The sequence below is a fragment of the Vigna angularis genome, chromosome 5 (assembly GCF_016808095.1).
Source record: "Vigna angularis cultivar LongXiaoDou No.4 chromosome 5, ASM1680809v1, whole genome shotgun sequence".
NCBI classification, from domain to species: domain Eukaryota; kingdom Viridiplantae; phylum Streptophyta; class Magnoliopsida; order Fabales; family Fabaceae; genus Vigna; species Vigna angularis.
The window spans coordinates 8,562,782-8,628,130 of NC_068974.1; the positions used below are offsets into that span (position 1 = coordinate 8,562,782).

The 65,349-nt window shown below is 38.2% G+C and overlaps 2 protein-coding genes across 3 annotated transcripts; both read right to left on the reverse strand.

The window, feature by feature from the left end:
• Positions 1-5,524: 5,524 nt before the first annotated feature.
• On the reverse strand, positions 5,525-34,484 carry LOC108340550 (choline transporter protein 1). Of its 2 annotated transcripts, XM_017578011.2 has the most exons (10): positions 34,154-34,483; positions 33,441-33,799; positions 33,029-33,174; positions 24,097-24,280; positions 23,343-23,416; positions 23,143-23,256; positions 8,707-9,063; positions 8,007-8,267; positions 6,738-6,965; positions 5,525-5,908 (listed from the first exon to the last, which is right to left on the reverse strand). In XM_017578011.2, exons 1-10 carry the CDS (start codon positions 34,336-34,338, stop codon positions 5,717-5,719), a joined length of 2,100 nt encoding a protein of 699 aa, XP_017433500.2. In that variant the 5' UTR covers positions 34,339-34,483; the 3' UTR covers positions 5,525-5,716. The 2 variants fall into 2 exon arrangements, with proteins under 2 accessions (XP_017433500.2, XP_017433501.1); XM_017578012.2 differs by lacking the exon at positions 6,738-6,965 and having other exon boundaries at positions 34,154-34,484.
• A 12,955-nt stretch (positions 34,485-47,439) lies between these two features.
• On the reverse strand, positions 47,440-49,982 carry LOC108338948 (protochlorophyllide reductase, chloroplastic). The gene is made up of 5 exons (XM_017576033.2): positions 49,612-49,982; positions 49,407-49,505; positions 48,620-49,148; positions 47,918-48,276; positions 47,440-47,805 (listed from the first exon to the last, which is right to left on the reverse strand). The coding sequence occupies exons 1-5, from the start codon at positions 49,663-49,665 to the stop codon at positions 47,650-47,652; spliced, it is 1,197 nt and encodes a 398-aa protein (XP_017431522.1). The 5' UTR covers positions 49,666-49,982; the 3' UTR covers positions 47,440-47,649.
• Positions 49,983-65,349: the final 15,367 nt, after the last annotated feature.

Below are 65,349 nucleotides of genomic sequence, written 5' to 3' on the forward strand. Positions count from 1 at the left end.
TCAATCTATTTAACTCAAGCTCGTGCTCACGAAGCTTTCCAAACAATATTGTCATTCACATTTGAGAGAGATTTTGAGACTCCGAGATGGCAGTCACCTTTGGTTGCCAAGACCTGTCCTATGATTTCAGAATTTTTACATTTAATTTGTCAGTGTCAAAAGTCTTACCTAACCCAGTTAAGTGGTTCACAATATGAGTGAAGCGCTTTTGGACATCAGAGATAGTTTCTCCAGGTTGCATTCTGAACATCTCGTACTCCTGGATGAGCGTGTTCTTCCTTGCGCGTTTCACATCATCTGTACCCTCATGTGTGACTCTGAGGACCTCCCACATCTCTTGTGCTGTCTTACAAACTGAAATTCTATAAAACTCATCAAGTACAACAGTAGATGAAATAATATTGCGAGCCTTAATATCAAATTGGGCTCTTCTATTTTCCTCAGGAGTCTAGTTAAAGTATGGTTTTTCTACTTCTACACCATCAACAGTTCTTTTAGGAATATAAGGACCATTTAGTACAGCTTCCCAGATGCCTCTATCGACAGACCCCATAAAAATTTCCATTCTTACTTTCCAGAAGGCATAGTTATCACCAGTAAAAAGTGGTGGTCTGTTGATGAAAGCACCATCGACATATACTTGATTTTGATGACTGACTATTTTCAAAAAATTTGAAAGAATATCAAAGCAAGCTCTGATACTAATTGTTGGAACAACCGGTACTGATTTTGCGCAGCGGAAATATTAAAACAGAGTTCAATACAGATTTTTAAAAGCAAAGAGCTTGTTTGGTCACTTTAAAAAATGTTCCTTTAATTTTCTCTTAAACGTTTTATCGAACAGTTGATGAGCAAAAAATATAAAGAGTTTAGGGAGTAGAAAAATCACACAAATGATTTTTATCCTGGTTCGAATCAAAAGATTCTACGTCCAGTCGTTAATCACTATGAATAGTGATTAACTTTTTCACTAAATCAATTTCACGGTTACAATGAAGGTGAATAGAAAATAAAAATAACAAAAACACCTTCCTTCGACAAACGAACCGGAAGAGTGTAGCAAGAACCTTCCTTCGACAAACGAACCGGAAGCAACAACTCTACCAACTTGAAGAGAACCACTCCGACCATTGACACACAAAGCGTGAGCTTCTCCTATTCACAAGACTTGACGAGAGCAGGAACTGACACTTGAGAACTTCCTCAGATTTTACTGTATTCTCAAATTCGCAAAGTTATCTTCTAAAGTGTTTGGCAAGGTTTATATAGGCTACTGGTCCGAAACTGAAACGACAGATTACAACTGTTAGTGATAATCGATTATATGTGAGACATGGAACAGTTTGGGTTTTTAACTCTTCAACCGATCGGCTCAAGTTCTTCATCTTCTGCCGCTCGGTTTGGTTTGTCACAGCCTCCTATCGTTCGGTCCTCAACTATGTTTGGTCTGAGCCCTTATCACCTTTTGTCGTTCGGCTTGGTTACTTATATCTTTCAAACATTCGGTGCTAGCTGCTCGGTCTCAGTCATTCCTCGTTAGTGCTCGGTCCGAACTACTTGGTCATAGTCAAGTATTAAATCGTTCGGTCTTATATGCTCGGTCCTTCAATTGTTACGACCGTTCGGTCATAGTTATGCCTTTGCTCTCAACTTCAGCGTCCACCCGCTCGGTCTCGTTCATGCCCTACTTGATCTTGGTCATGCCTTCTACCATTCGATGTTTACCGCTCGGTTCAATTATTACGACCGTTCGGTCTTAGATGCTCAGTTTCGGTGTCTTTTCTTATACAAAAGTGCTTTTAAACTTCATACAGCAAGTGTCTTCATATACTTCACTTTGTAGCATCATCAAAATCATTAACTTCAAGACATCAATGCTCTACATTGGTAACAAGAGTAACTGGAAAACATGTTTTTTGTTTGTCATCATAAAAAAAGGGGGAGATTGTTGATATGGGGAGCTTTAACACCTCCTTATATCTTGGTTTTTGATGATGAACAAAAGAATGGTTTAATGGTTTCTTGCACAACAAATAACATAACAATTGTTTTATCTTTATCTTATTTGTGCTTGATATATGAATTCATTATTGTTAAATGAATCATGCTTGAAACAAATTGATAAACATGGTATATAATCTGTTAGATTTAACCAGATCTCTTAGTAAGCTTAACATGGGCAAATTGTTCTCTAGTAATCGATTATACAATGTATATGACCGATTAAAATAGAAAGCAAGCCATAACATGTTTCCTAAGTGAGATAATCTGTTTTAAATGGAAACTGGATTGACAATTTGCTTAAGTGTTGAAAAAATCGATTACATAAGGTTTCTAATCGATTAAATTAATTTACATTGTCTAATCTGTTGCATTTATAGCCTGATTTGTTATAACAGTCAAATAAATCATGAATTGGCTTATGTGCTTAAATAATCAATTACATGCTCAGGATAATCTATTAAAACAGAAGCAAAACCTTAACAGATTACACAAAAATTCTAATCAATTATAATGCGTCAGGATTTGAAAAATTCTATATATATTCGTTATCATATTCAAATACTAATATTTTCATTGAGTTTTGCTTACAGGTGCTTTCAAGAAGTCTTCTTAGAGAATCAAAGCTTCATTGGTTGATTACCCATCAAGAACAATAACGATTAACATGTTATGTTTTCTTTTGTGTTTTAGGTTTAGGTCTTTAGAGTGTTTCTGTCGAAGACACCTGATGGAATATGTTTTGAGAACTAAATGGAGATCCATGAAGGAAACATCAACTTAAGCTAAGGCTAGGAGATTGGAAGAAGACATTGGACCTCTCATAAAGAGCCATGGTCAAAGAAGATGGAGCTTGAAGGATTCTAGTCTTATTCTTCTTCTTTATCTTAAAACACTTTTTGTAAATATGGAATATAACTCATTTTTAGGCCTTGTATTTGGCGAAGACACTTTGTTTAACTTTGTTTAGAAGGCTTGGGGTCTTTAAGAGAGAACTTGATTGAATGTAAAGTCCTTTTGCCAAAATTGCAAGACTTTTGTTCTTGAGTTCTTACCTTATGAAATTGTCTTCTTCTAGACTTCTTCTTACCTTCTCCTTAATGGTTGGCCTCACCTCCTAGAAGGACTTCTATATAGACCATCCAACACCATCAATCACATCTCTTCATCTTGAAAAGCTTCCGCAACTTTCATCATCTCACATGGAGTCCATCCATTTGAAGAGCTTCATCAACACACCTTAGAGAGCATCTCTTGTTGAAGAAGCATCCTCAAAGCAACCTCCATCAACACCGTCTTGATACTTCTTCGTTTTCTCGAGAGTTCAACTAAACACCCCTTGGGTACAATAAGCTTACTCGCTTAGCATAACTCTCTTTAGACAATTTGACTTATTAGTCATTTAACATTGCATTTGGGTCTTTTGATTTAGGTGTTTTTATGTTTTCTATCACATCTCTTCATCTTGAAAAGCTTCCGCAACTTTCATCATCTCACATGGAGTCCATCCATTTGAAGAGCTTCATCAACACACCTTAGAGAGCATCTCTTGTTGAAGAAGCATCCTCAAAGCAACCTCCATCAACACCGTCTTGATACTTCTTCGTTTTCTCGAGAGTTCAACTAAACACCCCTTGGGTACAATAAGCTTACTCGCTTAGCATAACTCTCTTTAGACAATTTGACTTATTAGTCATTTAACATTGCATTTGGGTCTTTTGATTTAGGTGTTTTTATGTTTTCTATACTCCTAAGAGTTTTCTAAGGCTTTTCTATGTTGGGGATTTTGAGCCTAAGTCTTATGTTTCATTCTATGATATTTTCATATTCTTATTTCGTTTAATGTTATTTGGTTAAACTTCAAAACATGGGAGCGTTTGGACGTATAGACAGTTTTGTCTTAACAATAAGGTGTTTGAATCTACATGCATATTGATTATATGAGTTGAAGAGTTTCTATGTTTGATTGAAAATGTACTTTGATTGAATTTAGGAACTTTTGTATGATTAAATGGGTTTTTACTACCAATTGAGAATGTACTTTTATTAGTGGAAAGAACTTTAACAATAATTAATTGAGAATTTACTTTGATTAATTAACTTTCAATTTGGTTAGGAAATTTAAAAATAGTCATGATTAAACACAATGCGATTTAAATTAGAGTATACTTTGGTTGAATTTATTGTGAATAATCTAAAAAGGTCTTGTATTTTTATTGAGAATCTACTTTGATTAATTGTAAGATTGTCCTCAAATTAATTAAGAATGTACTTTAATTAATTTGAAACTCAAAATAATGATCAATTGAACAATAATTTGTGGATAACCAATGATAAACTTATTTTGGAAAAGTAGTGGAATTAACTTATTTTATTATTATTGTTTCTTAGCTTCTTATTTGTTCTTCAATTAAACTCAACATTTTCGATATTAATTTCATTAGCATATGTTTTCACTTTTAGTTTTAAGCATTGCATTGCATTTAACTAACCTTTCAAAGTCTTCATAAGAGTCAAGTATTTGAAAATTAATTTTGTATTCGTTGAAAAATGACTCAAGGTTACTTTAATCATATTTAGTTTGTTAACTACTAACTTGGTAATACCTAAGTTGTCTCATAAAATAATATTTATTTGATAGTTTCAACGACAACGTATAAGCATGCCTAGATAGAAAAGAAACTAAGAACTAAATAAGAATAATCATAAATGAATTAAAGGACTAAAAACGGAAGAAAGAAAAGGAGAAGAAAACTTATGAATTGGAAGACTCACCACTTGGAAGGATCCAACATAAGTGCAAGAGGATCGCCATTTGGTTTTGCCACAAGATAAGATCTTAAAACTGAACTAAGAGATAAATTCTATCTCAAAGAAAAAATGCAATTCAATGCAAATCACTATTGTTTCATTAATGCAAGTCACATTCCAACGGGGATAAAAACAACAAAAAGCCTTTGATTTCCTTAAAGAGAAACTCACCAAGGCACCAATTCTAGCTTTGTCAAAAATTTCCAAACCTTTTGAGCTAGAATGTGATGTCTCAAGGGTGAGCATTGGTCTGGTTTTGTTGCAAGAAGGACATCCAATTGCTTACTTGAGTGAAAATCTTTATGATGCCTCTGTAACTATCTCACTTACGATAAAGAGCTAACATGCCAAATGATTGGAGTATTTAGAGCAATTCTCGTATGACACCATAACTTCTCTTCATGTTTGGAACTACCTAGCTTAAGAAGGAGATCAAATACTAATCACCGGAACTACCTAGCTTAAGAAGGAGATCAAGTACTAATCACCGAGCTTCAAACTCTTACAAACACGTACTACATAATATATAGTAACAACTTCACCAATCTTGAAACTATCTCCTCTAACTCCAAACTCAACATATGAATCTTTTACCTTCTAAGCATTGATTCAACAACACTCCACATTTTCATAAAAACATTTTCACAATAATTACCTTAAAAGTTATATTAATAATAAATCCTAATTAATCTGATTGTATTATAAGCCAGACTAATAAAATTCCGTAATTTATTAAATGATGCACTCTAGAGAAAATATTATAACTATGGGAAAGAAGGATAATAACCCATTTGTCAAAAGCAACCTTGTCAATTCCATCTAAGTCCACCATTGTAATTAAGAATATATACAAGTGATGGAACAGAACTACGCTTGCAAAATTACACATGGACATGGTGTTTCTTTAGGGTCCTTGGGTGAGTCTCTGCATTTCATTCTGGTCAGTGAGAGTCTCAATGAGAAGGGGAGGCGCATACTGGGCTGTCCCTTGGTGCTCTTCAGAATCCTGGCAGAATGAGAGGACTATGGTATCAATTGACATCTCCACAACTGCAAAGAAAAGGGTTGCAACAATGTATCCAAGAGCCCAGCAAACCTGCATTACACAATTCTTCAAAATTCACATTTGATGGTGAACTGGTAGACTTTATTTTGGCAAATATTTCCCATCTCTTGGTCTCTTTATAGAATTTAGTCACTTTGGATAAACTTGTCTACAGATACTTACACGAGAAGAAAATAAGAAATAAAAAATTAAATAAATTTTTCTATAAGCTAAATTAGCTTATGCATGAATCATAAATAAGTTTGTTGAGTAAATATGAAAAAAAAAAACTATAAACTAATTTATACATAAACAAATTTTAGATTATTGAAAAACTTAATTCAATCTTCTTTTCTTAAAAGATTTATGGAGAAATTTATCTGCAACGTCGAATGCAGGAGTTAGTCACTCATACAGTGTTTTTGTTTTTTCGGTTCTCAATCCAGCAAGTAGACAATCAAGTAAAAGCAACAATTGATTGCTTCTCATAAATTTGCTTTGGAACATGAGCATCTGAGTGTAATGCGTATCGTATGGTACAATTAGTGGTGCAGCTGCATAGGCATTGATTCATGTATAATCCCGAGATATATACAAATTCCGTAAATAGCAGTAGGCTGCAACACAGTTATTTAACATAATGATTTTGAAATATAAATATATATATATACATATATATATATATATACACACAAATATATATATATATATATATGAAAATTGTATGTAATAACAGACAATTTTATTGGCACAAAGAGCTATCAAGTTTAATAATAGAAAATAGAGAATTTGAAAAACTTTCCCTTGTTAAGAATAAAGAAGAATTTTATGAGTAACTATTGAATTGCGTATTAATGACCCTAGAACATAGAAAACATACCACGACAGGAAAGAGTGGAGACGAGGTCTTGTTATGAGAAGATCTGTATTTGTGAGTGTCTAACATGAGGAACGCAAACAAAGCACATGAGAGGCTGACACACAGTTTTCCAAGGAACAAAATGACATCTCCGATCACATTAAGACGACCAATCTTCAGAATATTATTCATTATCAGGTCTGCCGCAATAGAAGAAGCAGTAAAGAAACTTTTGCCTGTTATAGCAATCTGCCGGTGCCAAAAAGACACTTTTAAAAGCCAAGTAAATAAAGGTAATAAAGTCTGTAGAAACTTTTGCCAATTATAGAGATATGCAAGACACTTTTATCATCACGTTTTACCTCTTTGACAGAACTACAATAGCATTTTCTCGATGCAACCTACAAGAATACCTCTACAACATGTTTTGCTTTCTATGATGCACACCTTACAAAAAAACAACCAAGGGAAACGAAATTCAGTCTCTAAGGAACACTTAAATCACAATACAACAAGTACAAGTGAATCAGCTTCCACTTGCATTTTTCATGGAAGATCCCAAGCCAAGGGATCAACAACTTGAACTATGGCTTGAAAGATACAAGAAGGCGAGGCCTCCACTGATCTCAGTAGGCCCAAGTTACTCTCATCATGGGCCAACCATAGTGTGTAATAAATTGTATGGAGTAGGAATACACAGGCTTGTCTTGCTAGGGTTTCAATTGAACTTGTTTGAGTTTAATAGAAACCCTAGGCTGGTCACACATGGAGAAACACACCTAGCTTACACAATTTGCACATGTATGCAAGTGTTGAAAACATGAGTAGACAAGTGTCACTTGAATCACTCATGGTGCTAGATTTTTAGGATCACATGGGGGAATTCAAATTTGAATTTTCCCCCTCTTTTCCGCTCAGAAAGCCGGACCTAGCAATCTATAGACGACCTCAACTTGGAATGAGTATTGAATTGATGCCAAAATTGCATCTCAAACTTGTTCTTGAGTTCTTTAGGATAGTCTCCTAAATCCGGCTCTCCTAGCCTCTTCCTTGAGAGTTGGTTGAACCTCTCTCAAGAACACTCATCCTCCTCAACTTTGCTTTTTTCAATCCTCTCTTACATCAATCTTCCACCGATTGAAGCAACACTCCTTGAATCATCTTCATCAAGTTTCCATTACTATACTATATCCCCATTCTCAATTAATGTATTGCACCACAATAACAAAACAAATGCCATCATAATGAATGAATAAAAGATCTTCTTTACCGTAGATTAACAAAATTTACCAGGATGTAAGCATTTCGATTTACTGATTTGATGGTCCATTCAATACACTTGAGAAAACATTGTGAAGTTCGGTATGCAGCCTTGCCTATGCAACTGTTGCACCCATCACTTGAGCCTTTTAGCTTGCGACGAATAGCTTCAAGCAGAAAGCGTATAGATTCTACAAATGATACAATCAGAGAGCCAAGAGCCACAGACCCAAGATTATATCGCATAAGCCGCGTCATAGAGGATAAGACAGAAAGAAAAGGAATTTCTGGCTGCATTGTGAAATGTGAATCATATTTAGCAGCGTAGATAAAAGAACTTTGTATGTGAAAACTAAAATACTTATTAGATGATCTCATTCATATACATAAACCAAGAAACCACAAACGTTTGCAAGTTAGGTCTGAATTAGGCTTTTACAAAGCTGTGAATCCACCTTGAGTTCTTGACATTTGATACAACTAGTTAAACACAATCCTGCACCATAATATTGTTTTATTTGATAAAATGAGTCACGTTTGAATAATTCATCACGCTACAACTTATACTGATCACGAACCAATTCTGAACTAAAACAATTAATTGTGACCATACCTAGGCCGAGACCATAATTCATTCAATATAATTAAATAGTTCTTTATTGACTGCATGAAAAAAATCACTGAATTCTATAAATTGCATTATGCATTATGGATGAGGAATACAACTTACAGATGTTTCACCATGGGCCCAGTAATAAGAGGCAACAGACCCAGCAATCACTGTCGAGGAGAAAGCTATGAAAAATTGTGTAGCCCAATAACATCCAAATAGGTGGAAAAGGATGGCAACTCCAATATGTGGTGTGTAATGAATGCTATAACCACAACAATGATCACAGTTTACCCGTTTTGCAATAAGATCATATGTGCAGCAGTTAGAGTTGCAATTATTCTGAACAACCTGGCCAGAGCTGAACATATGAAGAGAAGCTGATACCCAGAACATGTAAAACACAACAAGTATACTGTATGGTATGAGTGGGAAAATAATGAGTGCTTGAACTTCTCCTATCACTTTTGCAGCAACCTGTGAACAAGCACTAAATCAAAATAATTGATTGACTCTGTAAAGGAAATAATTAAGCATTATAATTTCAGGCTTACTGGTTTCTAGCCTACGCATTGTGACAACAGGATGCACCAACATTACACATCATATGGGAGTAAAAGTCACAAAAGTGTGTGAGTGAAGTGGGCAGAGATCAATCACAGAGGATGAGATGTGTAGTATATCTACACAAGAATGTGTTTTGGTTTGTGAAAAGTACAATTATCAGAGAGGAGGGTAAAAGTTGCAGGATTTATTCATTGTTAAATAAGAGGAATGATAGGTTAAATATATATGGCCATAGTTGGATAAAGCTGTAATACAAAATCGGCCAAATTAGCACCGGCTTTGAAGTCTTGTGGAAAATAAGACTGATTTATTATTTTCAATCATGAAAAATACATTCTGATACTTTCTATGTGTAGTAATCTAATTCTCCTAAAAAGGGAAATAGGAAAACTAGGAAAGTAAAATAAAATAAAGATTATATATCTATTTCCTTTACTTAGGAAGATTCTAAAGATATTATCTCAAATTACAAAACTCCCCCTCAAGCTGGATCATACAAGATTGTATGAACCAAGCTTGGAATAGTCAAACTCAATTATAGAGAACGTCAATAAATCAAATTGGACAGCAATGGACGAGGGCGAACTAGCACCATGAAACTTCAACTTGGACAGCAATGGACGAGGGAGATTTCCATCAAATGGATGATGACTTGCAGCAGCAAACAGCAACAAACTACAGGGACTGGATTGCCATCAATAGTGGCAAACAACAACAAAACTTCAAGAACATGATTTCCATGAGTAACATATGGGAAGATTCTAAAGATATTATCTCAAATTACAAAACTCCCCCTCAAGCTGGATCATACAAGATTGTATGAACCAAGCTTGGAATAGTCAAACTCAATTATAGAGAACGTCAATAAATCAAATTGGACAGCAATGGACGAGGGCGAACTAGCACCATGAAACTTCAACTTGGACAGCAATGGACGAGGGAGATTTCCATCAAATGGATGATGACTTGCAGCAGCAAACAGCAACAAACTACAGGGACTGGATTGCCATCAATAGTGGCAAACAACAACAAAACTTCAAGAACATGATTTCCATGAGTAACATATGGGAAGATTCTAAAGATATTATCTCAAATTACAACACTCCCCCTCAAGCTGGATCATACAAGATTGTATGAACCAAGCTTGGAATTGTCAAACTCAATTATAGAGAACGTCAATAAATCAAATTGGACAGCAATGGACGAGGGCGAACTAGCACCATGAAACTTCAACTTGGACAACAATGGAGGAGGGAGATTTCCATCAAATGGATGATGACTTGCAGCAGCAAACAACAACAAACTGCAGGGACTGGATTGCCATCAATAGTGGCAAACAACAACAAAACTTCAAGAACATGATTTCCATGAGTAACATATGGAAAGATTCTAAAGATATTATCTCAAATTACAACACTCCCCCTCAAGCTGGATCATACAAGATTGTATGAACCAAGCTTGGAATAGTCAAACTCAATTATAGAGAACGTCAATAAATCAAATTGGACAGCAATGGACGAGGGCGAACTAGCACCATGAAACTTCAACTTGGACAGCAATGGACAAGGGAGATTTCCATCAAATGGATGATGACTTGCAGCAGCGAACAGCAACAAACTGCAGGGACTGGATTGCCATCAATAGTGGCAAACAACAAAACTTCAAGAACATGATTTCCATGAGTAACATATGGGAGGCCTTCAAAGGCTAACAACCACAAACCTGTAGGGACTTAACTACCCTAAACAACAACAAACCTTCAGGGACTTAACTGCCCTAAACAACAACAGACCTACAGGGATTACACTACCCTGCAGCGGCACTAAAAGGCTAATAGCCACAAACCTGTAGGGACTTTAACCACCCTGAACAACAACAAACCTTAAGGGACTTAACTGCCCTAACAACAACGAACCTTTAGGGACTTAACTGCCCTGAACAGCAACAAACCTGCAGGAACTGAACTGTCTGCAGTGGCTAACAACAACAAACCTATAGGGACTTAACCACCTTACAGCGGCTGAAATAGCAACAAACCTTCAGGGACTAACTACCCTGCGGTGGCTGAAACTTTTCTTCCCCTCACGACTGAACGGCATATGAACGTCAATGACAGAACGTGAAGGTGGAAGAACACCATACAATGGCTGAAACAACAACAAACCTTCAGGGACTAACTACCCTGCGACGGCTGAAAGTTTTCTTTCCCTCATGACTGAACGGCATATGCACGTCAATCACAGAACGTGAAGGTGGAAGAACTGGTGAGACTTATGATGGCATCAAAAGGCCAAAGACAGGGTGGAGGTCCAAAGTTCTCTGTTGGACTACTCCTAAATGCTTAGCTTTGTATCACACAAGAAGGATATACTAAACTTGAACCCAAGAAGAAATGTGATGCAGTGGCGTCGAGAGAATGGTGGAGACAGGTCAATGGCTCACAAGTTAAATCAACTGAGCACCAAGGAAGGGTAAAGTACTCGCTTGGTCCCAAGAAGGAGCGTGCATGGATTCCAACTCCCCCAAGTTGGATTAGAGGTGGAACACCCAAAAATCAAAAGATTGTTCAAGGGTTGTAGAGAGATTGACAGTAGCTCGCAAAGCGGCGAGACTCCTGTCTGTGGCGGCAGCGACTGATTGTAGCGGCAGTTGGCTGTGCCGGCGCCGACTGTGGCATCAGCGGCATCAAAGCAGCGGAGACGACGGCAAGAAGCAACAATCAGTGCCACACAAGAAAGGGAAGAAAAGGCAAGAACAGCAACACAGTACGGCGCGAGGCGAAACCCATTGGTGGAGGCAGAGAGCCCTTCGCAATGGAGAAGAAAGAAGTGACGCAGTGGCGTCGAAAGCGGACTAGGCATCGAAAGAGGTCTCCCTGGTCATGAGACGTGAGGCGAAACCCATTGGTGGGGGCAGAAACTAAAACGCAGTAACGAGATGGAGGACCGACGATGCGGAAGCGTGCGGCCGAGAAGACGAAGATGCTGTGAAGAGAATGAAGATGGCAGCAATGGTTGCTCTGGAGGATTAGAACAGAGAGATGAAGGTCCGGCGAGACGACCGGCAACGGCGCGGTGTGATTCCGACACCAGGACGACGGCGCGTGACAAACACGCACCCGAGACCAGCTGAAGAAAGGCGGCGCATGGAGGCGCGTTGAGAGGAGACGATCAAGATCCGCTGGTCACCGGTTGAAACTGTGACGGTGGCCGGCGGCGGACGATGGCCGAAGGCTAATGGAGGACGGCAGTGGTGCACAGCGTAATTATCAGTGAAGGCAATGGCCTTTCATGGTTCCCTGAAGAAGAGACTTTCGGTCTTTGATTGGCAGCCAATGAGAATGCCAAAAAAGATTGGGCATCACTTAAAATACCTATTCTGAGATAAATTCTGGAAGTATAGCATATAGCTAGGTCAGATTAAACTCTGGAAGTATAGCTTATAGCTAGGTCAGATTTTAACTGGAAGTATAGCTTATAGCTAGGCCAGATTATGGAAGCACAACACGACTTTGTGTAGCTGTTATCAGAAAAAAAAAACAAATGTATTTGGTAATATTGGAGAAAGGCCAGAATTCTAAGGCAGAACTTGACTAGGGCAATTGGAGCCCATTAAAAACATATGTTAAAGAAGAAACTTTTAGGCAGACAACAAAGACAGCGGAAGCGAATCAGACAAGCTCTGATACCATGTGGAAAATAAGACTGATTTATTATTCTCAATCATGAAAAATATATTCTAATACTTTCTATTTGTAATAATCTAATGGTTTAATAGCCTATTTTGTCCCCACTTTTGCTGAATAATGTCAATTTAGTCCCTCGGTTTAAAAGTGTTTGAAAGTGGTACTCAGTTATTAAACTTTGCGTCAAAATCGTCCCTTCCGTTAAATAGAACCAAACAGAGTTAAGGCATTGATGATCTGGCACAATGCAGTGGTAACGTGTCAATTAAAAGTTGTATGCGTGGTGACGTGGAGAAGACCCAGAAACCAATTCAACCATCAACACCACCACCCCATTCCAGAAACAGATCCAAACTCTCAAATCCCTTCCATAATCCAATCAACTAGGGGCAAGTCCACCATATCCTCCTTGCTCCTTTCCACTTTCTCCAACAATACTCCCTCCTCCAATAATGACAGCCCCACCATCAATGCCACTACCCAAAGCAAGAAAAAAACCAACTTTTCTGCAGCAACCTTCAGAGGGTTAGGGTGCACCGCCGGCGCGTCACAGCAGGTGTCGGTGCTGGCAGTGATTCGCTCCTCCACCGATTGGCAAGGGAAGAAACCAAGAAAGAAGAAGCACAAGAGAACCACCAGTGACGACAAGAACAAGACTTTCCAGGGATTCTAGAGGGTTCCAATCCTATGTGTGTGGATTTTCAAGATGTTTGTTGTGGCCCTGGCATTGGGTTCTCAGTAGATGTTGCTGCCTCTGTTGATTATGTTGTGGCCCAGAAGAATGTATATGCATCTGATTTCTAGGAGGATAGGCTAAGGGTATTTCTGGGAGGCTGTGGTGACGTTCTTGGACGTCGACATTCTTAACACCATCGGAATGTTGTACTCCATGGCGCACTTCGTCGGCTTCACCGACGAAAAGGGCGGGTTCGAGGGACATTACTTCGCGTTCATGTCCGACGCCACTTCCATCGTTGTGGGGTCCTTGCTCGATACCTCCCCCTTCACGACGTTTATCGAGTCGTCGACTGGGATTCGAGAGGGCGGGAGGATGGGAATTACAGCGCTTACGGTGGCTGCGTATTTCTTCCTGGCATTCTTCTTCACGTCGCTGCTGGCGTCAATTCTAGCGTGGGCGGTGGGGCCGCCGCTGATTCTTGTGGGGGTGTTGATGATGAGATCGGTGGTGGAGATTGATTGGGAGGACATGAGGGAGGCGATACCAGCGTTCGTGACGCTCATTCTGATATCGTTGATGAATTCGATTGCGTATGAGCTGATCGGTGGGATTGGGACTTACGTGGTGTTGAACCTTTGGGATTAGGGCAGAGAGATTTTCGGTCACTTTGGGGTTACCAAAACAACAAGGGTACCCCAAGACGAGGATTCCCATCATCACCCTGAGAGGGTCAATGGGGTACTACAAAATCAACATTCTCCACAAAATCCAACTTTAAAAGCACTTCAACTAGGGGCGGTGGTGACAGTGGCGCCACAGAAGGAGGAGCCCAAGAATGCCACGACGAATTGGGGGTAGTTTTGGAGGAGAAAGAGGATCACGTCGCCGTGCCCTAAATCAATTTTTCCCAATCAAAAAAACCCTACACGTCAACGTCTAACTACGTAACACGTCATCACACATACAACTTTAAATTAACAAGTTACCACTGCAATGTGCCAGATCATCAATGTCTTAACTCTGTTTGGTTCTATTTAACGAAAGGGACGATTTTGACGCAAAATTTAATAATTTAGGATCACTTTCAAACATTTTTAAAACGAGGGACTGAATTGACATTATTCAACAAAACCGGGGACAAAATAGGCTATTAAACCTAATCTAATTCTCCTAAAAAGGGAAATAGGGAAACTAGAAAAGTAAAATAAAGGGAAATAGGGAAACTAGATATGAAATAGTAGAGAAGATTAGGAGAAATCTCCCTTATGTTTAGCATACACATAAGGTAGTTTATTTATAATGTAAGATAAGGGTTAAACATGGGCTAAGCCCAATTAACATAAACACACAACTTAACATCTAACACTCTCCCTTTAGCTGGAGCATATAAATCATATGTTCCAAGCTTGTTACAAAGATAGTCAATTCTAGGTCCTCGTAAGGACTTGGTGAATATGTCTGCCAACTAGTTGCTTGAGTTAACGAACTCAGTCTTGATATCTCCGGATATGATTTTTTCTCTAATAAAATGACAATCAACTTCAATGTGCTTGGTTCTCTCATGGAAGACAGGGTTAGAGCTAATATGAAGAGCAGCTTGATTATCACATATAAGTGTCATGTGAGTGACATCTCCAAATTTCAATTCACTAAGTAATTGTTTAAGCCACACAAGCTCGCAAGTAGCAGATGCCATAGCTCTATATTCTGCTTCTGCGCTGGACCTTGCCACAACACTTTGCTTCTTACTTTTCCAAGATATCAGGTTGTCACCAATAGAGACACAATATCCAGAAGTAGACCTCCTATCAGAAGGGGAACCAGCCCAATCAGCATCTGAATAGCAAACGATTTTTGTATCGTTGTTATGGCCATATAGCAAACCTTTTCCAGGTGATCCTTTAATATACTTCAGTATGCGAACAACTGCATCCCAATGGTCTTCACATGGGGAGTTTAGAAATTGACTCACCACACTAACTGCGAAGGAAATGTCAGGACGCGTAACAGTAAGATAGTTTAATTTACCAACTAATCTTCTGTACCGTTCAGGATCTGAGAAAGGCTCCCCCTGATTTGGTAGGAGTTTGATGTTAGGGTCCATAAGTGTCTCAACAGATTTACAGTTCATTAACCTTGTTTCCTCCAAGATGTCTAACGCATACTTCCTCTGAGATATGACAATACCATCATTGGATTGTGCTACTTCAATACCCAAAAAGTACCGGAGTTTGACAAAATCTTTGGTTTGAAAATGGTGACAAAGGTGTTGTTTCATCTGAGAGATGCCGAGATAGTCACTTCCTGTGAGAACAATATCATCGACATACACTATTAAGTAAATACATGCAGCACTTGAGTGGCGATAGAACACTGAATGATCCGCTTCACTGCGAGACATACCAAATTGTTGAACAACACAACTGAATTTACCAAACCAAGCCCGAGGAGACTATTTTAGGCCATATAAGGATTTGTGAATACGACATACAAATCTAGATGACTCCCTTGAGCAACAAAGCCAGGCGGTTGCTCCATATAAATTTCTTCATGCAAATCACCATTTAGGAAAGCATTTTTGACATCAAGTTGGTAAAGAGGTCATTGTCGAAGAGCGGCCATGGCAATGAATAGGCGAACAGAGGTCATTTTTGCCATTGGAGAAAAAGTATCACCATAATCCAAACCAAAAATCTGTGTGTAGCCTTTGTCAACCAGTCGAGCTTTCAGACGATCAATTGTGCCATCAGGGCCAACCTTGATAGCATACACCCACCTGCAACCAACAACAGACTTTCCAGATGGTAATTGGACAAGCTCCCAAGTTCCACTTTTTTGTAAAGCACTTAATTCATCCAGCATAGCTTGACGCCAGCCAGGATGAGTTAAGGCATCACCCACAGATTTAGGAATTGACACAGAAGAAATGGATGAGAGACAAGTGTAAAAAGATGGAGATAATCTGTGGTAACTAAGAACAGTATAATGGGGGGAAGGGTTACGGGTAGAGCATATACCTTACGGAGGGCAATAGGCAAGTCATACTCATTTGCTGGAGCCGGAGGAGACACAGGAGGCGGCACTGGAAGTGAGTCATGAGGGAGACAATTGCGGCGACTATAAACCTGAAGGGGTGGTGGTGAAGGACGATCCTGTGGTGAATGAGAGTCTAAAGAAGGAGGAGACAAAATGGGTGGAGCATCACCAGAAGGATCACAGATAAGAGGAATATCAACAGTAACAGGGAGAGGTACAGAACTAGAAGATAGATGTGTAAAGTAAAAAGAAGATTCATCAAAAGTGACATCAGTAGAGATAAAATGACGATTGAGGGAAGGGGAAAAACACTTATAGCCCTTTTGTGACCGTGGAAATCCTAAGAAGACACATTTGTGAAACCTAGGAGATAACTTATCAAGACCAGGACTAAAATCATGAACAAAACATGTAGACCCAAAAACTCTAAGAGGTAATGGATGTAGAGGGTCTTGAGGAAATAAGATAGAATGAGGGATTTTGTTATCTAGGACGGAAGATGGCATGCGGTTGATAAGATAACATGCCGTGAGAACAGCATCACCCCAAAAACGTGAGGGTACTTGACCATGAATGAGAAGGGTACGAGTTGTTTCAATAAGGTGTCTATTCTTGCGCTCAGCCACCCCATTTTGTTGAGGGGTATAGGCACATGAGGTTTGGTGAAGAATGCCATGAGAAGCCATGAAATGTTTAAACGGTTGAGAAAGGTATTCACGGCCATTATCACTGCGTAAAGTGCAAATAGAAACTCCAAACTGAGTTTTTATTTCATTGAAAAAAGATTGAAAAATAGAAAACAACTCAGAACGATTCTTCATGAGAAACAACCAAGTACATCCGGAATAGTCATCAATAAAGGTAACAAAATACTGAAATCCTAAAGTTGACTTAACACGACTAGGTCCCCAAATATCAGAATGAACCAATGAAAAGGGGGATGACGCTCGTTGTGAAACACTACGAGGAAAGGAACTACGAGTATGTTTACCTAACTGGCAAAACTCACACGACAAACTTGATAATTTCGACAGACTCGGAACAAGTTGCTGCAGTTTGGCAAGACTGGGATGACCTAACTGAGCATGAAGAAGGGGTGGTGACTCCATGATTACGCCAGCATGTGGAGAAGGGCTGAGATGATATAGGCCATGAGACTCACATCCTGTGCCAATCATGTGTTTCGAACTCCGGTCCTACAACCAAACAGAATCTTTGGTAAATGAAATAACACAATTAAGGGAACGAGTTAGACGACTTATGGATAATAAGTTAAAAGGAGACCCAGGGACATAAAGTACATTATCAATGGATATGGACGGAAAAATATGAAGAGTACCAATACCATGAGATGAGACTCTAGACCCATCAGCCATCGTTACCGAGGGTAAATTATCTGGACATGACAAGGAAGAAAACAAGGACTTGTTACCAGTGATATGATCGGTGGCGCCTGAGTCAAGGACCCAAGATCCGAGGGAGTGAGTCAGACCAACAAAAGGAGTACCTGTGCGTATAACAGAAGCAGATGTAGTGGAACTAGAGTGCTGACGGTCCTCATACCATCTGAGAAATTCCTGAAAGAGTACAGGGTTATTTATGGTATTTGATGAAGTAGGATGGTCTGCAAACGGTGATCGGGGAGGTGGATCAGAATTAGCCATTGCTATAGGTCGAGGAGGACGTCCATGAAGCGCATAACATCTATCAATTTTGTGGCCTAGCTTGCCACAGTGGTCACATTTTGGACGTCCTTTACCTGGCTGGCGAGACCGACTCCGATCATCAAGTTGGACAGCCATGGAGTGGGAGAAACCCTAAAAAAATCCAAAGTGCTCCGATTGACGCAACAACAACAGATCTAGAAAGAGGACAAGGAGGCGAGCACGACGGTCCTGGTCGGCGACGGATCTCGCCAGCGACACGCCGGCACGCGCGGCGGGAAGCGACGGATCTGGTGACCTTTGCGGCGGCGCGTGGAGGCGCGTGGGTGGTCCGTTCGCCGCGATCTTTGTACCACGGTGGTCGCTCGGCCGAGACGATTCCGATGGTGTGGTCGTCGATCGATTCTGGAACTCCGGCGATGGGTACTGGAGACTGTGGAACTGGCTGGAACAAAACCTAAGCTCTAGATACCATATGAAATAGTAGAGAAGATTAGGAGAAATCTCCCTTATGTTTAGCATACACATAGGATAATTTATTTATAATGTAAGATAAGGGTTAAACCCTAAATACAGAATGGGCTAAGCCCAATTAACATAAACACACAACTTAACATCTAACACTAGGAAAGTAAAATAAAATAATATATATATTTCCTCTAATTAGGAAGATTATAAAGATATTATCTCAAATTACAACAAGTCTTATTTTTCCCACACAGATATGAAAATGTACCCCAACTGCTCCTCTGTAGCCAGTAACAACATACTTAGAGTACAGTACTATACACAATCATATGATTGAAGGTTATTGATAGGTTCCTTTCATGAAAACTAGAGAAAAGAGAAGAAAATACAGAAAACACACCAACTAAATGGTAGGTGAACTACAATATGCCATAGAATAAAATGGAAAGCTCACAGAGGAGAGATATGCTCCTTTCCCGCAGCGATCTCACTAAGTTTGTTGAATCAAATGATCAATTTGCAGATGTGTTAACCAAGTCTTAAAAGAATCTCAGATTGGGTTTATCTGTTCCAAGCTTGTTACATATAATTTGTATGCTCTAGCTTGAGAGGGGTGTTAAATAAGTATTAAAACTTCATAGAAAGTAATTGTTTTGGGAACTACTACTATTGTACCTATGACTTGTACCTAGTTCTATACATAGATTTCTAGTTCAGCCTTTTGATCTTTCATTTTATCATTTTATTAAATTTCTATCATTATAAATATGAGATCACAAGAGTGGTGTTTCAAGCCCTCAAAAATATATTTTGTCCCCTATTAATCTTAAGTATATCTTTCTGCAATCATCCGACGCTACCACATTCTTGTATAATAAAAGAGTTGGTATCAAGGGGTGATAGGATATAGGGTGATAGGATATAATGCGTTTAGGATAGAAGGAAGAGGAAATGAGAGGGCAGTTAGGAGGGAAGAGTTGTTTGACAGTTAGTTAGTTAGTGGGAAGGGGAAGAAAGACTTTATAAATAGGGTGTGGATTCTGCACAGGGGCCAAGATTGATTTTAGTATTCTTTTGTAAAGACAGGAACTTTTGTCCTGTGGAGCGGGATTAGGCTCCCTGGCTTTTGCCATCTGTGTACATTGTTTGAATAGTCAATACAGAAACCCATTCTTTTTACAGTTTGAGTTCTTGATTGTGAGTGTGTGAGTGATTGTTTTGGATAGGTTTCATACCCAGAAACCTATCAATTGGTCTGACCTGTCGGATATCCTTAGGAGAGGAGTGTTGGATCATTGGGAGAGAAGCGTGATGAAAGGAAGAATGAAGGCTTTGGAGAAAAGGATGGATGGAAGAATAAATTCCCTGGAGGGAAGGATGGAGTCTGTGAAGAGGTGGGCAGCGAACAGAAAAGGGAGCTAGCAGAACAGAAAAGGGAGCTAGCAGAATGGAGAAGAAATATCCAAGAAATAAAAGAAATGCTGAAAAAATCCAAGAATCACAGAAAGAAGTATGAAATCTAATAGGAAAGGAAAGAAAGAGGGAGAAACAGGTAAGGATGTTGTGCAAGATAGTATGCTAGACATCAAGAAAGCCAAGAAACTTTTAGATGGAGGAGAAACGGATAATAGCGTAGAGGAAGGGGTTGTCCAATACTGAGGGGGATGTTTTTACCATCACATCAGGGAGTAGAGGGTCAGAAACTGCTGTTTTGAGTGTTGATTGCTTTGCAAGAATTAGAGGGCAAGAGTAGAGAGAAGAAAATATATGTGAAGAAGACAATGACGAAGACTGTGATGGAGACATTGGTGCGGCAGTGGCTAAGAAAGTGGCAGAAGTTGTTGTTGTAAGGGTGAATAATGTGACAAATGTTGGTAGGGAAAATACATCAGGTGAAGACCATGATGGGAAGGTTGTAACTCTTGCTTCTCCAAGTAAAGTTGCAAAGCTTTTTAGTGAAGATAGAGAGGTAGGTTGTGGTGGGTATGTCAAAACAGTGAAGAAAGGGGAAGAATTGTTGAGGTCTGGGGTTAAAACAATGATGTCAGGGAGTGACCTAGCTGTGGTCTAGGTGTCCATGGGTGCATCCACTAGGGCTGTTACAAATCCATTTCTTGAAATTACGGAGGTTATAACACCTGCAGATCTAGCTTCTAGTAACAGCCACAAAGGAATTTCCAGGTTTCTTGCAGAATCTTTATTAACTAGCCATCTTATATTACTCACACTGGTGAAAGGTAAAGATGGTAGGAAAGAAACTTTAGGAATGGAAGCAGTGCAAACAGTTTCAGAAGCAAACTGCAATACTTGTGCTCCACAGTGTAAGAGGACACAGGTCAAAAAACAGTATAGAACAGTCATGTGGTCTAGGGGAATCTTGGAAAAGGAGCATTTCTTATTAATGGAACAGAAGGAGTCAATACTTCTCTCATATAGACCACCACCCAAGCCTCCTGACTTGAATTGGAGGACAGTAGCCAGTGGGTTCCCTTCATATGATAACACGATGATGAAGAGGAGCCATGAGATCAAGCTTCCTGGTTCCAACCTGGAGGACAAGGTTGTTCTGTAGCAGGGTGTAATGATAGGATATAGGATGATAAGATATAATGGGTTTAGGATAGAAGGAAAAGGAAATGAGAAGGCAGTTAGGAGGGAAGAGTTGTTCGACAGTTAGTTAGTTAGTGGGAAGGGGAAGAAAGACTTTATAAATAGGGTATGGGTTCTGCACAGGGGGCAGGATTGATTTTAGTATTCTTTTGTAAAGACACGAACTTTTGTTTTGTGGAGGGGGATTAGGCTCCATGGCTTGTGCCATCTGTGTACATTGTTTGAATAGTCAATACAGAAACCCATTCTTTTTACAGTTTGAGTTCTTGATTGTGAGTGTGTGAGTGATTGTTTTGGATAGGTTTCATACCCAGAAACCTATCAAGGGGTTACTAAACAATTTAATGATTTTTTTAATTAACTTAAACAAATGAGACTAAAGGGATAAGGCAAAACAAAAAGACCAAAATTTTGGCTTAAAGCATGAAAAACTTGACCGATTCCTTGAGAAGCTACTTTAGATCCATTAGCTAGGAATATGAAATTAGGTGTTATAGAAAAGGAGAGAGAAGGAAACAAAGAGATATTACTAGAGATAGAAAGAATTAATATAAAAGAAAGTAGATTTTTATTCAATTGATTCAATACAGTTTATCCACTTCTATATGTACAGAACTCAAACTCTAAAGTAATAATTACAAGAGATCTCTAGAATCTTCTAACAACTTCTAGTAATTTAATATCCTACCAACAACTTCCAATACTGCATTTAATATCCAACTAAGAACACTCCCCCTCCAATTGGTGAATGAATGAATGTGTTAGGAATAAAAGAGGGAAGTAACATAATACCTAAATGAATGTTTATCTATCATTCTTGGCTTGCATGTGAGATCATGAAATTGCTTAGTGGGAAGAACTTTTGTAAACAAATGTGCTAACTAAAGTCCAAATGAGATGTAGGAAGTAGTGATAAGAATGGCAGTGGAGATACAAGGAGAAACCGTGCCTCAGTTACTTATTGAGTGGCAGGAAGAAGGACCTAAGGCAGCTACATGGGAAGATGAAGCAACCATGAAGGACCAACTCCTAGACTTTAACCTTGAGGACAAGGTTGTTCAGGGACAGACGAGTAATGATAGGATCCTAAGGGTCTATGTGAGGAAAAAAATGGACAAAAAAATAAGACATAAACGGTTAGATGGTAGACAAAGGTTGCTGGTCAAGCGGGAGGGTGTTAGTTTGTTTGGTTTGTTGTTAGTTGCTTTTGTACCTAGTATATAAGGGAAAATAATTGTCTTTGAGGGGGACGTTTTGATTTTGGAGAGAGTGTGACAGGAACATTACATCCTATGGAGCAAGGATTGCTTCCTTGGTTGTTATTGTTGTACGTAACTTAGCAACAAAGAAGTTTTGTCTTTTCCGTGAGTTGTGTACGTTTGTTCGTTCTTTTTTCGTCCCAACCAGAGAGGACAACCAAGGATTCTTATCACCAAGAACCCTATCAGACAAGGAGATCCAATGGCCTTGTGGGGAAGATGCGAAGTTACCTCGATGACAGGAAAGAGGCACAAGACCTTCAGGCGCCAAGCTCCAACAGATGTTATATCTAGGTAATTAATGCTATAGGTACATATAGTAGTTTTCCAATATAACTACTTACTACCAAATTTAATACCTATCCATAGTTGGATAAAGCCGTCAATATTACCATTGCAAGATGCAAAATAAGCAAAATTAGCACCAGCTTTGAATTCTTATTTTCCCTGCACAAGTCTATAAATGTACCCCAACTGCTCCTTCATAGGCAGTAACAATATTCATAGTGTATGGTACTTCATAAGGTCTAAAATTTACATACAATTCAATCATAGTTAAATAATTCCATATTATAAAGTGATGCTTGCCTTCAGGACAGATGTTGCCATAAGGATGCGTCGAACAATAGCAATTGATGTAAGAAAGGCAACAACCATGATAAAGGTCATAAGTATAGTGACAGCCCGTATATGAGTCAGCTCCTAAAAGTGACAGAATTTCATCAAATCTACAACAAAAATTCATCAATAAAGAGAGACAAAGAAGACTCAATCAGGATGTTACTTACCCTCCCATATACACTAATGTAAGGGTCATGTTCACCAATGATGGGAGAAATAGCATCATTTCCAATCCATCCAGCTGATGATTAAGAAAAACTAATTCAGTACCATTGACAGATTTAAAGAAACAATAAAATATTATTTGGCTAAAAAGTAATATCAGAATAGGTGCCAACTACAATCACCATAAATATAAACTTAAAGAGAGAACAGTATAAGATCTAATCAATAATTCTTTGGTCAACATATCTCCGAGAAAACTCAGCAATATAGCACTTTCAATACTCCATATTCATATATTTCATAAGAAATGCATCCCAATAATTTGATGTGCTTCTAAGTAGTACATTGAAAGCTAAGTATTTTACCAAAACATGTGTAGAATCAGTCTGGCCTATCTCTGACCTGGGAAGCTATTCTTTGTTTATTGTAAGTCATAAAACTAAAAATATCTGTACCAAGTGCCAAACAATGGCTTTGCCCTTACCTCACAAAATCCAACAAAGAATTTTCTTGTTGATAGGATATAAAAAGTATAGTTGATACAAGGGCACAACAAGCTCAAAAGTTAAGAGAGGCTATGCTGCTAGAGCAAGCATTAAACAAATAGAATGGATAAAGTAGGGACAAAAGGACATTAATCCAAAAAGAGTAATCGTACTATTTCAACATTTATATAATGATATTTCATAAAAACAACCATATTTAATAAATAAAAAAAGAAAAAAACCTTAAACAGACAAAGAGTTACTTACTGACCTTTTAGGTAGTAGAACATTGTGACAGATATTATCAGAACATTAAACAGAACAACTGTTATCCAAGGCATTGCAGCAACAAAATGTCGAATCATCATCAGCCAAATCACAGACAGAAAAAGAGGCAAAATTCCTCCACAAACAATCAGCACAGGCCATGCCTTTCCTATGTCTGCCATGTACCTCTGCAAATATAGATCATGTCACATTCAAATTCCACAGCACATAACAAAATATACTGAATGGCACAACATCCAAAATACTGACAATCAACATTTGGTAGGGAGGCACAGTAGGAGATATAAAATTGAGAAAATAGAAGAGATGAAAATAGGTACTGTTAGGTTTCTGATCAAGAAACCTAAAGAAACTCACTCTAACACACCCAGACTAACACACCAGGATGACTGTATAACTCCTCTTTGTATTATCAACAGCAAGAATACAATGTACAGTGAACAATTGAGAGCTTAACCTCCCCCACAAGAATAATAGTTTCCTGTTAGAATTCTACTAAACAACCAACCAACTCCACATAGCTATTCAATAGCTATTTATACAATCGAATTCCCGCCCTTCCTAACTGCTAAGGCAGTTAGGCATTCAAAGTTTTATTCCTTCTCTCGTATACCCTCTGTTGTAATTTGAGATAATATCTTTAGAATCTTCCTAATTAGAGGAAATAGATATATAATCTTTTATTTTATTTTACTTTCCTAGTTTCCCTATTTCCCTTTATTTTACTTTCCTAGTTTCCCTATTTCCCTTTATTTTACTTTTCTAGTTTCCCTATTTCCCTTTTTAGGAGAATTAGATTATTACAAATAAAGAGTATCAGAATGTATTTTTTATGATTGAGAATAATAAATCAGTCTCATTTTACACATGGTATCAGAGCTTGTTTGATCTGCTTCCACGGTCTTTGTTGTCTGCCCGCGGCCGGCCGCCATGGCTGCTGGCGGCCCCCTAAAAGTCTCTTCTTTAACATATGTTTTTAATGGGCTCCAATTGCCCTAGTCAAGTTCTGCTTAGAATTCTAGCCTTTCTCCAATATTACCAAATACATTTGTTTTTTTTTTATAACAGCTACACACAGTTGTGTTGTACTTCCAGTTAAAATCTGACCTAGCTATAATAAGCTATACTTCCAGTTAAAATCTGACCTAGCTATAAGCTATACTTCTAGATTTTAATCTAACCTAACTATAAGCTATACTTCTAGATTTTAATCTGACCTAGCTATAAGCTATACTTCCAGAGTTCAATCTGACCTAGCTATGATCTATACTTCCAGAGAGTTGAATCTAACCTAGCTATAAGCTATACTTCCAGAGTTCAATCTGACCTAGCTATAAGCTATACTTCCAGAGAGTTGAATCTGACCTAGCTATATGCTATACTTCCAGAATTTATCTTGGGTATTTTAAGTGATGCCCAATCTTTTTCGGCATTCTCATTGGCTGCCAATCAAAGACTGAAAGTCTCTTCTTCAGGGAACCATGAAAGGCCATTGCCTTCACTAATAATTAGGCTATGCACCACTGCCGTCCTCCATTCGCCTCCGGCCACCGTCCGTCACCGGCCACCGTCTGTCGCCGACCACCGTCTGCCGTCGGCCACCGTCACAGGTTCAACCAGTGACCAGCGGATCTGGATCGTCTCCTCGAGCGACAGTCAACCCCGCCGGAGTCAGAACCAGACTCCTCTCAACGCGCCTCCACGCGCCGCCTTTCTTCAGCTGGTCTCAGGTGCGTGTTTGTCACGTGCCGTCGTCCCGGTGTCGGAATCACACCACGACGATTTCGGTCGACTCACCGGACCTCCTCCTCTCTATTTTGTCCCTCCATAGCTGCCATTGTTACCATCTTTGTTGCTTCACAGAATCTTCATCCTCCTCGCAACACACTTCCGCGACGGGTTGACGAGGATCCACCTCAGCCGCGAGGAGGAGAGGGTGTAACCTCGCGTTTCCACTTCACAACTACTGCCCTTTGCTGTTCTCTCCGATGCAGTCAGCCGCCGCCGCTGCAGTCAACCGCCGTTGCTGCCGTTGTCGCCGCTGCCGTTGCTCGCTGCACGCTTCTGCATCGCCGGACCTCCCTCTCGTTTCTATGTTCTGGTTTGGTGCGTGTGTTTCGGTTTATGCCTCCACCAAATGACCAGGACCTTTCCTCCACCTATCACCAATGGGTTCTCACTTCGTTTTTGTTTCTCAAGCAACAGTTTCCGCTGTTACCACAGTCGGCGTAGGGGCAGTCAGTCGTCGGCGCGTCGTTACCGCAGTCAGTTGTTGCAACCTCTGCAGTTTGTCGATGCTGCCGCATTTTCTTTGATCAAGAGTTTCCGCTGTTTGCCGTGAGGGGAAATATTTTTTCAGTCCTTGCCGATAACTTTCTTCTTGGGCTAAAGTTTAGCCCGTACTTCTTGTGATACAGTGTTAAGTATCACCATTTAGGAGTAGTCCAGCAGAGAACTTTGGACCTCCAAAGTGTCTTCGATATTTGGTGTTTTTTTTGGTTTCTACCAAGGCTCTCTTCACCGTCCATGCCTTGTTGTAATAGCTCACTGAGAGTTGTTCTAATGCCTTGTTGTAACAGCTCACTGAGAGTTGTTCTATGAGACCGCCCGTTGATTTGGCTCGTTCGATGTTAGGGGTTTCAGATTTGTCCCCAAGTACGGATTGATTCTCACCAGTTCTTCCACCTTCACGTTCTGTCATTGACGTGCATATGACGTTAAGTCGTGAGGGGAAGAAAAGTTTAGTGCCGCTGCAGGGTAGTGTAATCCTTGTAGGTCTGTTGCTGTATAGGGCAGTTAAGTCCATGAAGGTTTGTTGCTGTTCTGGACAGTAAAGTCCTTGAAGGCTTGTTGTTGTTAGGGCAGTTAAGTCCCTAAAGGTTAGGACAGTGAAGTCCTTGAAGGTTCGTTGTTGTTAGGGCAGTTAAGTCCCTAAAGGTTAGGATAGTGAAGTCCTTGAAGGTTCGTTGTTGTTAGGGCAGTTAAGTCCCTAAAGGTTAGGATAGTGAAGTCCTTGAAGGTTCGTTGTTGTTAGGGCAGTTAAGTCCCTAAAGATTCGTTGTTGTTAGGGCAATTAAGTCCCTAAAGGTTCATTATTGTTCAGGGTGGTTAAGTCCCTACAGGTTTGTGGTTGTTAGCCTTTGAAGGCCTCCCATATGTTACTCATGGAAATCATGTTCTTGAAGTTTTGTTGTTGTTCGCCACTATTGATGGCAATCCAGTCCTTATAGTTTGTGTTGCTTGCTGCTGCAAGTCATCATCCATTTTTTATAGAAATCTCCCTCATCCATTGCCGTCCAAGTTGAAGTTTCATGGTGCTAGTTCGCCCTCATCCATTGCTGTCCAAGTTGAAGTTTCATGGTGCTAGTTCGTCCTCGTCCATTGCTGTCAAATTTGGTTTATTGACGTTCTCTACAATTGAGTTTGACTATTCCAAGCTTGGTTCATACAATCTTGTATGATCCAGCTTGAGGGGGAGTGTTGTAATTTGAAATAATATCTTTAGAATCTTCCTAATTAGAGGAAATAGATATATAATCTTTTATTTTATTTTACTTTCCTAGTTTCCCTATTTCCCTTTATTTTACTTTCCTAGTTTCCCTATTTCCCTTTATTTTACTTTTCTAGTTTCCCTATTTCCCTTTTTAGGAGAATTAGATTATTACAAATAAAGAGTATCATAATGTATTTTTTATGATTGAGAATAATAAATCAGTTTTATTTTACACACCCTCCATCTCCTAACATTACCCTCCGCTCCTTTAACAACCTTGTCCTCAAGGTTGAACTCAGGATATTTGTCTGCCATAGTACTCTTGTCCTCCCAGGTTGCGCCCTCTTTTACCTCTTCTTGCCATTCCATCAGGACTTGCTGCACCATCTCTTCCCCTTGCTTTACTTGTCTACTTTCCAAAATGCGAATTGGGTGAAAGGTAGGTCCTTCCGCTTGTAACTCTGGTGGCAGCTCTTTCTCCACCTGCTGTTCACCTACTACTTTCTTAACCTGGGACACATGGAAGACCGGGTGTATCCTAGTTGTTTCCGGCAACCGGAGCTTACACGCAACTGCTCCCACCTTTTGTATTACTTGAAATGGGCCGTAGTAACGAGCTGCCAATTTTGGATGAAGTCTCGAGGGCATAGAGGACTGCCTGTGGGGTCGAATCTTCAAGTAGACCCAATCCTCCACCTCTATGTCTGTTGGTCGCCTCTTTTTGTTCATCCGCTGCACCATTAAATCCTGTGCCCGATTTAAATGGAATTTCAACTGCTTGATAGCCTCATCTCTCATTAACAAATCCTATGCAACTGCTTCGACTGGTGTTTCCCCTGGTATGAACCTGCTAAGGGATGGTGGAGCTCTCCCATATACGATCTCAAAAGGTGTGCATCTGGCTGCACTCTGATAACTGGTATTGTACCAGTATTCAGCCCAAGACAGCACTGTACTCCAATTTTTCGGCTGTTCCGAGCAGAAGCAACGCAAGTAGCCTTCCAAAATCCTATTTATCACCTCGGTTTGCCCGTCTGACTCAGGATGATATGCAGTACTCATCCTGAGTTGGGTCCCCTGCAACCTAAACAGTTCTTTCCAGAAGACGCTCAAGAACAAAGGGTCCATGTCGCTCACAATTGAAACTGGAATGCCGTGTAGCCTTACTACCTCCTTCACAAAAACCTCCACCACTGTCTTCGCTAAATACGGATGCTTAAGCAGCACAAAGTGACTATACTTGCTCAGCCTGTCAACAACCACCAAAATTGCATCATAGCCTTGGGATTTTGGCAGCTTAACTATGAAATCCATACTCACTTCCTCCCAAATTGCGTGAGGTATGGGTAGTGGCTGCAGTAGTCCTTGTGGAGAAGCTGCTAGATATTTATGTTGTTGGCACACCAATCAGCCAGCCACAAAATCTGTCACCGATTTTTTCATTCCCATCCAATACAAGGATTGGGCTATCTTCCTGTATGTTCTATAAACTCCTGAGTGACCTCCTGTGTTTGTTGAGTGGAACTCAGCCAAGAGTCTAGGGATCCATCCTGATTTCGCCGACAACACCAATCTTCCCTTGTAGTGGAGTCTTCCCTACTCTAGCGTATACGCTGAATGGGCATCGGGGTCCTTTTAAAGATCCGCAATCACCTTCTTCAGCACCTCATCCTCTTCTACCTCCGTCAACACCTCTTTGAAATCCTGCCAGTAAGGCCTGGCTATCACCCTCAGCTCCTTTTCCTCCTCTCCCCCTTCACTACGGCGAGATAGGACGTCCGCTGCCCGGCCCGGTTAGTTTTTCCAGCCTTATACAATCTCGAAGTCATATCCCAAGAGCTTTGCCAACCAGTTTTGTTGGTTCTGGGTGGTGATCCTCTGTTCCAGCAGGTATTTCAAACTCTTTTGATCCGTATGCACCATAAACTTCTGCCCCAATAAGTACGACCTCCAGTGCTGAATCGCTAAAACCAACGCCATCAACTCCTTTTCATAAGTCGATTTGCTTAACGAGCCTTCAGCCAATGCCTTGCTGAAATAAGCGATGGGTTTCCCTCCTTTCGTTAACACTACCCCAACACCCCCTCCTGAGGCATCACACTCAATGTGGAAAGGTTGGCCAAAATCAGGGAGTGTTAAAAATGGTGCTGAAGTTATAGCTGCCTTCAATTTTTCCATGGTCGCCCTGGCCTGCTCGTTCCACCCAAATTGCCCCTTTTTTAAAAGTTATGTTAAGGGCTTGGCCATTTTCCCGTAGTATCGCACAAAGCGCCTATAATAACCAGTTAGGCCTAAGAATCCTCTCAAGGCCTTCAAAGTTCTTGGCTCTTCCCACTCCATAACCGCCCTTATTTTCTCCTTATCCATCACAACACCTTTTTCTGAAATCTGGTGGCCCAAATACCGAATTTGCTACCTCCCGAATTCGCATTTCTTTTTGTTGGCCACCCACCGATGCTGTTCCAATAACTGTAACACCAGTTTCAGTTGCTCCAAGTGATCCTTCTATGTGGGGCTATATACTAAGATATCGTCGAAGAAGACCAGCACACATTTCCTAAGGTACTGCTACAGCAAACGATTCATCGCACTTTGGAAGGTGGCTGGTGCATTAGTGAGGCTAAATGGCATCACTAGGAACTCAAAATGGCCCTAGTGAGTTCGGAACGCTGTTTTGGGTACATCTCCTTCTCCCATCCTGATCTGATGATACCCAGCTTTTAAATCTATCTTGGAAAAATATTTAGCTCCCTTTAATTCATCCAATAGCTCTTCTATCACCGGGATGGGGAATTTATCAGGGATGGTTGCTTTGTTCAAAGCCCGGTAATCTACATAAAAACGCCAGCTTCCATCTTTCTTTTTTACTAAAATAACCGGACTAGAATAGGGGCTCGTGCTTGGTCTAATTATCCCTGCTTTCATCATATCTGCCACCTGTCTCTCAATCTCTCCCTTCATGAGGTGGGGATATCTATACGGACACACATTCACGGGATCCGCCCCTTCCTTAAGGGGTATTCGGTGCTCCATATCTCAAAGTGGGGGCAGGCCTTGCATCTCCTGGAACACTCGAGGGTGTATGTTCAGAACTGCCTCCAACTCTGCCTTCTGCACATCAGTCAAATCAGCTTGCCCTTCACCGTTCACCTCTTTCTCCACTAGGCCCAGATCCCAAACCAACGTCCACGTCTCAACATCTGTCAGTTTTAATAAAGTTTTTGGTTCCACCAGCTGTCTGGATAAAGCAGGGTCACCTTTTACCTTCACCATCTTACCCGCCAGGTTATACACCATGGTCATCTCTCTCCAGTTAATCATCACCTCTCCCAACTTAGCTAACCACTCAACGCCCAAGATGATATCCACAACCCCTAGTTCGAACACATAGAACTCCTCCTCCACGATAGTTTCCTCCAAGTTCACCTGAACCTTCTCACAACGTCCTCGTGTCATTTTCTTTTGCCCATCTCCTAGACTCACCGTATACGGTGGTGTGTCTGCTATGGGTAGCTTCAGTTCCTCCGCTAACCTCCGGCTGATGAAGTTGTGGCTTGCGCCACTATCTATGAGCACTACCACTCCTTTTTCTCCAATCCTCCCTGTCAGTTTCATTGTTTTGGGTTGAGTCAACACTTTGGCTGAACAGGCCGACATCTCCATGGGTTTCTTCTCTAGGTCTACCACCTCTTCACTCACGCCTTCCTCCTCATCTTCCGCCAACAGTAACACGCGCAAACTTCTCTCAGTGCAACGATGGCCAGGAGCGAAAGGGCCCCCACAACGAAAGCATTGACCCTCTTCCTTCCTCTTAAGGAATTCTGGGTAAGGAAGATTCCTCACCATTCTTCCCCTGTTATCGCTCCCTCCGGTAGATTTCACCCTCGCGTTAGTGCTCGTCGCGACTCTGTCTCTTCTCGTCGACCCTATACTCTCCGTTCCCCCGGACGGGTTCATCGGGGGTCTATTGGGTTCCGATCACATCACTAACCCAGTCGCGCGCAACCCTGATGGGTTAATTTTTAACCCATTCCAACTTCCCCCTTTCGTCCTGAGCACCGCGTCCTCCACATCTCTCGCGATTCTCATCGCCACCGTCAACTCCTGGGGGTCCTGAATTCACACCTGCCCCTTCATGTCCTCGCGCAAACCTGCAAGGAAATAACCCAACACCTGTTCTTCCGATACGCCCCTGGTTTGCCCTACTAGTATTTCGAAATCGCGAACGAACTCTTCCACGGTACCCTCCTGCCGCAGGGTCGCCAATCGTTCGAACACCGTCCTCCGGAATCTGCCTCCAAAGCGATTGACCATGGCTGCCTTAAGGCCTTCCCAAGAACGGTTCTTGGCCTTTTCTTTCCAAAACTTAAACCAGTAAGCCGCACTGCCCTCCATGCTAACATATGCGAGCTTCATCTTTTCTTCTTCTCCCGTCACTTTGTGTATATCGAAAAATCGCTCCGCCCTATTGATCCAACTAAGGGGTTCCAGCCCTTCGAATGTGGGCAAATCCACCCGTTTCCGCCACGGTCTCTGATCTTCCTGGCGGTCGCCGACCCCTCTGCCTCCAACATCCTCCTCTCGTCGTCGTGGATTCTCGTTCACGGAGCTATCGTCTGATTACCCCTCCGTGTTATTAACCTGCAGCCCCAGTATCCTCATTATCTGTTGTAAGTCCCTTTGTACTACGGCAGACTCCGCCTTCATCCCCTCCATAGTGATCTCAATTGCCTCCAATCGCCCCTTCGTACTTCTCTCCATTATTGTTTTCGTGCCCAAATTGGATCCGGCAGGTCGGACCAAATGTTAGGTTTCTGATCAAGAAACCTAAGGAAACTCACTCTAACACACCAGGATGACTGTATAACTCTTCTTTGTATTAACAACAGCAAGAATACAATGTACAGTGAACAATTGAGAGCTTAACCTCCCCCACAAGAATAATAGTTTCCTGTTAGAATTCTACTAAACAACCAACCAACTCCACATAGCTATTCAATAGCCATTTATACAATCGAACTCCCGCCCTTCCTAACTGCTAGGCAGTTAGGAATTCAAAGTTTTATTCCTTCTCTCGTATACCCTCCATCTCCTAACAGGTACGCTATACAGATTTCACACAAAATGCATATCTACAAGCATCATAATTTTTACCCCATCACTAAAAAACTATTAGCAGTTTCAATCCAACCCAGATGCTTCCTTCTAAGCATTGCCCATCTGGCTAATACAAGCACTGGGAGATGATATTGTAGTTTATGAACTACATAAAGCGGCTGTCATTTGAAATAGAATGGAGAAATGCCAATAATATAATATCTACACAGATAGAACATGGATTTTGAGTGGTTATACTTCCTATGAACAAATCATAATCGCTACCAATAAATAAACAAAAAAGTAGAAGCAGAAAAATGTTAACCTTTAAAACAGCAGATCGAGAATTAATAGACTTGTGAATAGATTTATCAATAACAATGTCTTCATTGATTTTAACACCGCCCATCTGTTGCCAATGCTTCAAAGACGTATTTGATGCTCGAGCAATAAATTGGCAACTCCAGTAAACTAGACAAAAAAAAGCATTAAGAACCAGGTACAATATAAATTCAATATATAGGAGATTGGCATTTCTTTACCAAACCCACCCTCCAAAACCCGCAAAAAACATTACAAAAGGTGCATATAAAAGAAGAAGCGAGAAAAAAAAATGTCTTTCGCACAAGGGGCATACATGCATCATGGTAAATAATCAAAGCTATGCATTCACAACCATTTGCTAGCATACAACATATGCACTTATTAATGAACCAAAAATGGAATAGTTTGCTCACCATTTACACTAGGGAATATGACAGGATAACATGGACCCTGAAGTTGAAGAGAGGAATTTCTCATTTCGGGTGTAAGGAACTCGAAATAATCATAGTTCCTATTAGCCCAATCCGTCATAGAAAGACGAATATCTCCTTCTGGATAATCACACACCCAACTAAGGGAATCTTCGGAAGGTATAGGGCACTCAGACAAGCATATACTGCGGGCATCCCCCAGTTTGAATTTGCTATCCTTCAGTCCACTCTCATAAACCTGATTAGGATTTTGCCAATATCTGAGCTCCAATTCACTGAGGACAGGGTGGGCATGCTTGTCCCCGCACAAATTCCCTTTGTAGTCCAGTCCATAAGTAAGCCTGGTAAATCACAGTGCCAGTAATCACAAGTTACATAGTGATAACAGAAAAAAGGAGAACAAAAGAAATGGGCTTAATGCTACTACATATGCATGTGTCAGTTATCAAAATTGAATGACTTAACCCACCTGTTATCTGAAAATCAGAATTTATGGTAATCTGAACCATTCCTTGCACAGAAATGAGAAAAACCATTTACCAAGAAAATGACATTATTTTTTATAAATGCTTAATAGAGTAAAGTAATCAAAGCCTAAAAAAAAGGCATAGACTACAAGCAACAAAAATGTATTCTCCACAAATTTCACCAAACAGCAAGCACACAGATAAAGTTGTAAACTTTAGATTACTCACCTTAGTGGGTTTCCTTGGTTGAAAGCAAAGCTGGAGTTGACAACCATTGCTACTGAAAAAGCTATGAAGATCACAAGAACAGTGATGTCCCTGCATTTCCTGTTGTGTCTTATGATTCCACCCATTTGGGTAACTCCGTCACTTGATGGGAACCTACCTATGACTGCACCCAAAGGACCCCTCATTCTTCAAGTATGTGTGTCTCTACCAGGTTGCAAACTTTGATTCAATTTAGCATTTGGGAGAGAGGAGAGTGAGGAAGAAGGGCAGCGGAGCATAAAGAAGCTAGGGAGCGTGAAAAAGGTGTGTGAATAAGGAAGTGTATTTAGATTTGGGTTTATTATATAATATAATAATAAAGTAAAGTTTATGACATGCTAAGACAGATGTTCAAAAGTAGGTGTTATTTTAACGGCATGTCTGTGGCTTCTCGGAAGACAAGACTCGACATGCTCGGTGATAACTCTCTAGTTTTTTTTTTTTTTTGTGTTAAAATCTTTTTTTTTATAGATTTTTAATAAAAATAGAGTTAATTTCTTTACTTTAGATAAATAAATTTGGCTTAAAGAATTAGATTTTTTTTTCTTTTAGAAAAAAAATCAGAAATGAAAGGGTATAGTTCAAATTTTTTTGTTTTTGGTTTGGTATAACTGTTTTGATATGTGTTTCTAAAATAGAATAGGGGTAAAAAAAATTCTGAGAATGTTTCCCTTTAGTTTTAGTGTTGATTGAGTTTGTAAATACCTAGCTCGTAGGAGGTGTAGATAGCCATTGTTTTTCTTTTCCGTTTCTTTGTTTTAGGATATGTTTAGTTGTTTCTAAGAATTGTTTAGACTTTTTTCTCTTCATCGTATCTGTAATTAGAAATCGTAATAGGTTCTTTTTCTTTTTTTTCTATTTTTTTTCATGTTTCATGTTCTGCTTTAGTTTTTAAGATCCTTATTTGTTCATTGCTTCTATAATAGGATTTGATTTAGGTTCTTGTTCTGCTTTAGTTTTTAAATAGGAGCGGCCATACATTTATCTCACACCAAGCAAGTTGGACGGACAGTTTACTAATTTAAATATCGAAAAAACCTTTGACAGGTACATCTCCGAACGGTGGAGTAAAGATAAGGACTAGAAGAGTTGTTACCAGACGGCATCCCAAGAGAAATTTTGCAGGAGTTTAAAGTTACTCGACCTCATACCCGAAACATTTTGGCGTCCACCATGGGGCCGAGTGACTTGTCTAAACATAATGGTGACCACAAGAAACATGAGCTCTGAAGACCTAGCAAAGATTCTCGAGATGCTACAATAGAGGATGAAGGAAATGCAACAGCGCCACGAGGCAGAGATGGTTTCACTCTGGGAGGAGTGCACAGCTAAAGTCGCACGGAAGTAGGCGAAAAGGCACGGGAAGAACGGGGCAAGGCTGCCTAGGAGGAAAGGACGGAGCAGAACACGGTGCCCGACGAGTCTTGGCGGCCAACCGAGACCAAGGTCAGGGAGAGTGGGACTAAAATCATCCCAACTGAGAGCGCCGCTATCAGCAAACAACTAGTGGTGAAGGTCGAGAACACGTCCGACATGTTACCATTCGTCCAAGCAATTATGGACGTCCACATATCTGAACAATTTGTCCCGCCTCAGTTCAAGATGTACGATTGAACAACTTATCATATAAAAACATTCACCAATAGGATGGTGTTCCACACAAAAAACCATGTCATCTGGTGTAGGGCTTTCTCCCTGTCGTTGGAGGGAGATGTGCTGGAATGGTTCAACTCACTGCCTCCCAATTCTATTGAGAACTTTGAGAGTCTTAAGTCTATGTTTGGTCGTTAGTTCACGAACAGTCACGCTCACGACCTGACTATCTTCGAGCTTGTAAACCTCAAGCGAGGAAAGGAGGAGTCGCTAAGGACGTTCATGGACAACTACCAGAAGATAGTACGGCAGGTAAAGGGCCTTAACCCTGAGCTCGCCCTTCAATATTTATTGTTGGCCCTTAAACCATGACCCTTCAAAGATAGTGTCTGTCGACGGGACCCAAAAACTATGGAAGAATTGAGGGAACGGGTGACCGACGAGATAAGGGTGGAGGGAATGAAATAGTGTTACGAGAAGGAAAGCCAGGAAGCAAAGGGAGAAAGGAAGGACGATAGGAAGCAGGAGAGCCTGTTGGAGAAACATGGAGGATTCAAGCAGCAAAAGCTACCCGATGGTTGCTTGCTAGTCTTATTTACTCTTGCGTACACAAATAGATGTTTTTGCATTGCTATTTTCGTTTTTTTGCCGCATTAGCTTCATAACATCCCTATCACAATCATATCTTCATCACCCTCCCCATGAGAAGAAAAAGGTTTTGCTCGATCTTTCGTTCTTCTCTTCTCTAAAAGGAACCAACTCCAGCACCATAAACATGACCTTATTATATCCCATCACTTGAAAAATAGTGAATAAACTATCACTCTCACACTCGCACACACACTCACACGCACGCTCTGTGTAACGAAGCAGTGAAAATACCTTTTATGTCCCTCCACTTCGAAACTACCGAGCAACACGAGCTCTCTAATCTTCCACAACCTTCAATGCCTCTGTTCATCTCCAATCACCAACAAAGTTGAATCATTAAGCAGGAAACTCACACAGAAAACCCAAAATTCCGGGGCAGATATGCTATCCAGACAAGGACTAGAAGAGCAACCGAACGACATCCCAGAAGAAATTGTGCAGGAGTTTGAAATGACTCGACCTTATACCCGAAACAGGAATTATTTTAGGTTCTTTTAATTTTTAGGTTTTTTTTAGCTTCTAATTAGGAATTGCTTTAGTCCTTTTCCATTTATTGCTCATTTTTCGATTATTAGGATTTGTTTAGGTTCCTTTTTTTTCACTGTTTAAGTTTCTTTACCTTATTTCGGAATTCCTCTTCATAGACCTTAATTAGAAGCTATTTAGGTTTTAGTTGAGTCTAGTTAACTTTATTTAGGTTGTATATAGTTTAGGTAATTTTGTTGAGGCATTTTTAGAAATTCTAAGTTTTGTTTCACATTTTACTTAATTCTTTGTTAATTCACTTAATATCTTAGCTTTATTTCTTCTAATTAGAATTGTCAATAGTGTCTTTAGCTTTAAATTTAAGTAGATGAGTTCTAATGATAGTTTTTTCATTTTAATTCAATTCAAGTGAGCAATTTTTGCATGATATAGAGCATAGCAGGTCAGTTTTAACAAATTTTAACCTCTGAGAAATTTTTGGTCAATTTTTTTTCTAGTGTGATTACATGCATGTATACCTATAATTATAACTTTGCATTGATTCATTTTTAGTGTGCTTGACCTTGGAAGAACTTTAGAGATGATCATTTATTTGAGCCTTAGCCTATTCTTTGTGTTTCCAACTATTACAAGTCTTCCCTCTAACCAAATACATCAACCCATAGAGTCTTATGAGAGGTAGGAAGAGTTCAGAAACTTGGAGAGCAGAAAAGGGTGAGGTCGAGAGGTGAAATTGAGAAGAAAAAGAGATCTAAAAAATTTGATTAATTTGAAAAGAGAGAAAAGGTCTGAAAAAGAGAAACAATGAGAAAAATAGCAAAAGAATTAAAAGAAGACCTAAAAAAAGTGTCAAAGAAAGAAAACCATAGAAAAACATAGTCTAGCCAAAGCTTAAAAGATATACCTTGCACTAAGTTTAAAATTCTTCTCTTCTTTTCCACATTTCTCTAATCCATTTCAAATTTCTTTCTTATCTATCTATCCTATTCCATTCCTTTTACATTACAATCTATTAAAAATCCTAGTGACCTATAAAAAACCTTGAGTCAAGTAGTGTCAATTAAAATCTTTCTAAATTCATGAATTGTGATTGACATGTCATGTTGAGTAAAACACGGACTATACTAAACATTTGAACGCTTAAGAGCAGACACTTTATCTTGTGAGGTTGAAATTGATTGTTACTTCTCTGAAATGTTTTCTTGCTGATTTTAGTTGAATTAAATTGTTTCTTTACTTGGTAGGATTGTTAAAACTTAGATTTATAGTTGAGGATTCTGTTTGAAAAATAGTTGGAAATTATGTGAATTGGCATATTTAAGTAAGCTTTCATAGAGTATAGGAGTTCCTTAATTTTGTGTTGAGTCTTTTATTTGTTTGAGTGAGTCTTTGTTCATTCTTTTTAGTTTTCGTTTGTCCCTCTCCCCAAGAGGATAGTGCTTTAAGTGTGGGCTGTGATAATTTCCTAATTTGTCTTCTTTTTCTATGTTCAAATCTTTTTATTAGTCTTTTTTAGTTTATAATATTTTAGAAATAGGATAGAATAGTTAAAAAAGGTAGAAATAGATTTTTAATAAAAATAGGCTTAATTTCCTCCTTTTAGGTAAATAAATTTGGTTTAAAGAATTAGATGCTCTTTTCTTTTAAACAAAATCAAAAAACAAAATAAAAGTTTATTTTTGCTTATATAGATTTTATTCTCATCTTATTGCTGATTAGCCCTTTTTCTTCTTTCTTTTTGTTGATTTACCTTTTTTCTAATTGATCTTATTTGTTTGATTGAGAGCTAGCGTAACACGTTTCCGTTTTGGACCTTGAAGTTTAATGATATGTAGTGTTTCATTGTTTCGTGGTTGTTGTAGTTGAAGGGAGCTCGAGCAGAGCAAGGGACAAGGCTCCAAACGAGAAAACCCTCTAGGATTCGTTCGCGAACAAGAGAGGAGGATAAGAGTTTGTGCTGCTTGACCCAGAAGCTCAAAGACGAACCAGAGGCACGTGACCGGAGAGATGAATCGACAAAAAGGAAGAAGATGATCGGAGGGTGGAGACGACAGTTCGTGAATAGAGCAAGATGGAGCGTTCGATCAAAAACATGAAGTGTCAAAGGTTCTCCATTTTTCCTTTCCCCTTTTCCCATTTTTCTCTTGGTTTTTACCCTATAAAAGGTTGTAATTAGTTCTCTGAAGAGGGAGACGGTAATGAACGTAGGATTGTACAGATTGTAGAGTAGATAGCTTTTAGAGTTTGCATTGTGAGAAATTTTGTGCGCGAGAAAGAATAGTTAGGTTTTAGAGTTTTCATAGTGTAGAGAAGCCTTGTTCTCGTTTCTAGATTGTGCCAAGAGATTTCACGGTGGTGACAGTCCATGAATCATCTCCGCGGTGTTCTTCGGTATCTTTTTCTTGTAACTTCTTCAAATGTAATGGAAATTCAATTTCTTTGTGATTCTCTTTGTTTCAATTACAGGTTCGACTTTTATTTGATTTCCTGCAATGTTTTACTAATTCAAGAATTTAATTTCGTTTTTTTTTCATTTCTTTGCAATTGATAGCTTGTAAATTGGGTATAATCTGATCCTGCACTTTAATATTAGGATTTGATGTCAATTTTAATTTGAATTATGATTTCTAAATTCTAGCTTTGAATTCTGATTTCTACATTCTAGCTTTGAATTCTGATTTCCATTTAGATTTTGTACCTCTCTTTTATATTTCCTGATCTGATTTTGTCTAGTTTTCTGAGTTTATGATGTGTTTAATCTATTTAGTTAGTTTCTATTAGTTCTTGTTCTGATTGAGAGTAGTTTAAATAATGTTTTCATTCCATCAGTTGTCTATAATCGATTATTATAGAGTAGTTTGTCACTGTTAAGCATAATATATACAATGATAAGCATGTGATAAATGGTAAACTTTCCTAGCTCTGTGATGTGATCTTGAGAGTTATTTTTATTAAGGAAGGTTTTGGAGGATACATGGTGTAATACTTTTGTATGTCGGGTGGAATTGTTGTAGAGTTAAATACCTACTTCAGGTATTTTAAGTACGAAGCATTTAGCTCAATTCTCTCTTGGACGCTTTTGGACAAGACATCATCTAATCATACGTCTAGACTAAGTGTTTTTCTATTTCTTAGGACCTAAGTGTTTTTCTATTTCTTAGGACCTAAGTTTTTTCCTATGATTTATATTTTGGTGTTCAGGTTCCAGTTTTTGTTTGTTTGGGGTTTAGGTTCTAAGTATTGTGTTTTCACCCTATGTTGTTTTCTGATAATTAACCTGTTTGAATGTTATTTGGTTAAACTTTAAAACATGAGATCGTTTGTTTGTATAGACGATTTTGTTTTAACATCATCATTGGATACAAATATTGTTCTATATCACACTATCATTTAGCCTTTACCGGACATTTACTTATCAATGCTTTGTTTAGTGTGTCAAGGCAAGTTCGTTTGAGAGAAAGACTAGGATCGTCTATGACATCTTTGGTTTTGAAGTTTAACAAAGAACAAATTACAATGGTCAAAACACTAAAAGACAGAAAAGCCACATAAAAATACAAAGTATAGATTAGAAGAGTCTACATAACAAGTTTAACAAAAAGTTGTGACTAAAGGTATATGAGATGTTAATTAATAAAAGAAAAAGAAATGAGACAACATAGGAGCATAACAAGAAGTGCACATAATAAAGCTAAACCACTTAATTCGCACAAGAAACATTCAAGTGTAAACATATTTTTGGCAAGTATGTTGAAAAGTCTTAAATAATAGTCCAAAAACCTATGCTAGGAGACACCTTGCTAAACACACTTGCTGAATAAAACATAGAAAAATCTAAAGTGTTTATGTAGGCTAAACGATACCATGTACCAAAAAATCTATATCATCCAACAGTGAAGTCTTCAATCAATTACTTCGTATCTTTAGTGCGAAGCCTAAATTCTGAATGGTAAAAAACACGAAAAGCACTTTGTTGTTTTGAACATACATTAAATGCCATTAAATGTTCAAACAAAAGTGAGGTGAAAGGAGATATATTTGCTGCATGCATGTTTATTCTACCTTGTGCAGAATGCCTATTACATACATCCACCTGCTTCATCCTATATAAATCAAAAATGGACATTAGAGATAAGAAGACATTTGCAGAAGAATACTTTCATCAAAAGTTGTGCCAAAGAAATAGTCTAATCTACTTTTGATAAAGTTATGAAAAAGTAAGTCTGCTTTGATAAGAAGACATCAACCTATGGCTGCCATCTATGATAAAAGATAAGAAGAGTCAAATCTCGAGGACAAGCTTCGTCCAATAGCTATATTATCATCAAATCTCAAGGTCAAGCATCGTCTATCGACTATATTGTCAAAAGGTGTATAAATAAAAGATCTCTGAAGAAGAAAGAGGAGGATTATGAACACTTAAGGAATGAAATGAAAAATCATCCTCATGGAAGATCAAGAATTCTCTCGAACCAATTTAGAGTCAAATCCTTCCTTGACGTGCTTGTGTGGGTCTTCATGTTCCAGCCCAAGGAACTTTGGCAAGAGCTTTATTGATAGGAGGAACTATGTACAGTTGAACTCATATCTCACATATGAGTTTTTGATGATGAGAAAAGAAATGTTTTATGATTTCTTGCACAACAAAATGACATAACAAATTTTGATATTATTGGTGTGTGTGCTTTATACATGTATTACTAATTGGAAAAAATGTTTACATCTTTAAATAGATTGAAAATGTATTTATGGTATAACATAATTTTTTAAACAATTTGTTTAATCTGTTAAATTGTTTCAGAACTCTCGTATGCTTTATTGGAGGCAAAATGTTTGCCAAGTCATGTTTTCAAGAGTCAAAATCTATTTTGAATAAAGATTGAAATTGAAAATTTGCTTAAGTGTAGGACAAAACCGATTACATAAGTTGTATAATCGGTTAATTTATTTTGAAATGATAAATTCAATTTTTTTTCAAGTCAATTCAGTTATAACGGTCATATTGCATTTATTTTTGGCTGTTAAGAATTGTTTAATCGATTGTATGCGCTATATAATTTGTTAAAAGTCAAATTTGAAATGCTGTCAAAATCTATTAAACCAAAAAGAAAAACATGACAGATTAGATAAATTGCATAATTGATTAAATTGTGCCAGGATTTCAAAAATCCTATAAATAATTGTCTTGAGCACTGTTTCAAACTAATTTTTTGAACATTCAATTTCATAACTAACATTTTGATTGAGTTTGATTACAAGAGCGTCCAAGAACCATCTTGAAGAATCAATGATCAAATTTGGGTTTATACATCAAGATTCTATCAAGAATTGTGCTTTTAAAGGTTGTTGATCATATCTACACTACTGGAGTGCTTACTGTGAAGATCATGTTGATAATTTTCAATCAGTGGATGGAGTTCTTGTGCGGTTGTGCCAAGGGGAGAGAATTGTGATTGTTCGCATTAAGAGTTGGGATTGCTATCTAGGTGTTCAGATAGTTCGGATTTCTCTGGTTTGATAAGTTTGTGAGGTATTCACAACTTGTACTATAGTTGATATTGAGTTGGGAAAGGAGAGTACATTTAAGAGGGTTGTTCTTTGTATGTCTTTCTTGTACAACTCTATCAATATAGTGGATCTCTTCATCTCAGGTTGATTGAAGGAAGACTGAACGTAGGTAGTGGGCCGAACAAGTATAAACAATTGTGTGATCTCTCTATCCCTTCTCCTTTGATATTGATCATATTCTTTTTTTGATCGTATTTCAAGAAAACTTCAAAAAATTTTAAAAAGCTTTTTAAAGAACACTTTTTTAAAAGGAAAAATCAATTCACCCCCTCTTGGTTGAGAAAATTGGTCTAACTATTTCTACAAGCTTTATCAACCTTGGTTACAATGCAAAACTTGGTATACCCCGAACCTGTGACAGTTGGATGCAAAGAGGCTATTATCCATCTCCTAGTTATCTAGCTCTTTGAAAGTCCTATCTTGCCAACTAGCCATTCACTGGGTTATACCAGCTAGACATACAAAACTGAATAGGTTGAATATTTACAAATTTCACAAACAAACATAATGCAAACAAAAAAAAATGCATGCAAAGACTAACTCTACAACCTAAAACTTAAGTCGACGAATCCTCGACAATGATACCATTTTTTGAAAAGCTTCTTGGTCACACAAAATATCAACAAACTAAATTTTTCCCATTAATGTAGTGAAGAGAACAACCTAGGATCAATCCAAATACTTGATCCTTATTAAGATTAGAATGTAGAGTTAAGTCCTTTATTATTTACTAATTATTAACTAAACTTGGTGGAGAAATTTGAAAATCAATTTGAAAAGGAAAGAATTGAACTATTAATGCATATGCATGGTTCTGGTTACACTAATCCTAAAAGTGCATGTTTCTTAATATGAAATGAAGAAAGAATATGGAAATGCAAATTTGTTTAATGCTAAACAATATGATATTACTATGAATGGTAATACAAAACTATAAGAACATGATTCCTAAACTAGAATGAATTAATGAAAGTGTAGTGGCTAAAAGGATGAAATTTCAGAGTTGGATGAAATTTCAGAGTCGAATAAAAAAGATAACATAAAATCTGAAATCATTTAAAACAGTGCAAGGAATTAAAGTGATGGCAAAAATTGTAATTCAAAACAAAGAAATCATACATGAAAGAAATTTCATTACTAGTGAATTGAAAATTAGAAGGGATTGGTGTCGGAGAACATCGTGGAGATGGTTCACAGGCTGTCACCACCGTGAAATCTCCTTTCACAGTCCAAGAACAATAACGAGTCTATACTATGAAAGCTTGAAAACCTAACTACTAAGAACCAAGAAAAATTGAATCGCAAGCGAAGAAAAACCCTAACTACTCTCTTCGCACACAATCTCTAACACAGTGTTTATCGTCTGTTTAGATAACTATTACAAACCCTTTTATAGGGTTAGAACCAAAGAAAAAGGAAAAGAGAAAAGGACTAATTCTCGACGCTTCACGCTTCATTATCCAACGCTCTATCTTGCTCCATTAACGAATCGCGTCTCTTAGCCCTTTGATCGTTTTCATCTTCTTTGCAGATTCAGGCCCTCCAGTCACATGCCTCTCTCGCGAACCCTAGAGGAAGGTGTTGGGTCTTCGAAAATGAACCCTTGCTGGAGCATACCCCAAAGGCAGTAACAGCCACGCACCAAAACAGTGCGTTCAACTGAAATTCTGAAGCATCAAAATGACGACGTTTCAACTGGCAACACAGTCTTCTTAGTTGACCAGCCCTTTGACTAGGGGCATCCTGTAAATAAGAACAATTAAGAAAAGGGCAAATCAACAATAAAAGAAATAATAAAAAGGGCTATTCAACAATTAGAGAAATATAAAACCTATTTAAACAAAAAACTAAAGAAATACATTTTTATTAAAAAGATTTTTAGAAAAGATTAAATGTATACTTATTAAAAAACACTAAAATACACCTAAAAAATTTCTTTTTAACTACAATTCCACAAAACTAAAGAATTAATAAAAAAACCTAAAATTATGTTAATTCTATACATTCAGAAATCAAAATGAACTGACCTAGACTCCTAAACACAGAAAAAGTTGCAAAACTAGGGAGTTATCAACATGTATTACTAATCACTTCTTGTTCCTCTATTTAACCTGACTAGTCTGAGTTTAATCACTCATAATATCAACCCTAGACAATTGTCTAGACCATTTAACTCAACTGAGTTAAACAATAAAAGTGCTTTAATTCACTTTTGAATATTCAAACACAATCTGTATTTTGAGTACAAGTACAAATTTGAAGAACTCTTAAAGAGAGGATAAATACAATACAATGAAATATGAGAACTTGTAATAGTTCTTTGTTGTTTAAAGAACAAACTTAGACAATGTAAGATTTTAAAGAGAATAATAGTGTAACGATTCAATGATAGAAAAAAAATATTCTATTCTCTTTAGCAAGTCCTCCTTATACAACCATTTTTGATAAAGATTCATTACTTAGATAGAGTTTACCTCTTGAGAATAGGTGGCTTCTAGTTCGAAGATCTATACATGTTTCCATCTTGGGAAGAGCAACATTGCTTTAGTAGTGAGAGCTTGTACGACTATGATATGACATAAAGCTTTAAGGAAATGTTCCAGGAATGTGTTCCTATTTCTCAATGTCTTTCTGATCCATTTGCAATAAAGCTTGGTGTAGTCATTATATGCACATATAAAGATAGAAAAAGTAAAGTAGACAAAGGTATAGTACATTCATGAATGTAATATTCTTACATTAAGAGAGCGTTTAGGCATGATTCGTATTATGGGCATTTAGCGTGAGTTTGTGCTCTAGAACGTAGTATCTTAACTAATAAAACATACAACTTTAATCAAATAGTTTAAGCACACATAATAACATACTCAAGACATTGAATGAATCATATTGAAGAATGGAAAAAATTGAAGAAACTAAATGAGAGTGAAACCAAAACAGAGAAGACAAGTGCAAAACTCAAATTACAACAAATCAACACAAGAATGAATCATATCAAGACAAAAAAACGAAGAATTGACGCTAGAAACTAAACAACACGAATTAAAGATATTAAACCACAATAAAACACTTAGCTTTTTACGTGTGGAAGAACCTTGGCTCCTGATGCCACCTGATGGAAGAAGTGCTAAGGGAGAGGTAGATTGGATCAACATGAGCCGAAAATGATGCTCCTTGAGGCATTCTCCAATGACAAGTAAACACAATGGAATGGAAAGAACTATGTTGAAGTGCAAAACGACGAAACTGAGAATGAACGCATGAAACCCTAGGTTCACGACTTTGTTTGGTGGAGGTTGAAGGTTTGGTGATAGAAAATGATTTAAACGACATAATCAATGAACTAACTGGTGGAAGAACCTAGATGATGAAGGAAACCCTAGGTGAACTGGTTAATCGGTGGAAAAGTGAACTTAATCGGTGAAAATGAAGAACAACTAGTGAAAAAGAAGTAAAAGCGAGAAGATGAAGGAAACCCTAGAATTTGATGATGTTCGATGTAAAAAGCTTGAATGAATGAGGATAAATGAATGTTTGAGAGGAAGATGTGTTTCAGTGAAAAACGAAGCCAAAAATGGAGGCTATTGAAGGTGAAAATGAGATTCGGTGAAGATGTGGTCTCAAGAGCGAAAATGAGGATTTGGTGATGAAGAGACTTTCATGAGGCTGATTGAATGGTGAGGATGTGGCTGATGACGAGACCTCGAGTGAGAGAATGAAGATGTGGTTGTTGATGCACGCCACGAAGATGTAGTAGATTGGATGAAAGAATTACATCGTGGAGGAGAGAGAATCTCTGGAGCACAATGGAAAAATGAGAGAAATGGAAGTGTGCTTAGAAGGTTGTTAGAGGAGGATCCCTAGGATTCATAGCCTTGACTTTCAAGGAGGAATTGTGTCTAGAGTTTAGAAAATCAATTTCTCATTTTTTTCAAAAGTGAACATACAATAGTCTAGTTGGGTATTTAGAGTAACCCGTGTTCCATGCAAGCTAAAATGTCATTCAATGAACATAAAGAAATACAAGTGGAGGACACAAGAGAAGGCTTGTTGGGTAGTATGCCATCACTAGGCCTAAGCCCATATGGGTAAAGGCCCACAAACATAATAGATTATATTATAACAATCATTAGGTATTTTATTTACATTCTCATTAATTACACATTTAATACTTTGTTAATGTGAAAGGTTAACTTGAGTATCAAAGTGTCTTCTGTAGATATAACTCTCATTCACCTTACGGAGGATGAGTATTAAGGAGGAGGATGAACACTTTAGAGATTGAAGGTTGGAGACATTCATGGAGTTGTTGAAGTTTCTAAAGGGTACATCATAAGCTCTTAAAGAACATATATATTGCTCCTAACCCAACATTAAATTTTGTGTCAAACAACATTTTAGGCTAGCGTTTGAGTTATTTACACAATTTTACGTATTCACATTGTAAACAAAAAAATGGATTAAAAAGACTATATTAATTCATTTTTAAAATTTTGAAACCAAAATATATAAAGATTTGAAAGGAACGAATTACAATTTCATGTCCAAGTTTAAGAACTACAAACATATTTAATGATTTTTTATATGAGTGAAACAATAATCTTCACATATATACACTTAGAACATATGTAGTTTTAACAAGCTTTCATTTCTATATGGTTGGAACAAGTGAAAATTAAATGAATTAATTGATGCTAGCTTAGTTAATTCAAGCTTTTAATATTTTGCTTGATAAAAAGATAGAAAAATAGATTAGTACTTTTGTCATATACTTTTGGACTTTTGGAATGAACAGAGTTTAACTTGAGACTGAATCATATATGCTTGGAATGAATAATAATTTTAGCATATTAATTGAAGCTTATTTGGTTAATTTGAATTCTCTTATTTTAATTATTTCAATAACAATCATTTGAAAAACAATGAAGAATCCAATTCTGAGATAGATGTGTAATCAAATTTCCTAACTTCATGTGCACTTTGAAACATTTGAAGGATTCATCGAGAGTAGTCATCAAGACAAGACAAGAGGAGTTAGCTGCTAAAAAATGCATCAGAGAAACACATCAGAAAAGGGTCTAAACTATTGTGAGATGTTATTGAACCCCATGACAAATTCCCCTCAATCAAGAGGATTTTGGAAGCTCCCAAGATGCCATTTAAGCCAAACCAACAAGTTTCTCACTGATCTCCCAAACCTTGCGAGCCTTATCTGCATCACTGGCTTCTTGTGACAATTGATTTTCAAATGAAGCAGAGGCCTTGTTCCAGCTCCAGTAGACTCCTGATTTTGTTAGGCTTGGATCACTCACAACCTGTACAAGGTTAAAACAGTTCAAATATGAGACACAAGGACTCTTCAAATGCTCATTCCAACAAAAAAGTATATAACCATCTCCATAGTCTCTTATTGGTCATTTGTACTACCTGTGCAAGCCGCTTTCCCGATTCATCTTCGGAGACAAAGCCCTTGGTTATGAACTTTTGGAATGGAGGGAAGAGAAGTCTGAATAAGGGAATGTGTTCTCTGAACAAGCCTGTTGTGGCAATGCAACCCGGGTAGAGGGAAGCAAATGTGATTCCAGTTTCTTCATGGTATCTTCTGTGAAATTCTTGCATGGTAAGCATATTGCAGACTTTGCTGTCCTTGTACGCCTTGGCTCCATCAAAGGATCCTCCATCTATCATGGCTGAAGTGTTTAGTCCATTCAAGCCTCCAGCTAGTCCCCTCAAGTCACCAAGATTTGCCTTGGGTGGCACATTTCCAGCCAAGGTGTTGGTGTTTCCTATTTGGTTAACAAAATCGTCAGCACCAATAATGGCTAACAAGAGAATATCCACAAAACATTGTCTATCATTTGTGATGAGATCATGTGGATACTACTCATAGAAATGTGTCAAAAAGTATGATACTAGCTAATATTTTTCTCTACTAAGAGGCATGTCAACAGTATACGACGGACACTCTCTTTTAAGTCTTCAATATTCAGTGAAATTCCCATGAATATCATTCCCATTCCCTGTTTACTAGAACTCATTAGTTTCATCTCATAATAGTGCATTATAAACGAATGCATCAGATAGCAAGTTGAAAGCATTTCTCTTGATGAACATCTTAATTAATTATACCTGTGATTGAGCCAACAATGATCAACCTTCTAGAAGGGTAATCAGATTTGTTCAAGTCCTCAAGCAACAGGCGTGAAAGCAGGAAATGCCCCAAATGGTTAGTTCCAACACTTAGTTCAAAGCCATCAGCAGTGTATGTAGGTTCACTTGCAGTTGGGAAGTAAACTGCAGCATTGCAAACAAGCACATCCAGTGGCCTGCCTGATTGCCTGAAGTTGTCCACAAATTGCCTAACACTATCAAGGGAGGCAAGGTCCAAATGCATAACAGTGTAGTTTTCCTTAGGAATGCCAGCAGCTTTTGCAGCCCTTTCAGCTTTGAGGAAATCCCTGCAAGCCATTATCACATGCCACTTTCCTGTCTCAGCCAATGCCTTAGCAGTGGCCAAGCCCAATCCAGAGGAAGCCCCAGTGATAATAACACTGCCTTTCCTCAAAGTTTTCTTGCCTTCTGGTGAAGCCTTTGTGACTCCTGGAGTTGTTGCCACTGATTGGACCCTTAAAGGGCAAACTTTTTGCTGGAATTCCCTCTGATTAAGTGTAAATTGAAATAAGTTTGTTTGTGTTTTGACGAAGTACAACATTATGCACAAGAAACCAACACATCATGCAAAGTCCATGAAAGCTATATCCTAGGGTGTTTCTATTTTACATTCACAAGGTAATAAAGGATATGTTCAGCATATTACTACGTTAAAAGGTTAATAACATTTCTACTGAAGTTATACACTGAATTGAATGTAATAACAAATTAGAAATGAAGTAATATTATGTTACGATATAGTTACTTTGCATGAAAATGAGAGAGAGCTGAAGTCCGCTTTGAGAGCGTCTTCCAATGAAAGACCAAACATTGTGGTGTTCCTAAGAGACATGCCAGGCTTCCCCTGAATGAAGAAAAAACACATTTCCCAAAGATTTAGTTATATGTTATCTCTTCAAATAGAACACTAAAAGAGAAAAAATATGCTAATGTGACAGAATGAAGCAAACCTCTTTGGCAAAAGAGAAGTAAGCAGAAACCAAGGAAGCAGCCTGGACAGCCATTGGAACTTGAGAGAGAGAAAATTATAAATTGGGTCTGTTGTTTTGGAATAATCCACTCAATTGAATGAAGCGGGAATGTGATTGTGATGAATTTATACAGTGAAGTGTTATTTTGGATATGAGAGGATAAGATAGTTTGCAGCATGTGCACATGCCAGGTCACTTCAAACGGGCCAATAAGGTTGTGAGTTTTAGATTTCTGGTGATATTTTTCTTAACTTTATGCTTGGAGTTTGCAAATAAGAGATATTTTGATTCGTTGCAGGTATCAACAGTGAACATCGATGATGAAAGGGATTGTAAATGGAAGCACATCTAGAGTAGAAGGCAAGAAAACAAACCTTACTTTGTCACCTATGTGGTTAGAAAGGATATGTTCACATGTTCGCAACGAAGGTCCTAGAAACTTTGAGAAGTACAACAATTAGATATACTTTTCTGACTAAATTGGGTTTTGGTTTGTAAATTAGCCTTTTTATAATTTATAGGTTTTAATTTTTAAAGTTTTAGTTCTTGCCGTCTGCCTCTGTTATCTTCAGAATGCTAAAAGTTGAATCCATGTGGACACCACGGCATAAATTTAATCAACAATTACTGTAAAAAATGAACAATTTTTTTTTCTGTTTCTGAAATTTTAAATAAACTAATTTTGGTACGCTTCCTTGAATTACACTTTTAAAATATATAAATTTAGTTTTTCTTTCATTCTAGTAAGAAAAATGTCAAAAAAATATAGTTTAGAAATAAAAAAGTACTTTGGAAAGTTAATTGAGTAATAATTCATCAATTGAAATACCAAGAACATAGTAAAAGTTCACAAAAGTTTATAGACACCATCATAAGACAGTTTACCGAAGTTTGGTCGAGTTATACACTAACTTTGGCATCACACGTATCATAAAGCTTAATGGAGCATTCACAAATAAATGACCAAACAAAGGCTCTCGACAAAGTCATCCAATTGAACTCAAAAGAAGGTTGGATAAGCAAAGGAAAGGTGGTTGAAGGATTTATAAGAGGATCTATGACAAAAATATCTAGGCTAAAACTTCCAAAAACATGGTTAAACGATGTTCTGTCTAAAATGTCAAATGTCTAAAATGTCAAAGAGAGATTGAGATAAAAACTTAATGTTTATAGTAATATATGAAATATGTATATGGCTTTTCTCGAAAACAAAATAGGTTGAGACAATGTTTCTAAAAAATACATTAAAAAACTTAAAAATATGTAAGAAAGCTTAAATAAGCTGAATGTCATCTATTTAAAAAGAGACAAAAGCTAAAGAAACGTTTACTTGACTAAACGATACCATAAGATCTACAAGTACCTCATTTTTTGATGAAATATATCTACACTTGGTATCTTCAAGGAAAAGAACTTAATTGTAAAATGCTAGCTAACGGTAGGAAATCAAAAGCACTTTGTTGTTCTGTGCAAGCTTTAAATGAAATTAAATACTCAACGTTCAAAAACAACAAAAGTGATAAGAAAAGTCATATCTGCTACATACACAATTTACTCTAATTTTGCAGATAAGTTATTCTACACGCATCCATAGTGATATAGTTCAAATATCAAAATTTGGATGTTAGAGACAAAAGAGATATTCATGGAATGGAAAACCATGCATGCTTTGACAAAATTGACTTACACAACCACTCCTATGAAAATAAGAAAGAGAAAACATAAGTGTCAAGGCTATAAACTACAAAATCTTTCTAACGAACAAATATTCATGAAGCCTATAAATAGAAGATCTCTCAAGAAGAAAATCAAGGGGATAGCTTAAGAGAAAATCTTAAGAAAGAAGAACATACAACGACATAATCATCCTGAAGAGAAAAAGAGAAAGAGCTCAAGAAAAAGAATGCATCTGAGCTAAAGAAAAGAGAAGAGAAGAGAAAAAGAGAAAGAGATGCCCTCGAGCTTCATTGTCAAATTGCTTACTACTTTAAGAGAGAAGAGAAAAACACTTGCAAGTGCTTAGATTGCATTGTATTGTATTCAAATCCTCTCGTTAAGAAATATAGTCTGAACTACTTGTAAGCAATCATTGATTGCAATTCTGAAGAGAATTAAAACACTCACAACTGAACTCTGTTTGAGTTGAGGAATCTTGGCGCGATAGTCTAGTATCAGTAGTGGTTCGAATACTCAAGGAAATCTTGACAGGTTGCTGAGTACTAGGAGTGGTTCGAATACTGAAGGAAATCTTGGCAAGTTGTTGAGTACTAGGAGCAGTGCGAATACTCAAAGGAAATCTCGGTAGGGTACTGAGTACCAAGAGTGGTGTTAATACTTAGAGGAAATCTCAGCGAGGTAGCTAAGTACCAGGAGTGATGCTAATACTCATTTGTAATCGTGTAAAGATTATAGTGGAACCTTGTTAATACTCCGACAAGCGTACCGAATCATATCAAGTAATAAACATGGTAAGACCAAGTATCGTTTCCCTAGAGACTCACGGCCTAAACAGTTATGTGATTTCTTGATTAAATAAGACTTGAAAATAAAACTCTTTTAGGATTAGAATGCAAATACTGAAAAGTAAATATGCATGCAATTTGATCAATTGGACTAAAGTGCAAAGATAAACGGGTTTGATATTATGGAATGAATATGTTGTTGGGGTTAGATTTCACCTAGTTTACTCTCATGTATATATGAATTCTACTTCTTCATTAATGTTAATGTCACTATCTAAAATACTTAAAACACGATTCCTCGGCAAGAAAACCTATCCTTAACTATTAGTTCATACGATTCCTAGCATTTCTAATAATTAATTTTGAAGAACAGAAGCTTAAGACAACCAGAACTCATACCCCATTCCTGAGCAATATTGCTTCTGGGAATAATTCTCCGGATCATGAATTGTAAGATACCTTCCGGTACTCATGCAAATCATACATCATGCTAAAGAATGAGTTAAACGAAGCAAGCATTACGTAAAGAAGAATTACCTTAACAATTAATGAAAGAAGCATATATAATCAAGAATCAATTCAATACATGAGAGTTTACAAAGGTTACATCATCTCCCAAAACAAATAAAGTTGAGTTCACCATTGACATGGTGAAACTAGATGAACAATGGAAAAAGAATGAAAGATAAAACCCTAGAAATTGAGGATAGGAGCTTTCGCATCCGAATCCTCCTCCAAGGGATCAAAGAGTGTGTTTCTGTGCCTATTCCGTCCAAAGATGTGAACCCTAGGACGTCCAAGTCCTTAAATAGAACATAAAAATAACAGAAAACGGGTCCAAGCCCATGAGACTGACGCTCAGCTCTCCACTTAGGGCACCCAACGGTGTGTGGGTCAAAACTAGCGCTCAGGGTCAGCTTAGAGGGCAAGCAGGCGTGGTGCGCTCGAGGAAGTTGTGCTCAGCGCCCCTGAAAAGGGCGCCCAGGCGCAAGCATGGAGCATCCTACGCTGAGGGCGCCAGAAAAGGGCAGCCAAGCGTGAGACAATGTCCTTTTGTGCTGAGGGCCCCTAAAATGGCGGTCAGCGCTACTTCAACTCTTCTTCCAAATCATCTCAATTCCTGTTGAAAACAATGAAATCTAGGACAAAACCATTAAATTCACCTTCAACTCTCTTTATTCATCGAAACTATGATTCCAAGCTAGTTTCTAAATCAAAAAGAGTGTTTTTATTATCAAAATTAAGTATCAAATAACGGTAAATTCAACCGTTATCGCAACCCCAAACTTAGAACTTTGCTTGTCCTCAAGCAAACAAAATGGAACTTGGCTTTCAAACAATCAATACAATAGGAGCACAACAACACACTCTTTCACCCTCTGGAGGCGGATTTCGATGCAGGAGCTTCCATCTTCTACATTTAGGGTTTTTCTATCTCATTCTTCTCCATTGTTCATCTAGGTTCACCATGTCTATGGTGAACTAAACTCTATTTGTTGTTTGGGGATGATGTAACCTTGTGAACTCTCATGTATTTGAATTGATTCTTAACCATATATGTTTTTTCATTAATTGTTTGAGTAATTCATCTGTTACAACGCTTGCTTTGTTAAATTCATTCAATAGCATGATTTATGAATTGCATGAGTGTTGGGAGGTTCCTTACAATTTAGGTTCTTGTTGAATTACTCCCAAGAGTAATATTTCTCAAGGATGAGGGTATGAGTCTTGGTCGTCTTAAAGCTCTTGATCTTCATATTTAACTACTAGGAATGCTTAGTCTTACCATTTTATATTACTTGTGCGATTCGATACACTTGCCGATTTATCAACAGTGCTCACATACTCACAAAACATTCAACAAATGCTAAACTCATGAATGATCAACCAAGCAAAGATGTAATCATGCATACATGGAACTACTCCTCACCAAGACAAAGTGTTTCTCTCAAACACACATGTGTATATAGAGGTGACTCCTTCACTATACTATCGCAATGTCACATAAACCAACTTTGCCTTTCATTTAACCACAATCAATCAAACTCACAAGCACATATCATCACAAGGGATTTTGTAGGGCTTGTAATGTGGTTGGGCTAAGAAGAAACTTGGTTTTTTCGGATCACAAAATCCTTGAGTTAAGAGAGTCATTCATAATTTCATCATTTAAACACAATCTCTCTTTTTCAACCCAACTTTCCCTTGCATTGAGCTTTTTTTTTCTTTCTTTTCTTTTCTTTTTCTTTTGCTTTTTCATTTGCCCAACACTTAGCTCAATGCTTATTTTTATTTCCCTTTTTCAGATTTCTCAACAACCCCAAACTTGAACCTTTATCAATACCACACAAATATTATCAAATGCTTCCAATTCTCTGACATTTATCACAATTTCTAGCATGATTATGAGCATCTTTAAACAACGTGGGCCAATAGAATCCTGAATGGAGAATCTTTGCAGTTGTTCTTTCTCCATTAAAATGTCCTCCGTAAGGTGAATCTTGACAATGCCAAAGACTTCCTTCTGCTTCTTCATGAGTAACACAACGTCTCAACAGATTATCTGCTCCAATCTTGAACAGATCATCCCAAATAAATTGCTTTGCATCATGATGGACAAATTTGTAAGCACCAAAATATGATGTCACAAACTTGTTTCACAATCGGCAAGTATGACCGAATCGTTCAAGTAATAAACTTGGTAAGACCAAGTATCGTTCTTCCCAAAGGACTCACGGCCTAGTTTAGTTGTGTGGTTTGTTGATTAGCTAAGACTTACAAACGAAATAATTGGATTATATTATGCAAGACGAAAACTAAACATGTATGCATGAATTGATCAATGGCAAAGACTAAAGATAAACACTTTCAATGGATTATATGAATGAATATGTTGTTGGGGGTCAATTTCATCTCATCCACTCTCATACATTTTAGGATTTCAACATTCAAATCATCATTGTTAATGCCACTCTCTAAAGTACCATTCTAGATGGCTTCTCCCTAATCAAATAGTTCATACAATTCCTAGCATTCCTAATGATTAGTTCATGAGCGCAGGAGCTTAACGACAACCAATATAATATTGTCAGTATAATATTGGGAGAAATTCCCCGGATCTAGACTTCCCCGTACGTGTCCGTATCGACAAAACCAATAATCATGCAATAGAATGAGTTAAACAATGCACGCATTGAGCAAAGAGGAAAAACCCTAACTAATGATGAAAGAAAGCATAAGTCTTAGATTAAGATGCAAGCATAAATTCCATATATGAGAGCTTCAAGAGATTACATTGATTCCCCAACAAACATACAAGGTTTAGTTCACCATATTCATGGTGAACCTAGATGAACAATAATGAAAGAATGAAAGAATAAACCCAATAAAGGTGAAGAGGTAGCCTGAGCATCCAAGATCCTCCTTCAAAGGGGTGGAAGAGAGAGTGTTTGCCTCGTTTCTGCCAAAGATCTCTAACCCTAGGACGTGCAAGTCCTTATATACTATTCTAGAGTTACAAAAGATTACAAAAGCCCAAGCCCAAAAAGTGCCGCTCAGCGGTATTTACCGCTCAGCGGTAGTTGCGCGTCTTCTTTCTTCCCCTCAGCGGCCATTTTGCCCCTCAGCGGTTCCAACGTGACTCCTTGAGTGCCGCTCAGCGGTAAATTACCGCTGAGCGGTGCCTTCGACTTCTCTTTTTGCACTCTTTCTTGTCTTTTCTAATGTCACTTCTCTCCTTCTTCACTCTTTTCACTAAATTCACCTTAAAACCTGCACAAAAACACTCAAATCAAGCATAAACCTGTCCAGCTCTCTTATTTCTGAAAATAAAGATAAAAGGCATGATTTCAAGCTAGTTTCTAAGTCTAAAGGTTGCTTTTAGTATCAATTTTAAGCATGAAAATAACAGTTTTTCAACTGTTATCACAACCCCAAACTTAGAACTTTGCTTGTCCTCAAGCAAACAAAATGTAACTCCATCTCCAACCAATTCATATGATGGTTCACTCATTCAAAATCCTTTTCTCAAGATAAGTAACAACTTCACTCAAACTTATGACCAAAAGTTCAATCAAGATGTGCACATGTTTTAGTGTTCACAAAGTCATTTAAATTCCAACAAATGCTATTTTTCATGAATGATCAATCAATTAAGCATGGATGTTCATGTGTTTATGGAATATTTCCTCACTAGGTAAAGTGTTTCACTCAACACACAAGTGTATAAGAGGTAAAGTGTTTCACTCATTCACTTCACTATCACAATGTCACATGAATCAACTTTGCCTTTCATTTTACCACAATCAAAAACATTCACAAGCATGCATCATCACAAGGACTTTTCAATGGCTTATAATGTGGCTGGGCTAAATTGGTTTTTCTGGATCGCAAAATCCTTGAGTTAAGAGAATCATAACAACACAATCATCTTATTCATTCCCAACTTGTCTTTTACAATTGCAATTGCATTGAGCTTTACTTCTTTTTCTTTTCTTTTCTTTTTCTTTGTATATTCTTACTTTTTAGCTCTTAGCTCAATGCTTTTCATGTTTTCCCAACAACCCCAAACTTGAACATTTAACAATACCACACAAGATCTTCTACTTAACTCAAGGTACAGATTTTCAATCAAGGGTTTTTAGTGTATGTTCAAGGCTAAGGGTTCAAAGGATAGAACACAAAGTGTTCTCTTTTAGTGGGCTAATTTTATGTATTTGGCCAATAAAAAAGGTTCCAACAAATGGCCTTGATCACATGATGCAAAACAAGCAATTGATTTAATCATAGAAAACCTGGGCAAAATCATTCATGCTTTCAAAGTAATAGCATTCAACAATAACAACTCTGGAGCTCAAAACCTCACATATAAGCTCATTCACATTTGACATACACATCCTGCTTAATTTCACAATCACAATAATGATATCCTGCATTTGTTCACAAAGCTTGTGAATCACCTGTATAAACATTTTAATGTGCACATCATCTCAACATCAATCAATCAATAAGCATCATCAAGCATTACTTATCAAACAATCACAGTTAATAGCAAACCATCACACAAACCCGGTTTTCAAGAGAGTACATCAAACCCTAATCTAAAACCGAAAACAAATAAGTTCAGAAAACTTAAACCGCAAAAGCATAATCATATGATAGCATTCATCAGTAAATGCTATCTCAGCTCCTCATCAGTCTGAGCTGTCCTCTGTATCTTCCTCTTCCTCCTCATTTTCATCTTCATCAAATGCATCCTCCTCCTCATCTTCATCTTCTTCCATATCTCTAGCTGAAGCTTCAGCTGCTTCAGCTCCTCCATGCAATGGTTCTTCTGGCCAGGCTACCACATTATGGAATTCATCCATAGTCCACCTGTGTGCTGGAGGGGTATCATACATCCCCACTATCATCTCGGCCGTGGCCACCTGCCCTCTGTGGATGGACTGCAACTGAGCACCTATAAGAGACATATACATGTCCCTCATTTGGAATGGTTCTGCTTCATGTGTATCCGCAGACGTCCGGCTCTGTGCTGGCCCTCTACGAGCCTGGCGTGGTGGAACTGGCTGAGCTGCCTCCTCACTTCCACAGTACTGTCTGTAATAGGCCTCATCTATAGCTTTTCTTGGCCTCTCCAATGGTGGAACAGAAGTGTCCACCCCAGCTTGCTTGCAAAGGTGAGTGATCAAAGAAGGATGTCCTAGTGGTGCTTTGTTGTTTGAGGTGTTGGCACATACACTGATCTCATCAGCTATCACCTGCCCAATATTGACATTCAAGTTTCTGATAGCACAGTAGATGAATAGTGCCCTGCTGAGAGTAATATCTGACACATGTGAACATGGCTGGATGTTGGCATGAGAAAATGCCATCCAATACTTTGCAAGAGGAGTCAAATCTGTCCTCCTAATGTTAACCACCGCGCCAGATCTATTCCTTTGGAAGTGTCCTCCAGGTATACACAGTACTCTCTCAACATCCTCAAAGTCAGCACCTTCCTCCATGCTAAGAGCAAACTGACATTGCTCACCAGCCCACACAGTATCCAGGAAGTTGTTGATAGAATCAGGATCAAACCTGATAGCATGGCCTCTGACATAGCTCAAATAATTCTCAGCTGGATGACCACCAATCTTCTTTGCATTGGTGTAGAATTCCTTGACCACAGCTATGTTGGCAGGTGCTGGATAAGTGGCTAGCTTTCCCCAATCATTCCCTAACACTTGCTCTCCAAATTGAGGAGCAAAGTTAGGTATCATTCCAACCTTTCTCTCCATTAGAAGTCTCCTGTCCTGAACCACCCTAAAGTGCTTCTCATGTTTCCTAGAGAGGAACCTGCTAGAGTGGGGTTGCTCTGGTTCCTTTTCTTTCCTCTTAGTTGCCATGGTTTTCAATCTCTTTCCTGAAGAGGATGCCATTCCTGCATTCAAAACACAAACCAAAACCACAAAACATGATGTTAATCATTAGTAAAACATAGAACACAACTCCTTTCGAAGTTAAACTACCGCTGAGGGCCAGAATTTCCCCTCAGCGCCACCAGTAACACACGCAAAACCAGAAAAACCCAAATCTGGCAGAGTGCCGCTCAGCGGTAAATGCCGCTCAGCGGTGACCTGCAGATTTTTGCAAATCTCGTTTTAAAACTGTCCTAACTCCACCCAAATGCAACTTTCAGTTTTCCAGTTCATAATCAAGCAGTTTAATCGGTTCAAATATCAAGTATATCATCAAATCATTCATAGAAATCAAAATCCCTAAATATTCATGCTTTGACAATCACATTCAAATTCAAGAACCCTAGAATGAACCAAATGCATTTTACTTACTTGGGTGGAGATGCTAGATGATATGAGAATGCTTCCAAACTAGAATGCTCTCTTCCAACCCCAAACTTTGATGGCACACTAGTGAAAAAGTGAGTGAAAGAGAGATTTTCTAAAGAGGGAAGAGTGAAAAGATGTGGAAAACCTAAGAGAATGTGTGTGGAAGTGTTTGTGCAAAGAGAAGCCAGAAAATAAACCCTAAAACGCAGCTTGGGGTATAAAAAATACCCTAATGGGCTCGGGTCCCGCTAAGGGGAACTTAAGCCCCTTTGCGATAGTACCGCTCCGCGGTAATTGCCGCTCAGCGGCACTTTTGTGAAGTGCTCCCCTCCTTCTTTTCTTGACCTACGTGCCTTCCCTACATGTCCCTCATAGGTTCCCTGCAATTAAATGTTAAAAATGCTTATGCAAATCCTAACTAAAAACAAACAAAAACAATCAATCAACTGGGTTGCCTCCCAGGTAGCGCTTGTTTAACGTCACGAGCCTGACCCAAAATCCACCAACACCCATCAGTAGGTGTTTCAAACTTACCAGCACCCATCAGTAGGTGCAAAATTTCTTACCAACACCCATCAGTAGGTGTTACAAACCTAGTATCCTTCAGTAGATACTTAACCACCTAGCATCCTTCAGTAGATGCTAAATTCAACAAAATATTTACAAAATAATATTCACAAATTAAACCAAATCAAAATTTAAAAGTTTGTCAATCACTGGGTTGCCTCCCAGCAAGCGCTCTTTTAACGTCATTAGCTTGACCCAAACTCGAGTTCCTTCTTCTTTTTCTTCTTTCTACTGAACTTCTTCAGAAATTTGATCAAACCAGGAACCTGTTGCAGTGTCTCAATCATAGGAACTTTAATCTCCAATTTCTTGAAGATTTCCATAAAGCACTTGAACTTCTTTTCCTTCCTATGATTCTTCTTTAGATGAGGATGTGATTTTTCATATGATTTCTTCTTCTTTCCTCTCATCTTCTTTTTCTTCCTTTTTCTCTCCCTCAATTTTCTCTTTTTCTTTTCTTTTATTTTTTTCTTCCCTTTTCTTTTTCTTTTCAACTTCTTTATTTTCACACAAATCTTCTTTCTCTCTTCTCTCTCAACCACTTCGTTCTCTTTTTCTTCATCTTTATTTTTCTCACTCAACTCTTCTTTCTCTTTTCTCTCTACCCTTTCTTCATCTTCCTCTAATTTTTCCTTATCAAGAATCTTGTCACTTTCGGTGATAATGATTTGCCCTTCCTCTTTAAGGTTAACTTCAGTATTAACCTCATCATTCAATCTCTGACTGATGTAATGAAGTTGCATCTCCATTCTTTTAAATGATTCTTCAATGCTTTTCTGAGTAGAGTCGGAATTTTTCAAAAATCGTTGAAGGGTGTCCTCCAACCTATCCAAACTTCCTGATAGAAAGGGTTGTTGCTGCCATTGTTGTTGTGGTTGGTTCTCAAATTGTCCGGCAGCTTGCCAAAATTGGCTTTGATCCATGCTTGAGTGAGGTTCCCACCATTGGTTGAGATTACTTTGGTAGAATTGAGTGCCCATATAGTTAAATTCTTGACCAAATTGCATTCTGCAGACATTAGGCACAAAACTCTAGGAAATATTTGTTAGCACAAAAGATATAGAAGAAGATATATATTCAGAAGATAAAAAGATTTAAAAGATAGAATCAAATAAAACCTAATCTAAAAAAAAATAAAATCTAACCTAATCTAAAAGATAGAATAAAATAAAATCTAATCTAAAAAATAAAATCTAACCTAATCAAATAAAATAAAATAAAATAAAAACAGAAAAAATAAAAACAGAAAAAATAAAAACAGAAATTCAAAAAGTCAAAGATAATCAATTATCACACAAATTAACCAGTTAAACCACGAGTCCCCGGCAGCGGCGCCAAAAACTTGATGGACAAATTTGTAAGCACCAAAATATGATGTCACAAACTTGTTTCACAATCGGCAAGTATGACCGAATCGTTCAAGTAATAAACTTGGTAAGACCAAGTATCGTTCTTCCCAAAGGACTCACGGCCTAGTTTAGTTGTGTGGTTTGTTGATTAGCTAAGACTTACAAACGAAATAATTGGATTATATTATGCAAGACGAAAACTAAACATGTATGCATGAATTGATCAATGGCAAAGACTAAAGATAAACACTTTCAATGGATTATATGAATGAATATGTTGTTGGGGGTCAATTTCATCTCATCCACTCTCATACATTTTAGGATTTCAACATTCAAATCATCATTGTTAATGCCACTCTCTAAAGTACCATTCTAGATGGCTTCTCCCTAATCAAATAGTTCATACAATTCCTAGCATTCCTAATGATTAGTTCATGAGCGTAGGAGCTTAACGACAACCAATATAATATTGTCAGTATAATATTGGGAGAAATTCCCCGGATCTAGACTTCCCCGTACGTGTCCGTATCGACAAAACCAATAATCATGCAATAGAATGAGTTAAACAATGCACGCATTGAGCAAAGAGGAAAAACCCTAACTAATGATGAAAGAAAGCATAAGTCTTAGATTAAGATGCAAGCATAAATTCCATATATGAGAGCTTCAAGAGATTACATTGATTCCCCAACAAACATACAAGGTTTAGTTCACCATATTCATGGTGAACCTAGATGAACAATAATGAAAGAATGAAAGAATAAACCCAATAAAGGTGAAGAGGTAGCCTGAGCATCCAAGATCCTCCTTCAAAGGGGTGGAAGAGAGAGTGTTTGCCTCGTTTCTGCCAAAGATCTCTAACCCTAGGACGTGCAAGTCCTTATATACTATTCTAGAGTTACAAAAGATTACAAAAGCCCAAGCCCAAAAAGTGCCGCTCAGCGGTATTTACCGCTCAGCGGTGGTTGCGCGTCTTCTTTCTTCCCCTCAGCGGCCATTTTGCCCCTCAGCGGTTCCAACGTGACTCCTTGAGTGCCGCTCAGCGGTAAATTACCGCTGAGCGGTGCCTTCGACTTCTCTTTTTGCACTCTTTCTTGTCTTTTCTAATGTCACTTCTCTCCTTCTTCACTCTTTTCACTAAATTCACCTTAAAACCTGCACAAAAACACTCAAATCAAGCATAAACCTGTCCAGCTCTCTTATTTCTGAAAATAAAGATAAAAGGCATGATTTCAAGCTAGTTTCTAAGTCTAAAGGTTGCTTTTAGTATCAATTTTAAGCATGAAAATAACAGTTTTTCAACTGTTATCACATCATTCAATTTTTTTTTCTTCTGTTGCCAATTAAAATCTTCTGGGATTACTCCCACAGCTTTAAAATTAGCCATATCAGCAAACCATGGCCTTTGTTGAATATACAACAATGTTTCATCTGAAAAAGACTCCCAAATCTCTTTCTCTTTGCTTGTGACGTCACCATTCCCTAACCGAGATAGATGATCAACAATCACATTCTCACTCCCTTTCTTGTCACGGATTTCAACATCAAACTCGTGCAGTAAAACTACCCATCTAATCAAACGTGGTTTAGAGTCAGGTTTAGATAGTAAATACTTTATAGCTGCATGATCCGTGTAGATGATCACCTTAGACCCAATGAGATAAGGTCAAAATTTTTCCAAGGCATATACTATAGCAAGGAATTCATTTTTTGTAGTGACATAATTCAACTAAGATTCATTCAAGACTTTGCTGGCATAATAGACAGTGTGAAAAACCTTCTGCCTTCGTTGACCAAGTACAAGACCTATAACATAATCACTGGCATCACACATTAACTCAAAATCTTGATTCCAATCTGGAGCTACAATAACTGGCGTAGAGACAAGCTTCTTCTTCAGAATCTCAAAAGCATTCATGCACTGATCATTCATTACAAAAGGCACATCTTTGACAAGGAGATTGCTTAAGGGTTTTGCAATCTTTGAAAAATCTTTAATGAATCTTCGATAAAACCCAACATGGCCCAAAAAGCTTCTAATTCCTTTCACATTCGTTGGTGGTGGAAGTTTCTCAATGACCTCCACTTTGGCTTTATCAACTTTAATTCCCCTGGAAGAGATCTTATGACCCAAAACAATTCCTTCAGTCACCATAAAATGACATTTTTCCCAATTAAGCACTAGGTTTATTTGGACGCATCTCTTAAGCACAATATCCAGGTTAGCCAAGCACACATGAAAAGAATCACCAAACACTGAAAAATCATCCATAAAGACTTCAATGCATTTTTCTATGAGATCTGCAAAGATAGCCTGCATACATCTCTAAAACGTAGCCGGAGCATTACATAATCCAAATGACATTTTTCTGTAAGCAAATACACCAAATGGACATGTAAAAGCCGTCTTTTCCTGGTCCTTTGGATCTACCACAATCTGATTGTACCTATAATATCCATCCAAAAAATAATAAAAAGCCCGACCTGCCAATCTTTCCAACATCTTATCCATAAAAGGAAGAGGAAAATGATCCTTCCTTGTGGCCTTATTCAGCTTTCTATAATCAATGCACATCCTTCACCCAGTGACTGTCCTAGTAGGAATGAGCTTTTTTTTCTCATTATAAATTATTGTCATTCCATCTTTCTTTGGCACTACTTGTACAAGACTTACCCACGCACTGTCAGAGATAGGATAAATAATGCCAGCCTCCAGAAGCTTCAAAACTTCTTTTCTGACCTCCTTCTTCATCACATGATTTAGTCTTCTCTGTGGTTGAGCAACTAGTCTATAGTCATCTTCCATAAATATTTTGTGCATGCAATAAGTCGGACTTATACCTTTGAGATCTGTAATTGACCATCCAATAGCTCCTTTGTTGGCTTTCAACACGTCTACCAACTTTTCTTCTTTTATGAGAGATAGAGAATTACTAATGATGATCGGTTTCTTCCCACCTTCTTCTAAGAAAACATACTTTAAATGTGGTGGTAATACTTTCAACTCCAGTTTCTTTTCCTTGACCTCTTCCTTAGTATCAATCTTCTCAAAATTTGCCTCATGCAATGGAAGTTCTTTTAACACCTCTAGGTCATTCAAACACTCATCAATTAGTTCTTCTTCCTCTTCATTCAAATCTTCACATGCATCAATGAGCGTCTTCTCTAAAGGAGAAGAACAACTTACCATATTCTCTTGCACCATACAAACTTCATCAAGTGTGTCAAACTGGAAACATGCTTTATCATCCTTGGGATGTAACATGGCTTCAAACACATAAAAATTCACTTCCTCATCTTGAACTCTTACTTTAAGCTTGTCATTCTCCACATCAATTAAGACTCTTGCAGTCTTCATAAATGGTCTCCCAAGAATGAGGGGCACATTCACATCCTCCTCCATCTCCATGATAACAAAGTCCATAGGAAATATAAATTTGTCTACCTTCACAAGCATGTCTTTAGCTACCCCATAAGGATATTTCAGAGATCTATCTGCTAGTTGAAGAGTCATCCAAGTAGGCTTGAGTTCCAAACCTTCAATCATCTTAAACATAGAGAGCGACATCAGATTGATAATGGCTCCCAAATCAATTAATGCCCTTCCAACAAAGATATTTCCTATAGTGCAAGGAATGGTGAAACTTCCTGGATCTTTTAACTGGGAGGTAAAAGCTTTTGTATGATAGCACTGCATTTTCCTTGTACTTCAATGGTTTCCTCTTCAATGTATTTCCTTTTCTTAGTGAGGAGTTCCTTCAAAAATTTAGCATAAGAAGGCATTTGTTGCAAAGCTTCAGAGAAGGGTATGTTAATTTCCAATTTCTTGAAAATCTCCATGAAACGCTCAAACTGTTTTTCCTTCTCCTTCCTAGAATAATTCTTCGGGTAAGGAAGAGGTTTCTCATACAATTCTTTCTTTTTTCTCTCATTCTCTTCCTCTCTTTTTTTCTTTTCTTCTCTCTCACTCTCTTCATTTTCTTTCTCTTCCTCTACATCTTTCTCTTTTTCACTCAACCTTTCTTTTTCTTTTCTCTCTATTTTTCTCTCATCTAAAATTCTGCCACTTCTAGTAACAACGACTTTGCATTCCTCTCTAAGGTTAATTTTCATATTTCCCCCAAAATCTTCCACCTTCTGAACTAGATAACGAATATGCATCCCCATCCTTCTGAGTGCCGCTTCAATGTTTTTGTGATGAGATACAAACATCTACATCAACTGTTGAAGTGTGTAATCTAGCTTTGTAATTCTTCCTGAAAGAGAGGATTTTTGCTGCCATTGTTGATGTTGTGGTGGTCTATTGGATTGTTCGGCAAGTTGTCCAAATTGACTTTGTCCCATGATTAGATGAGGTGACCACCCATGGTGGAAATTACCTTGGTGGAATTGAGTGCCCATATAGTTAACTTCTTGTCTGAAGTACATCCTGCATGCACTGAACACAAAACCCTAGAAAACACTGTTAGCACAAAACAAAAATAAAATTAAAATAAAAAAATCAAGTCAAAG

Bases quoted from the DNA above. Each gene is read 5' to 3' on its own strand.
- LOC108340550 (XM_017578011.2), bottom strand. From the start codon at position 34,338: ATGAGGGGTCCTTTGGGTGCAGTCATAGGTAGGTTCCCATCAAGTGAC. The intron at 33,175-33,440 runs GTGAGCAAACTA...TTTTTTGTCTAG, and splicing joins CATATTCCCTAGTGTAAATG to TTTACTGGAGTTGCCAATTT. The intron at 8,268-8,706 runs GTAAGTTGTATT...TTCACAATGCAG, and splicing joins GGGCCCATGGTGAAACATCT to CCAGAAATTCCTTTTCTTTC.
- LOC108338948 (XM_017576033.2), bottom strand. From the start codon at position 49,665: ATGGCTGTCCAGGCTGCTTCCTTGGTTTCTGCTTACTTCTCTTTTGCC. The intron at 49,149-49,406 runs GTAACTATATCG...ACACTTAATCAG, and splicing joins CTCTCTCATTTTCATGCAAA to AGGGAATTCCAGCAAAAAGT. The intron at 47,806-47,917 runs GTAGTACAAATG...AACCTTGTACAG, and splicing joins CGGGAAAGCGGCTTGCACAG to GTTGTGAGTGATCCAAGCCT.